Source organism: Perognathus longimembris, chromosome 16 (genome assembly GCF_023159225.1).
Source record: "Perognathus longimembris pacificus isolate PPM17 chromosome 16, ASM2315922v1, whole genome shotgun sequence".
Taxonomy (NCBI): Eukaryota; Metazoa; Chordata; class Mammalia; order Rodentia; family Heteromyidae; genus Perognathus; species Perognathus longimembris.
Genome location: NC_063176.1, coordinates 4,821,264 through 4,893,352, shown reverse-complemented (window position 1 = coordinate 4,893,352; position 72,089 = coordinate 4,821,264). Strand labels below are relative to the sequence as shown.

The 72,089-nt window shown below is 39.0% G+C and overlaps 3 protein-coding genes across 3 annotated transcripts in view; all 3 read right to left on the bottom strand.

The window, feature by feature from the left end:
• The window catches only part of LOC125364592 (transmembrane protease serine 11B-like protein), a 13,003-nt gene extending 6,676 nt beyond the window's left edge, over positions 1-6,327 (bottom strand). Inside the window, exons 1-4 of the mRNA XM_048364188.1 lie at positions 6,272-6,327; positions 1,996-2,111; positions 790-908; positions 508-575 (exon numbers count right to left, since the gene is read on the bottom strand). Of these exons, the coding sequence (XP_048220145.1) occupies positions 508-575; positions 790-908; positions 1,996-2,111; positions 6,272-6,279 (311 nt within the window). The 5' untranslated portion in view covers positions 6,280-6,327. The remainder of the gene's footprint in view (positions 1-507; positions 576-789; positions 909-1,995; positions 2,112-6,271) is intronic.
• A 10,441-nt stretch (positions 6,328-16,768) lies between these two features.
• On the bottom strand, positions 16,769-33,311 carry LOC125365018 (transmembrane protease serine 11B-like). The gene is given in 13 exon segments (XM_048364872.1): positions 16,769-17,407; positions 18,450-18,592; positions 19,535-19,793; positions 22,232-22,413; positions 23,109-23,147; positions 23,824-23,984; positions 25,133-25,200; positions 25,289-25,404; positions 26,627-26,739; positions 29,417-29,547; positions 30,155-30,378; positions 32,597-32,671; positions 33,206-33,311. Coding segments are annotated over 13 exon segments (1,806 nt in total). The 3' UTR covers positions 16,769-17,218.
• Positions 33,312-41,151: 7,840 nt separating this feature from the next.
• On the bottom strand, positions 41,152-63,028 carry LOC125365017 (transmembrane protease serine 11E-like). The gene is made up of 9 exons (XM_048364871.1): positions 62,914-63,028; positions 57,493-57,614; positions 53,812-53,879; positions 52,766-52,929; positions 50,346-50,384; positions 48,430-48,607; positions 47,209-47,468; positions 46,263-46,405; positions 41,152-41,313 (listed from the first exon to the last, which is right to left on the bottom strand). The coding sequence occupies exons 1-9, from the start codon at positions 63,026-63,028 to the stop codon at positions 41,152-41,154; spliced, it is 1,251 nt and encodes a 416-aa protein (XP_048220828.1).
• Between the last annotated feature and the right edge of the window lie 9,061 nt (positions 63,029-72,089).

Here is a 72,089-nt window from a genome sequence, read left to right as displayed (position 1 = left end):
CAAAGAAGAAAAGCTTTTTAGGGGCTGGAGAGACACTTCTAAGATGTACCTAGGCCTTTCAACTTCCATGTGCCTCTCTTTGCAATACTAAAATTGACCCCCAACCTCAATGCTAGTTGGAACACCACTCCACTTTGCTTGATACTACAATATTGTTGGATATTAGTAACTTTTTTTTTTTTTTGCCAGTCGTGGGCCTTGGACTTGGGGCCTGAGCACTGTCCCTCGCTTCTTTTGGCTCAAGACTAGCACTCTGCAATTTGAGCCACAGCACCACTTCTGGCCATTTTCTATATATGTGGTGCTGGGGAATCGAACCCAGGGCTTCATGTATACGGGGCAAGCACTCTTGCCACTAGGCCATATTCCCAGCCCGGATATTAGTAACTTATTGACAAGTAGGCCCAACATATCAATAGACCCCCCTTTTTTGACAGGGAAACTTGAAGTATAAGTGTATGAATGATGATCGCATATCTTTTCTGATGGTTACAATGAGTTACTTACACAAGTGTGATGACTTGAGAATTGATATATTGTCTGTAAATGTTTGAACTTTGAAATGCATCAGTCATCTGTAAAGAGAAAGAATAGATAAGGGGGGGTATGAGGGACAAGGTAACAAACAGTACAAGAAATGTATCCAAAGCCTAACATATGAAACTGTAACCTCTCTGTACATCAGTTTGATAATAAAAATTTGAAAAAAAAGAGAAAAAATAGAGTCAATACCAAATTCCAATCATGTTACATTTAAAAAATGACAAAATATAGGAGAATACAACTTACTTTAGTTTCGATGATTTTACTAAGATAGTTATTTTCTGGTGATGTCTCCCTTTCATAATTTCTGTCATATGGAATATTCAGCACTTTAAAGCTACCTTTATAGTAGTAAGTCCTATTTTCTGTGAAATAAACAAATGTTTCAAGAATTACCTAAATTACATGAATTTGAAGTCCAGATGTAGGTTGCATAGTAATATCAGAGTGTAAATACTGTGTTCATTAGATATCAATAAACTCATAAGAATCCTTCTGGTACAAGTGACTACATAATTTAATAGACCTACCGAACTAGTTCAAAGTATAGGAGGAAAGAAACAGGCACTACTGTGCTGGTTTTCTTTTATAGTAAAGCATAATTATATAATCTCCAAAGTTAAAACACACGACTTAAACAAATGACTCTAACTTTCCTTATATCAAAAATTTTAGGGGTTGGGAATATGGTCTTGGTGGTAGAATGCTTGCCTACCACAAATGAAGACCTGGGTTTGATTCCTCAGCACCTTATAAATAGCAAAAGCAGGAAGTGACGTTGTGGCTCAAGTGGTAGAGTACTAGCCTTAAGCAAGAAGAAGAAGAAGAAGAAGAAGAAGAAGAAGAAGAAGAAGAAGAAGAAGAAGAAGAAGAAGAAGAAGAAGAAGAAGAAGAAGAAGAAGAAGAAGAAGAAGAAGAAGAGGAAGAAGAAGAAGAAGAAGAGAAGAAGAAGAAAAAGAAGAAGCAGCCGCTGCCAGGGACAGTGCTTAGGCTCTGAGTCTAAGCCCCAGGACTGGCAAATATATATATGTATATGTATACACACATATATGTATATACACATGTGTATGTATATATAATATATTCCATATAGGTGGGATTTTTATCTTAATGTATTTGTTATCCTGAAATAGTTACTTGAAATTAAATACCCCTTGATTTCTCTTCCTCACATGGTACTTCATTATAAAAGCATCTTGGTAGAGCTTGTTTCTTTTTCTTATTTACTATTTATCAATTGCCCATGCATTCATTTCTCCGAATGCATTCTTTCTTCTTTCATTTGTATATATTCAGAAAGATGTCTTAAACACTGCTTGGCTAATGATGCTTATTTATAGGATCTGAAATAACTAATGCATAATTGATTATTATTGGTTTATTTCTTTATCTTTCCTAGAAATGGAAATAATTGCAACAGTAAAAAGGAATATATATGTAATATATACCAACCTACTGCCAGAAAATGAACCAAGAGACCAATAGTTACTCCAAGGATTGCTAGCACTCCAAATACAGACAGCGCAATCACCCATACTGGCAAAGATGAACGGGACTCTGTGACTGGTCTGCAAATAAAGAAGAGGAAGATGAAAACTATATCAGAAAAATCACCAACTTTTCAAATCTGTATTCCTTTCTTCATGCTCACCTCCTAAAAGCATTACAACTAAACAGTGGTTGAAAGAGAAAATGGAGGGGAAAAAAAAGGAACACCAATATTTCTCTAAGAGCTTACACTTAAAACTAGTGTTATGTCATTTATTCATTTTTCATGACCTGTGTTATGACTCTAAACACCCGCATAGTGAGCAAAGGAGAACATTCTTAGGCGAGGATTACCAGGGCTCAATAGCTGTGTGCATATGGTCATATAAAATGGTGCTTATTGAAATGAACACCAGGAAATGAAAACAAGAGGTATTTTTTTTCATACTGTTTGCAGTTATTCCCTCCCCTTTGGTTTATTCTATTTTGTCACTGTTTTCCATTTCTGTACCTTCTGTTTTGCATATCAGTTTATCTGATTTGGGGAGAGGAAGGGGAAAGATGGAAAAGGGTGAAACAAGTCAACAGCGACACTTTCTAGACATGATGTTAGAAATGAACTAGACAACTTGGGGGTAGCGGGTAAGACAGGGAAAAACTGGGGAACAAACAAGGGAAGAGGGACACTGTTAAAAAATGTACTCGTTACCTGGCTTATGTAACTGTAACCCCTCCGTATAACACATTTAAGATAAAATTTAAATTTTGAAAAAACAAAGATCTGTGCTGTGCAATTATTTTTTCGGAGTACGGCGCTGTGTCCTTGGAATCCAGTTCCCTCTCTGACCAATGAATAAGAACAGAGTTGGTGTCGACCTATCCCCGTCCCTGTGTCTATCTCTGCCTCCATCTCTGTATCTCTCGCTCCAATTTGTTCTACTTCTCTAGAGGATATGACTGGTAGATTTTGCCAACTAGATTAGGGATCCTTCAAGAAGGATTAGGAAGTGACTTTACTCAGCACTATCTCAGGATGCTTATGAAGATGCAAATTCCCCAGTCGTAGTGGAATTGAGTCCGTTGGGAAGGGCCTGAGAACACAGTTTAGCACTGAACATACTGCACATTCTCACTTAACTATGTTCTATCTACATGATAAAATCCTGGAAATGCTTTCTCTCCGAAGGGATGTTATCAGATTTTTCAGATTAAAGACAGCAACTGGGGGCAGGGCATATGATGTACTAATCATAGCAAAAGAGCTAATGAATTAATAGCTTTCAAAAAATCAACACTTTTTAATGCATCTTCAATTAATGTTTTATCTCCTAGAATAAAATGATTTCACAACTCTTTTTTTCCCCCTCAACCCTTGAGCATAATGCAAACACTCTGCTCTTAACTAATAATCTCCCCATTCCATATCTCTTAATTGGGATCTCTTTGTGTGTTTCTTATTTTGACTAATTTTATTTATAAAACTTTAACTCAGGGGCTGGGAATATGGCCTAGTGGCAAGAGTGCTTGCCTTATATACATGAAGCCCTGGGTTCGATTTCCCAGCACCACATATATAGAAAATGGCCAGAAGTGGCACTGTGGCTCAAGTGGCAGAGTGCTAGCCTTGAGCAAAAAGAAGCCAGGGACAGTGCTCAGGCCCTGAGTCCAAGAACCAGGACTGGCAAAAACAAACAAACAAACAAAAAAACCTTTAACTCAATGCTAAGTGAAATGAACTCCATGTTACGGAAATGACTGTTATATCACTGTTGTAATTTCAACATGCAACGTGAAACCGTAGCTTCTATTGTTGATGATCCTCTTGTATCCCCTTCCTGTGGTTGTACGTGCACTATCTCTGTATCTTATCTGAGAACATTGGAAACCGTGCATACTGGTATTAGAACTAGGAAACTGAAAGGGAATACCAAAATTGAGAGACACAGGGTAAAAAAGACAAACGATTACAAAAGGAATACTTGCCAAACTGTTTAGTCTAAATCAACTGAACAACGCATGGGGGGATAGGGGGAGGGGGAGAGGGAAGGGGAGAATGAGGGAGGAGGTAACAAACAGTACAAGAAATGTATCCAATGCCTAAAGTATGAAACTGTAACCGCTCTGTACCTCAGTTTGACAATAAAATAAAATAAATAAGTAAATAAATAAAACAAAACAAAACTTTAACTCAGAACATGTTTTGGCATAATTCAGGAAAATCTAAAATTTCTGTCTCTATACTTTGTTTTCAAAACTTACACTTTTTTAAAAAAACAAAAAATATATAAACTTCTATTAAAAATTTTATGAAGTACGATACCTTCTAATTTGTCCAGATGTAGATGTAAAAGCAGAAGACTGAAGCAGCTGCTCAATCTTCTACTTTATTTTGCTAAAACAATCACAGAATGAATAACTCCATTTCCTATCCCCATTTTACTTTAATTACTTCTTTTCACAACTTATATATGCATACACTATACGATTTATCCTATGTGGTAGTTATATATATATACACACACACACACACACACATATATATATATATACACATGTATGTATGTATATCCTTTGATCCTCTTCAACCCTCAGGACATTTTTAGCTTTTTTTAAGAAGTACCATCAAGATCTTATAAGGTATAACACAGATTAAATAGTTTCAGCTGTTAGTCAGTATTCAGCAACCAAGAGTAAGTTCTTCAGAAAAAAAATAGAGAATATAGAATAAAAAATACACCCATAAAAATCACTGTATTTGAACTTCTCATAGTCTTGTTGGCAAGAATCTGAAACAACTTTCGTCTGAGAAGGATTATTCCCATTCGATGCTATATGACTATCTCAAAAGGAAACAAAATGAAAAATGGTCAGTGTTGGTGTTCAAGTCTTTACTTTCACTTCCCATGTTCCTTGCATTGCTTTTAATTGTCCATCGCTCAGGCACCTATATGTAACCACAAGTCCTCCTAGGTCTCCTGAAACTCACCTGCAGTGTCAACCATGGCTTAAAACAGCCAACATCTCTTGTGTAATTAGATTAATGTCTTATACTGAGAGGCTTATCACTGAATTAAGGCTTGAACTTTCCATGGGTATCTAAGAGTTCTTAGAAACAATAATGTAAGTGTTTTGACATTTTCAGATTAAGACTTCACATAAGCATAAAATGAGAGAGAAGAAGGAATAGATGCTATATAATTGAAATTTATCATCCATATGACATAAAGGTGATGATCATCTCACAGACAAACTAAAACAAGCATTCTGTTTTTTTCAAGTTCTAAATATGTATACTCTCCTACTAATAGGTCAGAGGGGTGGCCAATAATAAAACATCAATATTATGAATAAAAACAACCTCTTTAATTTAAAAAATTCTATGTAGCTAAAAAAGTTATTCAATTTAAGGAAAATGCATTTACTATATGCTGGCAAATGAATATCCTTTCTAATCATACTTTTACATAAATGCTAGACATTGTGAATATATATATATGGCTAAGCTATTTACACACAAAAAACTTAATGATAACTTTTAGAAAAAATGTACATACACATATTTCAGTAATATGAACATTAAACATTTTAAAATTTGATTAAGGCAAATCTACTCTATTTCATATAGTTTTATTATGACTACTCATATGACTATGAACCAAAAGCATATCCTTAATTTTTTATTAATGATCACTGGTCCTTTAATATGATAATTATATAGTGATATACTTTAAAAACAATTGAACATGTCTAAACAATCAAAATGTTAGGGTTCATGAGCTTTGAACGTGTCCACATAAAGGATTTACATACGGTTCACAGAAAACTTCCCTAAAGCCACAATACTGTGAAATTCGAGGTAAAATTCCTAAAATCACTGTTGAGAGCCATGTCCACATGATTAACAACACTGTGCTTGATTTACGAGGGAAGAAAATGTTCTCTTGCTGCTTCCTGTCTCCATGTCAGCACACATACATTCATAGCACCTCTCACGCGCTGATTATGAAGCTGCATGCTGGTTTTCCGAAACTCTCTCCAAACCCAGGTTTAAAATTACACATTCCAGACACAAGTGCATGTTTGGGTCAAGGTCATCCCATGTAGAAATCTGAACTCTTGCGGAAATACATTCCCACCTAAACTGAACTCTTATACTGCAGCCTTTCGCTGTAGACACTTTGAGGAGACGGTGTGAATTCTATTTTTTGTCAGAATTTTGGGCCGGTAAATTTGTACTTACCGATACATAATGGGCTGAAATTAAAGGCTGCTGGGATGAGTGGAGGTAAAGGAAGCTTCTCTCCTCCTTTTGTGCGGATCAGTGTCTCTCAGGTAAAAGTGCTAACAACCACCGTGATCGTTGGAGACTTTAAGGGCTGGGTACCTAGCTGAAAGTTATTTCAAAGGAAACTTGTCCAACAAGTGTGATGACAGTTGTGGATCTGTGAGTTAAAGGAAGAAATAAAAATCCTCTTTGAGTTGGTCCTTAGGGGGAAGAAAAACAATAGCTATTACTCCTGACTGGTCATCTGAGAGTCCCTCCCAAGAAATGCCACCACAGATTGATGACTCAGCGCTCTGACTCAGGCTCTACCCACCCTTTCATAGCACAGAGTTCCTCCCCAGTGAAACCAACAAACTCATCAGAGCAGGCTCTGAGGAAGGACTGAAGTTGTCTTGTTTTGGATGCAGTAATTCTATGAAGCATGACTCACTTGAAACATGCTTCATTTTAGAATGGTCACTTGGACTCTACATATTTTTTTGTAGGAATGGATTTGTAAATGAAAGTGGATAATGAGGTAAGAAATAGTTGCACGTTTATAATTCTTAACAGGAACTTGAACTTGTTAACTGATCAAGATTTGTTTCCCTGTGTGAATATGGGCTAAGTTTGGGGGTAACTAAATTGTTAGGGAAAAAAAATAAAACCTCATGATTTAAGCAGGAGCTGGTGGCTCAAATCTGCAATCCTAGCTACTCAGAAGGCTGAGATCTTTGGATCACAGTTCAAAGCTAGCCTGAACTGGAAAGTCTATGACACTCTTATCCCCAATAAACCACCAGAAAATGGGAAATGGTGCTGTGGCTCAAAGTGGTAGAGCACTAGCTTTGAGCAAAAAAAGCCCAGGGTCAGCATCCAGGACCTGAGTTCAAGCCTCATGACCAGTGATTTCCTCCCACCCAAAAAAAGAAAAACTCATGAAGACATCTCAGTATTTCAAATATATATATGTAGATTCCTAGTACTACTTTTCATATCTTTACCCATTCACTCCATTCATTCATTTCATAAATATAGATCATGTACCTCCGCGAGCGACCCATTGCAATGAATGTAGCAAAATCCCTGCCCTTATAACCTTAAGCTCAGTGGGAAAGAGTGATAAATACAAAAAAGTGAACAAATAATTTAATATGATGCATGCTATAAAGAGAATATCATGCTGAGCAAACAAACCAGGTTCAAGAAGACAAGGGTCAATTTTTTATATATATGATTGCCAGCCCTAAAAAATAAAACATACATGTAATCATGAAGAAGAATAAATAGGTAGATGGTAGACAGTCAGACAGACAGACAGGTAGACAAGATAGATAGATAGACAGACAGATAGATAATGATTTCATTGTGGGACTGTCTGAAGATATTGCATGGGAAAAGTTATATGGTATACAATTCTAAAATACATTGCATCTATGAATAAAATAAAGCTCACTGAGAGCGGTTAAGTAAGAGAGGAGTGTCGGGTAAATGAAGAGATCCGTTTGATTAAAACTGATTAAATGCATGTACAAAATACCACTACTAAAGCCTTTTGAAAAATTAGCAACCGTTAAAACAATTCAGGATGAGAATGGAAAACGGGTCCTGCCCAGGCGGTGGTGCTGGTGGGAGGGAGGAGAGCAAATGAGGAGTGTGGAGGTGGTCACGAATCTCCCTGCTCAGGTGTGAAGATGCAACCAGGAAACCTGTTGAAATCAGCTATTGGAAGGATGCGGTGGAATGGGAGACTGACAAAAGGGATGGATCCAATCCGCTTATATACGCATGTGGGGGCATGTGAAATGACAGTCCCTAATATAACTAGCTAATGAAAAATGCTTTTTAAAGAAAGAGAGATATGAGGCCTTTGTGCATTGAATGGCCGGTAAAGTTCTTCTCCCAGTCTGTGGGCTTTCTGTTTATCTTGTGAGCTATGTCCTTTGCCGTGCAGAAGCTCTGCAGTTTGATGCAGTCCCATTTGTCCAACCTTTCTTTGATTTGTAGCCTTTCTGAGTCTTTGTTAAGGAAGTTCCGTCCTGCGCCAAGGAGCCCAAGGCCTCATATCTGAAATATATGCAGAACTAAAAAAATTACCTTCCTCCAAAACAAAACCGCAAAGAACCAATAGCCCCTCATCAAGTGGGCTAAAGACTTACAAAGAGACTTCGCTGATGAGGAAATGAGAATGGCCAAGAGACATATGAAAAAGTGCTCTACATCACTGGCCATAAATGAAATGCAAATCAAAACAACATTGAGATTCCATCTCACCCCAGTAAGAATGTCCTATATCAAGAAAACTAACAATAACAATTGTTGGAGGGGATGTGGCCAAAAGGGAACCCTACTTCATTGTTGGTGGGAATGTAAACTGGTTCAGCCACTCTGGCAAGCAGTATGGAGATTCCTCAGAAGGCTAAATATAGAACTCCCCTATGACCCAGCAGCCCCACTTTTGGGTATCTATCCAAAAGACCACAAACAAAATCACAGTAAAGCCACCAGCACAACAATGTTCATCGCAGCACAATTTGTCATAGCAAGAATCTGGAACCAACCCAGATGCCCCTCAGTAGATGAATGGATCAGGAAAATGTGGTACATATACACAATGGAATTTTATGCCTCTATCAGAAAGAATGACATTGCCCCATTTGAAAGGAAATGGAAGGACTTGGAAAAAATTATACTAAGTGAAGTGAGCCAGACCCAAAGAAACATGGACTCTATGGTCTCCGTTATTGGAAATAATTAGTACAGGTTTAAGCTAGTCACAGCAGAGCATCACAAGAGCCCAATAGCTATACCCTTATGATCACATAAGATGATGCTAAGTGAAATGAACTCCATGTTTTGGAAACGATTGTTATATCACAGTTGTAACTACTTTCAACGTCCCACGTGTATCTGTAGCTTCTATTATTGATGATATTCTGTATCTCCTTCCTGTGGTTGTATCTACACTATCTCTGTAATCTTATCTGAGTATATTGGAAACCATGTATACTGGTATTAGAACTAAGAAATTGAAAGGGAATACCAAAATCGAGAGACACAGGGTAAAAAAAGACAAACAACTACAAAAGCAATACTTGTAAAACTGTTTGGTCTAAGTGAATAGAACACCTCATGGGGGGAAAGGGAAAGGGGGAGGGGGGAGAGGGGAATGAGGGAGAAGGTAACAAACTGTACAAAAAATGTATCCAATGCCTAACGTATGAAACTGTAACCTCTCTGTACATCAGTTTGATAATAAAATTTTGGAAAAAAAAAAAGAAAGAAAAAGAGAAGATAATAAATGAAGAGAAGAGGAAGCGGCTGAGGAAGGGGAGAGAGGAGAAGGAAAGGGGGGAAAGAAAGTAGAGAGCGAGATGGAGAGAGGAGGAGGGGGCGAGTAAGAGGAGTGAAAGAAAAGGAAAACAGAGAAAGAGAGATGGAGAGAGGAGTATGGGGAGAGGAGGAGGTAGGGAGGTAAGGGGAGAGGGAGAAGGTGCCCGGAGGGTCAGAAAGAGCTCAGTGCCAGTCACTCACACTGGGAACCTTAGCTTCTCTGAAGGCTGAGATCGGAGGATGGAGGTTCAAAGCCAGTCCAGACAGGAAAGTTATGAAATTCTTATCTCCATTGAAACACCAAGAGAGCCAGAAGTGGAGTGTGGCTCAAGTGATAGACCATTATCCTTGAGCAAAAAGAAGCTCAGGGATTTCACCCAGCCCCTAAGTTCAAGTGCCCCCCCCTCGGTCTCTTGTCTCTCTCTCTCCTCTCTCTCTCTCTCTCTCTCTCACACACACACACACACACACACACACACACACACACACAGTGTGAAGTACAATGAGTGGTTATCTGGTTATCCATAGAACTTCTCTGAGGAAGTGGCTTTGAGTGAGAGCTACGAGATAAAAATGGGTGTGATTTGTCCTTCTGAAACTCATTCACTGTCTACCCCTATTCACTAAATGTTCTGAAGTGCTCATCTTCTTTCTGGATAAGATACAAGATTTCCTTGGTTGCTGTTCCGTGGCCTCAGGTGTGGTCACTCCGGTTCCACAGTAGAGTTCCGCAGCGTAGAGCCATAGCTACTGGTTTCAATCTGTGGGACATAAATCTTTCTGCGCTTCAGCGTTCTCCCAGGTGGAAGGGGAGGCAAGCAGGACCGTTCTGGGCAGGCTCCTGTGTCGACGGACACACCTCAATCAAGTTCTTGGCATCACACCCAGGACACTGAGCTTTCACAAGGCCTTGATTTAAAGCACAATTGTACTTCAGCCGTTTCTCACAGTTTTCTCTCTTGAACGGCAAGTGCTTCCCTTGTGTTGATATGTTACCCATGCTACTCAAGGCCCCTAGGTGCCGCTTCTACCATCCAACATTATTTGCGTCTCATAGTCCGGGCTAGCTGCACCTTTTTTTCACCCTACCTTCCATGTAAAGCTTTATCTTCTTGGATCTTTTATTTCAGCTGCTCTCTAACTATATATTGCCATCAATACCAAATTCAGATTTAATCATCTACTGTTATATTGGTCTCCTTTTAAATTATTCCAAGTGCATGTTGCTTCAACTGGAAGGCAAGAATTTGTTTGCAAGTGTTTACTATTCTATCATTTGCTATGAATGTGGAGAAATCCATTTATGCACATTGACGGAATTGAGGTAGCAACCTTGGAGGAAAGTAACATACATTTTTCAATTGTCTCCTATCAACAAGTCATTTTCATGTCTAGATATCTATCCTAGCACAGGAACTCGCAGAGGAATATATGATGAAATTTACAGCAAAAAACAATTAAATTAGTATTTAATATAGGAGTGGTTAAAGAAATGATGGCATATCATATGAAATGCGAAAAGAATGAAGGTATAGTAGATCTTGTGAATTACCCCATTCTTCTTGCCTTCCAAGATCCCTTTTAATGTTAGAGGATTTGAGAAGCTAAGATGTACAGTTAGCGACCTGGATGCAAATGAGATTCTTCTGATAGATGAAATTAACCAAATCAAGGGCCTTCCGAGTCAGAAATAAAGCTATTTGGGGATTTTTTTTCCAGTGAAAGACCATTGCCACAGTGTTTCCTGCGATGCAGTTCACTGCTATCCAGTGATGAGAAACAAATCTAGTATAGGCAAAAGCTAGGACAATTGTGTGAATGGGAAGGTGTAGGGCCAATAGCCGTGGTGCTGGATCAGATCTGCTCATCTGCGCAATATTTTAAGAAAAATCGGTGCTGATAGCAGGTGGCTCACACCTGTAATCCTAGCGACTCTAGAGGCTGAGATCGCAGGATGTGGGTTCAAAGTCAACCATGGCAGGAAAGTCTGTGAGGCTCTTATCTCCAAGAAACTACTCGGAAAAAAGCCAAAAGTGGCACTGAGGACCAGGTGGCAGAACACTAGCCTTGAGCGCAAGGAGGCTCAGGGACAGCACCCAGGTCCTGAGTTCAAGCCGTAGACCCGCGGACAAAAAAGATTTAAAGAAAATTGAGTAAGAAATGAGATGCAGAATAATAATGTCAACATTATACCATTAAAGATTTTTAAGGATCTGGTGATACAAAATAATATTTACCAAATTGAGTTCCAGGAAATGAAAACAAGAGGTGTTTTCTTCTTTGTTGTTGTTGTTGTTTTTGTCTTCTTTTCTTTGTTCTCTTCGTTCACTTAGATGTCTTTGGGAATGCAAGGGGAGACACAGACAGGGAGGGGGAGGGACAAAGGGTGAAGAAATGCAGCAATGGTGTTCACCAGACACTACGTCAAAAATGAACTACACAACTTGCGGGTAGAGATGGGATGGAAAAACTGAGAGAGAGCTGGAAAGGAATATAATCTTTACTTATGAAACTGTATCTTCTCTGTATATCACCTTTCTTAATAACAATAGATTTAAAAATAATGTTAATGAAATAATTTTACACCTTTTACTTGAGTGCCAATATACACATTTAAACTGACCTATTCATTTATGAACACATAAATGTATAGAAAAGATCAGAAAACGTCCATAAAAGAAGCATTCCTTTAGAGGAGGAAATAGACTGGAAATGATGACAGGAACTTCCTGGCTATGGGTTTCTTTTCTTCACAAGGATAATGTGTGCTTCACAAGGTATAGGGTAGATTAAATGTACTTATTTACATGGATTCAGTTTTTTTTTTTAAAGATTAGAATTAGCAGTAAAATATGGGATTCTTGGAGCCTTGTTCATTGTGTAGAACTTCCTGAGAGAAGATGGTGGCTTGGTGATAATTGGCACAAAATTAATGAGAATACATTGCATAAAACGTCCCACCAAGGTGTGAAGTGACTTTTAAAAACACAGAAGGAGTTTCGCAGAAAATAAAAAGTTCAGCAAAGTTTGCCCCAGACAATAAGTTTACCATTTGAAAAGGCCCAGAATAATAACGCTTGGGAAACTAAGTAGTAAGAGTGGTTGGACCACAGGTAACATGGAAGAGCACAACAGGGGATAAAACAGACAGAGGCAGCCGGGAGAGCTGGTTGGTTGTATTCAGTTTTACTCACTGAGTGACAAGGATTAACCCAGTTGAGCCAGCTGCAAATCCAGGAACAGAGATAATAAAAAGCCCTCCCGAAACCCATGGTTCTTGGGAGAGACTGGGCTACATAAGCAGTCATTCTTCCCGTAGGGAGCTTCCTGGTGGAAACATCATCACCTGAGCAGTTAAATAACGAGGAGGCGCGTGAGTCACGTTTTCATTGTGGATTTGCAAGTCCTAATAAAGACTTCAGACTTTCTTCTCTGAGGGTATTCAGAGGGGGATGGGCTGGTGGTAGAATGTTTCTAAACAGGAGAGAGAGCCTACAGGAGACACTGACTCAAAGCAAAGAAGAGTGTGGGCAGGGCTGGTAAGGGGAGGGATGGGTAGAATGCTGAGTGGATACATTGCATTCATAAACCGCTTGTTACAAGGCAAGACCTTTGCACAACTATTTAAAGTTAGTATTTTAAAAGCCTAAACCATTGTTTAGTGGAATTCATATACAGTGTTTATCTCTAGGCTTTGTAAATATAAAGTCTTATTTATGTCAACTATGAATAGCTACTGTGACAAAATTTTTAATATGTCTAATTTAAGGCAAAGTTTACATTTAATTTGTTACAAAAAAATGTTGTCCCCACTACTAGGAATGCAGAAGTGACACAAAGGAGAAGAAAGGAAAGTCTAAGTGGTTATTTTTTTTTCTAGGAATCTGTTTATTTCTGAAATGCCAGGGCAAGAAAGTATTCTTTAATTATCTCAACAAAGGTTTACTTGAGAGTTGCTTTTTGTTGAGCATTATTTTACAAGGCAAGCACTCTTGCCACTAGGCTATATTCCCAGCCCTTTGAGCATTATCTTACATACAGAAATATACTTGTGAGACAAATAGATAAACTCATGACACTCAGGAGCATGTATACCAATGACAGTGCAGTAACTGAGTGAACACAAAATTAGATCTTTTAACTTGTGAGTGTGTGTGTGTGTGTGTGTGTGTGTGTGTGTGTGTGTGTGTGTACTGGGTCTTGAATTCAGGGCTACATGTTTTTGCTTGGTATTTTCCACTCAACCCTGGCACTTTTAACACTTAAGCCATACCTCCATTTCTAGCTTTTTGGAGTTTAATTGGAAATAAGAATCTCACAGACTTACCTGTCCGGGCTGACTTTACACCTTGGTCCTCAAATCTTAGCCTACTGAATAGCTAGGGTTACAGGTGTAAACCACCAGCGCTGGACTTGACATCTTGAATTTTTGATACATTTTATAAATGGAAAAACGTTATAACGTTATTCTATAACGTTATTCTATAGAATAACTGGACAAAGAATAATTGGTGGCAGTAAAAGGATAGATGGTCATGAGATCAAATTTTTAAAGAATAACCTGTATTCTACTGTTTTTAATTGGCATATAATATTTGGGATACCCACATATATTATTATATGTATAATATATATACATATGTATACATACATGGCATACCATGCTAATTAGATGCATGCATATAATATGCAATGACCAAATCAGGGTAACTAGCCCGTCTATGTCCTCAAACATTTAACATTTCTATGTGTTAGGAATCTTCGATTATTTTGAAACATATCATAAATTATTGTTGATCATCATTACCGTTACCATATGTGTTATAGAACACTTGGATGAATCACTGCTATCTATGTTTTGGGACCTATTATCTCTCTATTTCTCATTCTGCATATCTTTCTTACCATTATTCTATTATCTCCTTTATTGAGATCAACGTTTTATTGTTGTATCAAATAGTTGTACAAAAGGATTTCAATGTATCTATTTATGTGTACCAGAGTCATCTTTTCCTTCATTGTCACCTTCGATATGTAATTTTATGGCAGCAATATGGACAATAGTATAGAATTATTATTGCATGATCATAATTATACAGAACAACAACATGGTTCTTTCTGCAATGTTGTAATCACTATAAACTGAAATATCTTTAACACAAAAGAAAATGTTTCAAAAGTAGATTCTGAAATTTCTTCATGCCTTGGTGTTAGAAAAAGAAATCCAGTAAAAACAAAATGCTCAAAAGTGGTGGTGTGGGTTAAAAGGGAGAAGGTGGACAAATGAAGAGGAGAAGAGGGGGAAAATGCTGTCAAGAATCCAATGTATATCCTACAAAACTAAGAGGAGTGAGGGACGAGGTGTCTAGGGGAGAGATGGGTGACAGTGTTGAAAGCGGTGGTGTATTGTATTCATAAACCTGGTGTATTGTATTCATAAACCTCTTGGGTAAATGCCAACTCCTTTGCACAAGTGCTTAATGATAATTTTTCACTCTTTTTTTTTATTCACTGTAGTCACTCATAGTCGCTAGTACTTAGGGCATTTAAGGCATCATACAATGGTCAAAAGATAGTTGGTAATGTCATGAAATAGAAATTGTAATCCGCATACATGCATCATCTTGTAAAACATTTTCTTAAAAGAGTAAGTGAGATTTAGTTATGTCTGTTGGTATATTGGTGTTTAGCAATCAGATCTTGGAAGGTCTTTATCACAGGCAGAGAATTCTGCCTTAAATAAAGTCCATTTTTATAATATAAAATGTAGAGATTGGAGATGTGGCTCAGGGGGTAAAGAGCCAAACTGAGCAAAAGCATTATATACTGAGTTCAAGTCCTGATCTTTGAAAACAAAAGAAACAACCAAAAACCAAAAAAACAAAACAAAACAAAAAAAACCCAAGCAAACAAAAATAGAAAGAAGCAAAGAAAATACAATATAGATGGCAATAGCTAACATCAAGCCTATATTTGTGTGTAGTTTGTACGTTAATTTTGTTAACTGAATACTTCACAACACACCAGGGAGAGGATATTATTCTTATCCCTATGTGACATCAAGGAACTCAAGCTTATTGATGTCAAGTAATTGCAAAAATTCCCACATCTAGTAGATGTAGGGAAAGTCAAGGCTGTTCGAGCACATGGGCCACTTAACCTATATGCCCATAGAAAAGAAAATAGATCACTTGGTTTGCATAGAAAACACCAATCGAAATTCTCATGTCGTATTTTCTGTTTTTTTTTAAATGTTGGTAAAATAAGGAGCATGATCATCAGGAGAGTGTAGGAGGGAGAAAAGAAATTGCTGCAGTCAAGGAGAGAAGCAGTGAATGAGTTACTTAGCAGGAGAAGACTTGATGAATAGTACAGAAGAATACTCAAGGATATTTTGTTTTTTCACTGCCTGTTTGACCTTTCTATCCACTAAAAGTAGAATCCTTAAGGAAAGATGCTGTCTCTATTCACTATGGTCTTGGATATATAGATGCTCAGTAAATATTTGTGAGCCCCTTGAGTAAAGGATGGGAAAAACTCCACCTTGTCACTTTTGGGGTATGTATTCCCTTCAGAGTCATACTTTATACCATAGAAAGCAGAAAAATAACAACACCACAGGCAGCTCAAATAAATATTTTTAATTCGTTTTACCTGCCTTTAGGTTTTTCCTGCTACATTTTTTTTTAATTTCAAAGAACTACAAAAGGCAAATTATTTGCAGGGATTACAAAATCAACCCATCATACAATCGTACTTTCACCTTAAGGAGAACTACTGAAACAGGTGCCTTATAGTTCCCTACCTGGAGAAATGTTTTTGTTGCGAAAAGAAACAAACAAAGGACAAGAAGAAGGATATAACAATTTACATAAGAAACTGTAATTGAAAACTAATTCTTGGGTGAGCAAATGTAGCCATTGAATTCAATATACATTATATATAAAAATGAACTATACAACCAGGAGGTAGTTACAGCTTGACTTGTAGAACTGTAACTTTTTGTACAGCTACTGACACATTTTGGATCTAAATTAACAGGTTGAATTCACAGGCATATCAAAAATGAATAATAGTACCTAGAAAATGATTTATTTTTTCCAGCTCTTAGTCTCTTAATCTATGGACCGAATTCATCTAGATCACCTGTCTCCCAACATCTGATTTTATGAGGCACACAGACTATTTCATATACAGATAAAAATAAATGCAAATTCTTTGTCTCCCACATTCCAGCTTAACAAAGTGAAATTATAATGTATTTAATAGAATACAGTTGATAGATCCTGCATACGTGTTCTCATACTTTCAAAATGTTTACTTCCTGTTAATTATGAAAAAGCCAATTGAATTAGTTTGGAACATAATTATAAGATTTAATGAAAACTAGGCAATTACGAAAAATACTTTTGGGCCTTATTTCTTTTCTTTCTATCATCTAAATTAGCTAAATAGACAAACAAGTAAATAGTGCTCTTGATATAAAGAAATATAGGCATTTGTATTTTGTTGCATAAGGAAATGATCCATTTGCCATCAATGAACAGAAGAAGGTCTTGAAGCAATGGGGAAGACCTTGACGTTGTCTTCCTAGTCCCTTTCATAATTACTTTTCTTTCCGAGTCCCGTCTTGGACATGATCCAGTCACGATAAGAAGACACTCGTGTGTAGACGCCTGGTTTATTCTTTTTAGCACATCCATCACCCCAGCTTACGATTCCAACAAGGTGCCAGATTCTCCTGGAGTCAATATAAGCTAATGGTCCACCAGAATCATTCTAGAAGAAGAGAACAAATATCGTGGATCTGTTTGAGAAGTTTTCCTTTGGCCTCTCTTTTGGAATTATCACTGTCCCCTGGGCACTGAAACCAGACGGTTTTCTTTGAGAGGATTCTGGAGCCCTGGGCGTTAGCAAAAGCTCAGGGTCGTGCAGACCATCACAGGCTACCTGCAGCCGCCACATGGTGCGTGGGGTAGACCAGAATTTGACTGAAGAGCTCAGTCTTATGCTGGGTGTTGGTGGCTCAGCCTGTCATTCTAGCTACTCAGAGGCTGAGATCTGAGGAGCACAGTTCAAAGCCAGCCTGGGCAGGGAAGTCCATGAGACTCTTAGCTCCAATTATCCAAGAGGAAACTGCAAGTGGGGCTGTGGCTCAGGTGCTAGAGCGCCAGCCTTGAGAGAAAAAGTGCAGGGGCAGCGCCCAGGCTGGGAGTTCAAGCCTCTAGACGGAATAAACAATAAACAGGGTTGTCTTAAAACAGGGAGAAGGCCACTGAGTGGTGGGGACTTGGCAGGGTGCCTGTCCCTGTGAAATCCTCAGAGCAGGGGGACTTGAACACAGGGTCCACGTCCTTCTGCCTCTCAGGAGGACTGGGCCCCCTGATGCGTCCACCTGCAGGTTTCCTGAAAACTAGGACTCCTGAGCTTATTGTATAAAGGTCTAAGTGCTCGTCTTCATTGATGATCCTCTTTCATGCTTTCCTTTTGGTGGTGAACTGAGAACCCCGCTCTTGCTAGACAGACATTCCACCTTTCCTGGGATCCCCAAGCGCTCTTCCTTGTGTAGCCTTTGACACTGAATACTGTGTGCTGGTGAGCCTTTGAGCTTATTCCATGAAAAAAGGATTTATGTTTTCCCCCAGCATTAACTGTACATGGGACACATACATGGAACTGATACATTTTGAAGTGGATTTCTCCCTCCAGATTAAAAAAAGTGAATTGGAAACCATTAGTACATAAAATATTTTATGTTAACCAAAGCTCCCAGCTAATTAACCCTTGGGGAGAAAAACGTTTGAGCAACAGCGAGCTGTACCTGACAGGCATCGACTCCTCCTGATAAATAGCCAGCGCATAGCATCGTGTCCAACACCAAGCCAGATAACACGTGGGGGGCATTGCAGACGTCATTGTCAATAATCTTCAACGGAGCTTCTTGGAGTATCAGAGGCCGAGGACCTGCAGGAGAGACAGGGTCCGCATTACAAGGACATGAGCCTTTTGGTTGCAATAAAGAACACAGGGCAGGAGCCGGAGCTGTGGCTAACGTGGTAGAGTGCTAGCCTTGAGCACAAAAGCTAAGAGATGGCACCCAGGGCCTGGGTTCAAGCTCCAGGATTGGCATAAAAAAAAGACCATTTGGCATCACTCAGATTCTTTTAACTATCAAGTCCCAGAAGAGACCAAGGAATTGCTCATGTCTTTCAGATTTATATTATTATTGCCTGCCTCTTACTTAAAGACTTTTGCTTAATTCCATTTCTAGAGATATTTCAGAAATTGAAGGTAAGACTTTGTGTCCTTGCCCCTGCCTTATCTTTTTTTTTTTTTTTTTTTTTTACTATATTTACTGATTAATGGGTTGCATGAGGGAATGGCTAATGTTTGGATTGTTGAAGCTTCTTATGATTTTCATTTGTTTGTTTTTATCCGTTGGGGAGCTTGAACTCAGGACCTGGGCTCTTTCCCTGGACTTCTTTTTTGTTTTGTTTTGCCAGTCCAGGAGCTTGAACTCAGGGCCTGAGCACTGTCCCTGGCTTCTTTGTGCTCAAGGCTAGCACTCTGCCACTTGAGCCACAGCGCCACTTCTGGCTTTTTCTATATATGTGGTGCTGAGGAATCGAACCCAGGGCTTCATGTATAGGAGGTGAGTACTTTACCATTAGGCTATCTTCCCAGACCCCTGAGCCTCTTTTTCATCAAGGCTAGTGCTCTCCTGTACCACAGCACCCCTCCTGGCTTTTGCTGAGTAGTTTATTGGAGATAAGGGTCTCACGGACTTTCCCTCCCAGGCTGGCGTTGAAGTGCGGTCCTCAGATCCCAGCCTCCTGAGTAGTGAGGATGGCAGGTGGGAAGCACCAGTGCCCCACTAAGCTTCTATGTTCTGCTGGGGAAATTTACCATTCATAGAAAGGGCGCCCCATCCTGTAACCACAACGCTGTCCTGCTCTGAGAGCTTCATGTTGGCTTCAGGCAGACAAATCTTACGAATGTACTTCGTAAAAGACACTTCCTTAGCCAGTTCCACAAGTGCAATATCATTGTGAACCCCAGCGGACTTAAACTGTTCATGCGAAATGATCCTCCGCACTCTGTAGGTCGCATACGGTTTATTTACTACAAGTCCAAAGTTAACAGTCCAGTCGCTTAATTCGTTTTCCTAGAAGACACAATTTAATTTAGATATAGTCAGTTTTCTCAACAGTCAAGATCTCTTACCTACCTTGAAGGCATGACGTTCTCAAATGACACTCCAGAGCACTTAACTTCTCATTTTCAAAAAAATGTCTCGGCTTGAACTCAGGACGTGAGCACTGTCCCTGGCTACTTTTTGTTCAAGGCTGGCATTCTACCACTTGTGCCACTGCGCTACTTCTGACTTAAAAAAGTAATTATTTACTGTCAAAGAGAAGTACAGAGGGGCTACAGTTTTATACCTAAGGTAGTGAGTATACTTCTTGTATAATTTGTTACCTCCTCCCTCATTCCCTGCCCTTCCCCCTTTCCCTCTCCCCCCATGAGATGTTCAGTTGGTTTACACCAAATTGTTTGGTAAGTATTGCTTTTGGAGTCATTTGACTTTTTATCCTTTATTCTGTATATGTGGGGCTGAGGAATCAAACCCAGGACTTCACGTTTGTGAGGCAAGCACTCTACCACTAGGCCATATTCTCAGCCCTGTACCTTTTGTCTTGTTTGTAAGTTTATTTGTTTTTCAGGGGGTCATGGGGGCACAAACAGAGTGGGACAAAGGGGGAACAAATGCAGCAGAAATACTAGGCACTATGTTGGAAATGAACTCTACAACTTGGGGCTGGGAAGGGGGGAGAAAAACTGAGAGAGAGCCAGGGAAGGGGTGACACTGTTCCAAAGAAAAGTATTCATTAGCTGACTTAAGCAACCATAACCTCTCTGTACATCACCTTTGCAACAACAATGAAAATATATATTAAAAGAGGAAAATAATGTCTCAGACCTAAAGATGATATAAGTTTGCAGTTTGTAAAAAGAATGATTGCCGGGTGCCGGAGGCTCACGCCGGTAACGCTAGCTACTCTGGAGGCTGAGATCTGAGGATCGCAGTTCAAAGTCAGCCAGGTCAGGAAAGCCCATGAGACTCTTATCTCCAATGAACCACGCGAAAAGTGGAAATGGCGCTGTGGCTCGAGTGGTAGAGCACGAGCCTTGAGCTGAAGAGCTCAGGAACAGCCTCACTTGACAGACAAAATAACTAACTAAGATAGAACGCTTAATTTCTCAGCTTGCAGGAGATGCTCCCAATGAGGGTTGTTGGTGTTTCCCGTGCAAATTTGGCCCCACCCAGGCGTGTGGACCTACACTATTGCACGTCCTTCTCACCCAATGCATCTTCAACTGTAATTCAGATTTCCTGATTAGTGCCTCCCCTTCTTCAAAGAAACTCACTTAAGGGTAAACACTCTTTATTTGAACCTCTCCCTCGAAGTTGCAGGTGCCACTGTTTAAGGCTTCAAAACCTGCATGCTCTGTCTCCCATTCTCACCCCTCCTGAATCCAGGCCTGCGGCCACAGTGGTATTGAACTCACTTCCTTCCCATCTGTCCAGGTTCCAGTGAGGAGACTGGTGTTTCCTGAACCTACTGAGATGTTAGAGGAGCTACACTTCGAAGAAGTTCTGTGAGTGTCCAATGCAAAACCCATCACTTTATTAACTTTCTGAATCATTCTTCAGAGATGTCCAAACCAACATAACTAAAATTTCAAAGTGCATTTTTCTAATCATGCCTTTTGCAAAATCATTTCCCCCATTTACTACCTGAAGCACGCAACTCATGCTGTTCCCTTTGCACACATTTGAAGAAGATGGTTTTCTAAACCAGAAATACACGTAATCCATTCTCATCCAGACATCAAGCATGCCATCAAATATAACATCAAGTGTTGTATTCAGATCAAATCTTTTTTTATTTCAGATCAAATCTTCTATCTTTAGAGCACAGACAGATCATCTATCTTCTCCTTTCCATAGCTCTTGCTGTCAGCCACAGGTGTGATTATACCACATACTTGCTGCTACTTTTAGTCTATAGTATTTTTGCTTTAATATATACTTTCCCTTCAATGAGATTGAAAACTCTGAAAGGGCAAGACAAATGAGTGCCTGATAACTTACATCAGATGTATCTGTGTTTGGATTAAACTTCTACCTCTAAGCATTGTATGATTTTTGCTACGTTAACTACATCACCTTTTCTGAGCCTTTATTACCTCGCCTGTAAATTGGTCAAGTCATACAGTAAGATAGCAATCACTGTGACTACTGTTGCCATTCTTGTTTGCAGAATTACAGTGACTATGAAATAAAGTAAGTGAAACACTTACAACCAGGACAAAGTAGCTATTTGGGCAAATGTGACACATTTCGGCTCGGTTCCTCCTTCCCCTGTTCAACTTCAAATGCTTTGTATTGTCACTTAGTTATCCAGCAAACAGTCGGTTCTGTATGTGAGTATAAACTTGGTATCATCCTGGCGATCCCTTACACAATTAGGTTAGGCCCCGCACCCTTCTCAGAACGAACCTGTGCCACAAACCCCACGGGACACGAACCTTTGGGACTTACTTAGCAAAGCAGTGAGCCGCAGAGAGTAGCCACCGGCTGCCGATGAGCGAGGCTGCGCAGAAGTGCCGGGCCCGCCACGCCAGGCTGGCCACCCACGGCCACGCCCCTTCCTGGGCATCCCTCCCATTCACAACCCGGTTGCCAGTTGCAGCACTGTCGACCACTGGTCTTCCACAACCTGGAGGAAGAATTGCTTCCCACGGTAAAAAGTCGTCCTTGATGATGCTAAACAAGAAGAGTTCCCTTCAAACACGCATGGAAACCCTTCTTCCCACTGGTCCTGCGCCTTTCTGCCCTGTGCGATTACCAGGATTGCCTCTTGCACCTTGGTCTGAGCCACTCTGACTGGCTACCTTCTCCAGTCTTGATCACAGGTGACCACGGCCTTTTATTATACCCGCGGGTTGAATTGCAAAGTCCTCTGAAGAACTTTGTCAACAAGGGCATGTGCTTGGTGTGCCACAGAATGCCCTAGTGAGAATTTATTTTCCAAGGCAGAACTCTATTTATATTGTAATACATGTTTGATTTATTTGATCTCAGTTACATTTTTTTCCTTTTGTCCACAGTTATCCCCCTTTTCCCTTCGGTCTTTTAAATTTTGTTCTTCACATATGGTAGCCTCTACTCATCATTCCATTCTTTGGAATTTGTTCTCATTTCACCCTTGTCTACCAGTCCTTATGAGTATTAAAGTCAACAGTCCAATGGTTTCCAAAAAGATTTCCAGATTTCTATCTGGCATAGCCAGTAATTTTGAAACAGTACTATAAACTCTTACATGATATACATTAAGATCTTTTTAAGAAAACACTTGCAGAAACTCTTGTGAACATAATAAAATGTACATTACATTTAAATTTCTTAACTTACAATTGTTGACAAGCATGTCAGTCTTAAACTTGCTGATTTCTGAAAAATGAGAAGAAACCCACAAAATTGGTAAAAAAAAAAAATATCATCAAGAAGTTGATTCAAGCTCAAAAAGATGAAAATGTTAACTATTATGGCATAAGTAAGCCCAACATTGAACTATTAGATTTGTACATGTGTTAGTTATCAACTTCTCTGACTTCCACTTGTCAAAACATCTCTTTGCCACATGATATAAGAAAAGAGAGAAGGAAATAAGAAACAAAGCCCTCATGTTTGTTGTGATTTGTTTTGGTATGTGATTGTTTGTAATAGAATAGACCCACTGCGTTATTTTCAGATGTGCACACAGTGCTCTTTGGACATACTCATTCACCTCCACCCCATTGTCATTCCTCCCTTCCTTCTTCTGACTCTCTGCGAACAACGTGTGGAGGATTTCACTATGTCTTTGTTCATGTTGCCACTAGTATTGGCATTGTCATCATTATACTTGCAATAAAGCATTCAGGAAGTTAAAATGCCGGTGTATATAAAAAGCAGATGCATTTGTTTCCCTCTGATAATTCTCTTTACTCTGAAGTACCGAATATTATCTAAATGTTAAGAAAAAAAACTTTACAAATTCCAGAAACTTGAGTTCATTTTCTTCCAGTATTTTTCTTAAGTAGTCCAGAGATCTAGGCAACTATAAAAATGAAGTAAGTAAAAATACCCATAATTTGAATGGAAGTGGGAACTGCTTTCCACGTTTCCTGGTTGGCTCTCAACATCTGATGTAAGATAGCTCTGATTTTAGTCCGCATGCTATGCCTCTTTCCTGGAGGAAACTTGAACGTCAGATGTAACTGCACCTTCGACCCATTTGAATGAGGCCTAGAAACAACAGAAATATTCCAATAGGCCACGTCCTGATTTTTGATAGTTTGAGAGGATTTTGAATAACCAACATATGCATTACCACATATATTTCTTTATACTGATTAAAAATAATATGCAGATAGTAGCCCAATATAAAGTACATAGGGTTCCTAAACGTTTTCTGGTACTGTTGGTGAAAGAACTTATAAACTCACAAACTAGAACTTAGAATATTTCAGATGCATTGGAGAAATTGAATCTTAGCAGGGAATGATTCTCAGGAGAATTTATTACAATACAACAGACACCAGAGTTCGCATGCAGAATTTTTTTTTCTACAATTAACTTTGAAAAGGAGGAAAACTGGGATGTTAAGAAAGGTCAGGGAAGAATTTTAAAACATGCTTGCAGCGTCTACTCGGGAGCTAGCATAGGCTTCCACCTATAGTTTCTTGGGCAGCATTTGTCTGCTCCAAGATACATAAATACTAAGAAGGCTCAGAGTAAAAACACAAAAATCATAAGAATAACCTTGGTTATGTATATGCCAAGTGCCTTTTTATTAACCAGAAAAGGATCAAATTCATTTTTTTGTGCTGATCCTGGAGCTTGAATCCAGGGCCTGGATGCTGTCCTTGAGAATTTTTCGCTCAAGACTAGTACTCTACCACTTGAGCCACATCTCTACGTGTGGCTTTTTTTGTGGCTAATTGTTGATAGGAGTCTGACAGACTTTCTTGCCCATGCTGACTTTGAACTGCAAACCTCAGACCTCAGTCTCCTGAGTAGCTAGGATAATAGGCATGAACCACTCTTGGCCACTAATTACAATTTTTAAATATGCAATTCTATGTCCAAATAATTTGATTGATTGAAAGATAACTGAAGGTGTTTGTTAGGTAAGTTGGTTAGCTGTTCACTTGGGCTTTTTGTTTTGTTCTGAGAGTACACACTGACAATTACCAAATTACAGATGCTATCAACATTTATCATGCTTTCCTGTACTCCATACACCTGCCTCCACTATGACCAAACACACTTCAAGAGCATTTTTAGGCCAGGTACCCAATTCTGGTTATCTGGCTTATGGTGGTTTTTGCCTAAAGTCAGGGTTGGATTACCTACTTTCCTCTCCATACAATCTTGGATAAAATTGTACTCACAAAAATTTGATGATCTGGGAGTTGACATACTCTTTATATATTCTAGAATTCTGAAACACAGATAGCATCTGTACAAAAAAGGAGAAAAAAGAGCCACTTGTATGTATATTAAAATCAGATTTACAGTGAAGTTAGTAAAGGCAATCTCTGCTTTACCTTAGCCTCAATATCTCTGCTCAGTTCTGTGTTAGCTTGGGAAGGAGTAGTTTCACAACTGCTACTATACATGACTCCGGAAATGTGAAAATCACCTTGGTAATAGTACATTCTTTCTGTGAAATAAAGACATACTCAGAGTTTCAAAACAGGAAGTGGTCTCGGGTCCCTTCATAACTCTGTCTAGAAAGTAACAATTAACTCAGATGTTAAGCAGAGAGAGAGAGAGAGAGAGAGAGGATGAAACTGTAGGAAAGGAAATGTACTTATTACTTGACCTATGTAATTGTAAACCCTCTGTAGATCAATTTTATAATAATAATATAATGTAAATTTTAAAAGAGAAATACAATGTGAAAGAAATAAAAATAACCCGAGAAGCTAGGTGCAGTGGCTCAAGCCTATAATTCTGACAACTCAGGAGGCTGAGATCTGAGGATTGTGGTTCATAGCCAGCCTGGTCAAGAAAGTCCATGAGATTCTTATGTCCAATTAACTGTCAAAGTGCCAGAAGTGGAGGAAGTTAAGCTATGGATCAAGTGGTAGAGTGCTTGCCTTGAGCAAGAAAAGCTCCAGATCAGTCCCCAGGCCTTGAGTTCAAGCCCCAAGACCAACACACACAATCATCATCCAATGAGATAAAAAGAAGGGGAATGAACAGGGACTCAACAACCACACAGCATTCCCTCTTAGCTCAAAGGAGCTATTATTGAAAGGCTCACATGGAGTAATCAATGTCAGAGGAATGTCAAACACATCACCTTATTGCAGAAAGTTAAGAGCTAATGTTTCTGAAAGGTAAAAGTAAACCAGAAAACCAAACTTGGTAAGTGTACTGTTATTATCAGCGATTTTTTAAAAAAGGACTAAATTTGCATAAACATTAAGCCATTTTGATCATATTTGACCACCTACAACTGGAAGGTCATTTGTGGGTTTATCTATTGCTACTTATCCGTCATATCTTAATAACCAATAGCAGACTTGAGCTAAGAAGGAAAGGGATCTCTACAGTTTGAAGTATATTTACTAAACAATATAAAAACCCAGGTATAAGCCTACAGCACAACTCTTGTAAATTAACATTGCCACCAAAGTATTGAGCATTTCAGTATTGCTCATTTTTCCATAGTTGATGGCATTATTTATAAGGTGGCATCTGAACAAAATTTGAAACTTCATTATCAAATAATAAAAGTAAGATGTGGAAATAAAATAGCAAATAAGAAGCAAATGAGCCAACTTCCTAGAAGAAATTTAATATTCATCCCTCTTTATGTTCTCAACTAAAGGGACATTCAATAATATAGATTAAAATAGAAAGTAATAAATACTAACCAACTGCCAGAAAATGTACAAGGAGACCAATAGTTACTCCCAGGATTACCATTATTCCAGGAATAATAATCACCCAGAGGGGCCAAGATGTCCTCTGGAAGGATATATTGGGTCTATGAAAATAGAAAAACAAAAAAGTTCAAATCTGACAGTAGACATTCCAAATCCACCTAGCTCTTACTCAACTCACGTACCTTGATTTGTACGTCAGGCACTGTGTTACTTTACATTATAGAAGCCTCTAATCAAAGGTAAGAGAGCCTAATGATCATTCACTATAAAAATCATATCTGGGGCTGGGAATGTGGCTCAGTGGTACAGTGCTTACCTAGCATGCATGAAGCCCTGAGTTCGATTCCTCAGCACCACATAAATAGAAAATGCCAGAAGTGGCACTGTGGCTCAAGTGGTAGAGTGCTAGCCTTGAGCAAAAGAAGTTCAGGGCCAGGGCCAGGGCCATGAATTCAAGCCCCAGGACTGGCCAAAAATAATAACAATAATCATATCTGAGCACTGTGTCAGCTGCCAGGGTTACATGAAGTGGGCAAGAATGAACATGGTCTCTGCTGTCATGTTGCATATTTTGTAAAAGTCTAAAGCTGGTAGCAAAATATTCAGTGTGGTCCTTTTATATTGTTGGAAATTATAGCCGTGTCATGTGGATGGCTATACAATGATTTACAGACTCAACTAAATATATTAATATGACTTCATTGATAGATTTAATAAGTGTGGAAGGGAACACTCTGTCAACTTCAGCAATTTCTGTTATAGATGATGTTCTTTTCTATTAGTGTGTGTGTGTGTGTGTGTGTGTGTGTGTGTGTGTGTGTGTGGTACCAGTCCTGGGGCTTGAACTCAGGGCCTGGGCACTGTCCCTGAGCTTCTTGGCTCAAGGCTAGCACTCTACCACTTGAACTAGAGCTCCTACTCTGGCTTTTCTATAGACATATGAGCCTCCCCCTTTTTCTGTGTATGCGGTGCTGAGGAGTGGAACCCAGGACTTCATGCATGCTAGGCAAGCACTCTACCACTAAGCCACATTCCCAGCCCAATTCTCTTTATTTTTTACTCAACTATATTTTATAGCTTTTGCATGTTGGACTATAATAGAAATTGTAGGATATTTTATTGTTTCATCATCGACACTGAGCAACTAAATGAAACAGAATCATACAGATAGAATGGTTTAAGGTTATGAATAGATTTTTGTGGCTACATTCAACAGAGTCTATATAAGGTTTGGACTCCAATTATTTTTCATAGCTTGAAAACCACAATATCATGTAATTTACCCATTTGGAAAAGGTGATATAACCCATATTTTTTTATATTTCAAAACAAGTGCCGCTGTTTCCTCAATTTATGTTCTGTATAACCCTGAATAAATGTTTTTAAAACAGAAGTCTACAATCCAGGATATGTGCTTTCTTGTTAATAATTTCATGTTTCTGCTTTCTTCCTTTCTAGAACATGTAGGTAAGGTATTTTCTTTTTGCTTTTTGTTCTGCCCTGTTTTTAACATTACCTAAAACCACAGCAGTATAACTCCACCTAGTTTTATTTCCTCTTCATTATGTCTTCTTTGCTTAATCCTGCCTCTTCCTTATACCTGTCACTTTTAATGATGTGTTCTTTACTCTTTCCCAGAAACATTATTTGTCAAAGCTCTCCCAAGAAACTCCCTCTCAGGCATGGTCTACATAGGCTTTCGTAGTGAAGTTCTGTTTAACAATATTCTCCAAGCGAAAGGCAATTCAGGCAGGATGTGCCTTTGACAATATGTACTACTAGTATTTGTTAACATGTTTTCTCTAATGGCTACAGAACGTGTAGTGTGAGAGGTCTCAAGTTTGTTTCGGATTAGTCACTTCACCTAGTCTGTTAGCTTTGTCTTTCTGAGTTCTATCTGCATATTAGTCTGAAAAACTCAAATGTTAGGTTAGGTAGTCTAAATAACGACTCTAGATAAGATGATTTCTACGTACAGAATCACTACTTCTTACTTCATAAGAAAATATTGTCCTAAAGCCACATTTGGATGCTGTAAGACACTGAATTTTTATTGTTGTCTATTGCTTTGGTAGAATTTTTCCTCTTCATGGGGCGGTTCTCTTCCTGGCAGAACAACAAAGATCACAGTGGGTTGGGAGGGGTGGGTAAGAAGGTTGAAAGGAGCGATGTTGATCAATTTGAATTGTATTCATCAATTGCTTTGTTAATTGGCAACTCCTTTATACCACTGCTTAAAGATAATTAAAAATATAATTTTAAAATAAATAGAAGATCACAGTCATTTATGATTAATTCAACCTTTCCTAGAGTAGAGGAAATACATTGATACTGGAAATAATAGGTGAAGTTTTGATATTCTAAACATAAAAAGATCTATTCAAGAAATAATTTACTTTTTCACTTACAAAATTCATTTGCAATCAAATTTTTAAGGAAGAAACTTGCATTTCAAGATGAACCACTCATTTGACAAAAAAATTGTTAAAAATAATTTAAAATTCAAGCTAATCCATATGTTTTATAAAACTATAATTGATTCACTTTGGGTCTAAACCTACTCCAAATAAGACCTCATTGTTCTTTTGGTACAATTCACCTTATCAACATGTGATAATAATTCAGATAATAAAACATACAGTAAATACATTATTCACAATATTCAAACATCAACCTCACAATTCTACCCTCAGTGTACATGACAGTGTCACCGTCCACTTTGGATTTCTTCGTAACCATGCTCTGGTGGTGTCTTTGCTTTGAAGCCATACTTTTTACTTATTGAAAATTTGATTGATAAGCCATTTGAACACGGTGCGCCTAACTTCTGCTCCATCAGTCAAGAGTGTTAAAGCATGTGTCCCAATTCCCCAGGGATTATTCACACTAAGCAGCTCTGCTTTCTGTCCCTGGAGGGTTTTCAGTCACTAGAGTGGAAGCTGGGCAGAAAGCGCAGAAGCCTCTTCACTGGCTTTTCCCTCCACTTTCTCCTGGGATTCTGGGCAGCAAAAATATCCTATGAGAAGGAAGCCATGTGGAAATCTGTGGAGTTTGAGGAGCACCTACATTTTGGCAGCTGCTAACTCAAGATATATTGTAAGACACATTTTTCTATTTTAAAATATATATATATTACTTATTTCTGAGAAAAAACAATACCGTACACAATTCTATCTTTCTATTAATTCTATTACATTATAAAAATCCTTTATTGGCGAGCCATGAAAAAAATGCTATGCATTATTTCCATAAAGTTTCAAGCCAATTGTAAGATTATATTATTTTTCTATAAGCAAAATCATGTTAAATTCTGCTTTCCTAATTTTTTATTTTTTTAAAAAATTTTCAGAAACTTTAACAGCCTTTAGACATCAAATGGTAGTATAGTTTGATTGACAGGGCCTAGAAACAAATACCAAATTATAAAAGGCAATAATTTAAAAAGCTAGAAGATATTTCTTGTCACCTAGGTTAGATTTTTTTCAGACTTCATCTCCCAAATAAAATCCCATTTACCTGTACATATTTCTGACTGTTGAGGTGGTATCCAGGGTAGTGCTCAGGATGATGAGGATGATTATATTGGTGACAGATAGAGGAACCTTCTGGTATAGTGTTTGATTTATGTGTTGATTCCAGTATTGGTTGGCTGGATTTTTTTCCTGGGCTGGGTGAAATGTAAAGAACAGGTACAATGAAACTTGTCTGACTTGTGTTCATGACAGTCACATTTCCCGGGCCTGTAAGATGAGAGTCACACAGGGAAGAAAAGTTTCTCTTGACTTACTATTTATAAAAAAATAACAACAATAATACTAGCCCAGCATGGATTTGTCATCTACGAGGTACACCCAAGAAATAGCTTTGTGATAAATAAGGATAATCCTAACTCTGTGTTTAACCAATTCCATTAGGCTAGCTTGTTCTTCCTCAATAAAAACCAGGCATCACCAGGCAGAAACTTGGGGCAAATGATTTTTGGTATTATATCAATTTTAATATAACTCTGCCGTCGTTCTACTACAAATGGAATTCTATTTGATTGTGGTTTCTCTTAGCTTTGTCTGACTATAATCATCTTTTTTACATATTTGAGGAAAATTTGAATTTTCATTTGTGACATTTGCTTATGAGGTTACACTGTTTTGCTATAAGGGTATTAATCTTTTTGCCCTTATTTACAGATTCAGGATATTATCAGCTATGTTCATCGATGGAATAATCTCAGGGAACATAATGTAATTCTCAGGATATAGCTTGACATTCTATTCTTTAATGGGATAATTTCATCCACAGGAATGTTTTTATTCTTTTGTTCATACTAGTGTAATTAATCCCATCTTTCTTTTGTTGCGTTTTGTGCAATGAAGCATAAAATATTAAGAGTTATTCCTCATATTAACTTCTTTAAAGTACTTTGTGGCATTTTTTATCTGAAATATATTAGTTCCTTTTTATTCAGATCTTTAAAAAGCTTCAAGAATGATTGTGCTGACAGGAAATAATTTTATTCTTTAAATCCTTACTATTCATTTCTTAGGAATAGCTGGCTCTCCCACGCAGAGTCCTAGAGCTCATCCGTTATCCACTGACGTGTGAGGCCCCCTCTGTGGGATCCAACCCAGCCTCCATTCCTTCGCGCGGCCTTCTGCCATGTTGGCCTCCTTAGCTTTCACTTGACAGCGCTATGTCGTTTTCATAACTCCTGTGGATGAGAAGCTGCCAACTGTTTTCTGGAAGGAGATGAATAGCAAATGGTTGAGGCTTTGCAGACTGCATTGTCTCCATAGCATTTGTCCAGTTCTACTAGTGTTTGCCCAGGAGCATCTACTATAAACAGCACTGTAAAAACGCTAAGTAGGAGGATGAGGCAGGAAGATTGTGAGTTTGAGTCCCTCAGGGCAACGTGTGCTCAACTGTACCTCAAAAACATAATTGAAACAAAAAATGCATCAGTTACAGAGTGCTCCCTAACCAGCAGGAGTCTCTGGGTTCAGTTCTCAACACAACAAAAAAGGAAAAAGAAACAACCAGGATGGCTTTTCATGTCGTTATTGTTATCGCAAGGGTGATGTACAAGGGGCTACAGTTACACAAGTCGGGTAATGAGTACATTTCCTTTTGGACAATGTCACCCCTTCCCTTGCTCTCTCCCAGTTCCCCACCCCCCATCCCCAATCACAAGTTGTAGAGTTCATTTTCAACATCGTGTCTAGTGAGTGCCACGCTGCATTTGTTCACCCTTTGTCCCTCCATTCTTGTGTCCCTCCCTTGGCCCTCCCAAAGACAGATACATGGACAAACAAAAGGAAAAGGAGACAAAAACAGCAGCAATGGGGGAAAAACCCAAACCCTTCTTGTCTGCATTTCCTGGAGTTCACGTCTATAAATACTATCAAGTCATGATGAGGTAGGATCTTTCCTTTCTATCCTTTGTTTTCTCTGATTTCTATCTGATTTCTGGCTATGATTTCTATCGTGTGCTATCATGTGTAACTGTACTGAACCTCAGCTGGCATCGCCTGAGCGATAGATATATTCTATTTATTCCAGAAAATAGCTTGGGAAACTTCAACCTTTTTTTTTTTTATCATGATGGTTTTGAGCATGGTGTATCTGTACAACCTTGTCTTCTATTAAGTCAATTCATTTTGTAATTTTACTCGAAATGCAATAGGGCACATATGTTTTACCTTTTGTTTTGGTTTAGGGTTTTTCTTACCAGTCACAAATTATCTATTTTTTGATTCTGTTGTCTAAGTGATTGTTGTGTGTAAAAACTTGTATTATTGATTGGTGTCAGTAGGAAACATGCCCCCAAAGCTTGGCTTTCTGTTTGATCTTTCTCTGATGCCACTGTCACGAGGGCTGGTCAGTTCCCTCTGGTGGAGACCCACCAGGGCAGGGCTTTCCTTTCATGGATCAACTTTCCTTTAGATTCTGCTGGTGTGGACTCACCTTCCACACGCTTCCCATAGTTGGATTTTCCAAATTTTATATTATTCACTCTTGGATGCTTTCCTATTACGTAGTCTTCCAATAGTGAAAATAGAATTCTTTACTGGAAGCATTTTTTTTTTGCCAGTCCTGGGCCTTGAACTCAGGGCCTGAGCACTGTCCCTGGCTTCTTTTTGCTCAAGGCTAGCACTCTGCCACTTGAGCCACAGCGCCACTTCTGGCTATTTTCTATATATGTGGTGCTGAGGAATCGAACCTAGGGCTTCATGTATAGAAGGCAAGTACTCTTGCCACTAGGCCATATTCCCAGCCCTACTGGAAGCATTTTTTTTTTTTTTTTTTTTGGCCAGTCCTGGGCCTTGGACTCAGGGCCTGAGCACTGTCCCTGGCTTCTTCCTGCTCAAGGCTAGCACTCTGCCACTTGAGCCACAGCGCCGCTTCTGGCCGTTTTCTGTATATGTGGTGCTGGGGAATCGAACCTAGGGCCTCGTGTATCCGAGGCAGGCACTCTTGCCACTAGGCTATATCCCCAGCCCCTACTGGAAGCATTTTTAAGGAACAGTATTTTTTTACCCAGGGGTCAGGGCTCATGCCTATAATCCTAGTTACTCAGGAAGCAGAGGTCAACACCATAGCCCAAGACGAGATCAGAATTCTTGAGTCCCTTCCCCAACACTTCACCAAATCGCTGGCTCTGGTGGTGGTCACCTGTCATCTCAGCTGTGGTAGGAAGCATAACTAGCACTTCAGTCCTAAACAGCCTAGACAAAAAGGAAGATCCTATCTCAAAACCAACCTGACCAGCCAAGTGCAAGTGGCTCCAGGCTATCATTGTAGCTCTTCAAGAGGCTATCATCTGCAGATTGCGATGTTACAACCAGTCCAGGGCAAGGCCCCAGTGGCTCACACCTAGAATCCTAGCTTCTCAGGAGGATGAGCTCTGCGGGTGGAAGTGCAAAACTAACCCGACGGGAACAGTCTGAAAGACTCTTATCTCCATTAAAGTACTAAGAAAAAGCTGGAAGTGGCACTGTGGCTCGAGTGGTAGAGTGCTAACCTTGAGCAAAAAGACAGGGTGTGTGTGTATATGTGTGTGTGGTGGGGAAAGGGGTGAACAGTCCAGTCCAGGTAGAAATGCCAACAACACTCTATAATTAAGTAGCAAAATCCTGGTCTAGCTCAGGTGGTAAAGTGCCAGTCTTAAAATCTTAAGGTATCTAGCCAAGAGTGCTTTAGCCCCCAAAACCACCAAATTTAAGCCTCAGAACTAGCAAACAATCAATGGATTATCAAACAAACAGAAAAAAAAATGAGTTAGAGGTATGGGTCAAACAGTAGGGCCTCTTGCCTAGCATTCATGAAGCCCTGAATACAAACCCTTGTATCATTAATAAAACAGAATTTCTTAATTTTCATTTAAAAATTATAATTTTGCTTTAAGTTTAGTGTGTTAAGCATTTGTGCATGTGGTATAAGAATTTTCTTGCTTATCATTGTCTTTCCTGTTCTAGAAACTTTAATAGGCTGGCCTTTGTACTTGGGTCAATTCATACAGAATCAACTTTTGTGTATGTTATAAAGAAATGGCAAAGGTCATTTTATTTTTTCCTAGGTGGATGAAATTGACCTAATTCTAGAAACCTTAATATGCTAGCCTTTGCACTTAGATCAACAATTCACATAGAATTGACTCTTGTGTATATTATAAAGAAAAGGTAAAGGTCAATTTTTTTTCTAGGTGGATAAAATTGGCCTAACATAATCTTGTTAAAAACCAAAACACGTGACTTTATCCACTTCATTGCAATGATATCTATTGCAAATTTAGACCCAGAGCTGGGTTTGCTCCTGAGCTTTTTGTTTGTTGTTGTTATTTAGTATTTTGCTGTTACTGTGTCATGCTTTGCTGCAATGTTTTATTATCTTGGTAAATACATATTTACTTCACTTTCTCAAAGTTCCCTTAGATAGTTTCATTCCAATGTGTTTCCTTATAAATTTTAATACTAAATGATCATTTTCCAAAGTGAAATTCCTAGAATCCTATGGGTATTACACTGAATCTACAGTTATATTAGAGTATGATTGACTTAATACAATGTTGCAGCTTCGATCTATGGATTTTTCTGGAATCAGGAGTATTGTGTGTGGGTATTTGGGTGTGAGTGTGGGTGTGCGTGCACACCCCATTCCTGGGGTGTGACTCAGGGCCTGGGTGCTGTCCCTGAGTTTTTAGCTCAAGACTAACACTCTACCTCTCAAGCTACACCCCCTCCACGTCTGGCATTTTGGTAGTTAATTGGAGATAAGAGTCGCACAGACTTTCCAGCCTGGGCTGGCTTTGAACCATGATCTGTTCAGATCTCAGCCTCCTGAGTAGCTAGGATTACAGACGTGAGCCACAGGCACACAAACCAAGAACATTTTATAAAGATTTAAATAGATTTCAAGTCTGTGATCTTCGACTACATGTCATGTCTGAGTTTTCCTTAAGTTTTGTAATCAAGCTTCTTTTAGCTTCATTTCACCACTAAGTTGTGAAATAACAGTTGGATATAAATAACTTATTTGAAGATGTATATCAAGTGAATAAATTCCTGCAGATTGCCAAAGCTGGTATTCACCATCACGAGTCACCAGACAGGGAACCACATTTGAGACTTTACCTAAACTTGAAATCACCCTACATTTTACCAGTAAATCAAGAGTGGAAAGTATATCTGTAGAAATATCCAATAAAACTATTATTCATAATCAATATAAATGTTATATGACATTGTTGACCATCAATTTTTTTGTTTCATGAGATAAGGTCTATGAGACAGTCCACACTGGTCTCTAACACAGGGTCTTCCTGCCTCTGCCCCTTGGGTGCTGGTATTACAGGTGGGAAAATCTACTCGTGGCTCTAAGAAATGTGTGTCTGATTGTGTGATATTTCAGAGCAAACCATTCCAAGGCTTTGTGCATGCCATGTAAGTGCTCTATCAGCACATTCGCGTGTTCAAAATACTTTAAACAAGACTTAAATATATGAAGTGTTGATAGTTATTATCCATCATCTAACATACATATCCTGTCTTTTCACTTCTTCTACTATCAGACAAAAGCAAAATTGTTTCAAAGAAATGCTGTAGTCATGTTGAGATGTCATCCCCCCATTGACATGACTCTCCCTGAAAATAAAGAGAGAAAACTACTTCTAAAGAAAACAACTAATTTTAAAAAGCAAAAGGAATAGCAACTTGAACTAAAGAAATGCACATAGGTCTTGTTACATTTAGGTCTTGTTGAATCCATTGCTCTTTACTCATCTGGATCCTCATTCTTTAAATGATTTATAGAATGCATATTTGTCCCAAGAACACCCCTCAAAACTGTACCACAGTGTCGATTCAACCATGAAGTCTCAATGTCAGCTTGGGTAAAAGTTAAAGTCTGAAGAAACTGGAGTTGCCTAGCTTTCGTCGGCACTTTTGCCCTCAGATTCTTATTTTCCAAAATGCTTAATCATGGAATTGGCATTTAGACTAATTTCTTTTTGCAATCCTCAGAAATCCTTCAAACCTAACTTAAAACTGGAATTTCTCATAATATTCTGGTGCACATGAACGTTTTCTGGGATGAAATCTCACACACCACATAACAATGACATGTTTTCCGATTTGCACAATGTTTGTTTTGTCAGATCAATGATAAACTTATGAAGTATAGAGTGTATGTTTTATATGAATTTCCTGTGCATCCACCGTTCCTTAGCAGTGCATAGGCTGATTGACTCTTACGACAGAAAGACCACTTTTCTCCTGTTTACATCTATATACCAAACAATTCTTCCTGATGCTGTTTTCTTTTTCATTAGTGGTGATGGATTATAGGCAGACTGGCTGGCAAGCTAACAGAGACCATTTGTTATTGTATTAAGTTCTACTGTTTCATTTCTTTTTACTGTTTTATTTATTCCATTCTTTTTTTTTCCAATACTGGGACCTGAAATCAGGTTCTCCAGCTTGCTCATCTTGCTTGCTCAGGGCTGGTGGTCTACCATTTGAGTCATGCCTCTAGTCTTTAATACTACACCACTATGATAGACTTAAATAGATACAGTAAACTGAATGACAGACAAGAGGGATAAACTCTATCATTGGGAAGAGAAGCTCATAGACTCAACCAAAATCAAAAATATTATCAGGAAAAATGCCTTTAATATATCTCATCTACCAGTGAGGCACACAGTAAAATATCTATTGTTTATCGTTCTGTCATATGTTTGACTAAGAGCTGGGGTTCATAAGTACTGTTCTGCATCAAAAGAAAACACCATATCATATATTGCTAGTCTGGAAAAAGATTAAAATTCAAAAGTTGAAGTAGGGTTTCTACTAAATATATATTTCTTCCACATTGTCATAAAGCAAAAAAAAAAATTAGAAAAAAAGAAAAGAAAAAAATCACAAGTCAAATTTTCATTTTCTTAAGCCAGGAACTGGCTAAATGGTAGATGATGAATAAGATAAATGATAGATAAATAGATAGACAGACAGACAGATGCATGCATGCATACATACAAGTAATATAACATAATAAATGAAAAGAGAATTATTATGAGGAATTGGTTTACTCCATTCCTATTCTGAAATTTTTAACCCTCTATTGTGTGCAAACTGAAAACCAGCAAAGCCAATAGTACTATTCAATACAGGTGTGATGGCAGGAGAGTTGCTGATGTTAATTCTTAATTTCAGTCTGAGGGGAGAAGTACAAGAGAGGAGGTGAACTAGGAGACTCGGGTCTGCTCCCTGTGGCTTTCTAGGTTCAGGCCTTCCCGAGATGGCTGGGGGCATGCCCCCATCTGGGAGGGCAGCTACATTTCTGAGCCTGCTGATTCAGAGGATAATCTCATCAGGAAACATCTCACAGACACAGCTGGGAATCACACCTGTGGATGTGGGAAACACTGTGACTCAAGTTGACACATAGAGGGAGTCTTCACACGCAGTGTCACGGGTTTTAGAGAGACTTCCAGGAAGGATTGGGCAGCCTCGCCGGCCTGTCTGAGAGCAGCAGCTGGTAGAGGACATGGAGTCCACATCGCTCCTTCACTTTGGAAGATCAAAGCAGGAAGAAGGAGAGAAGAATTGCGGGAGTGGCTTTCTTCAGTAGATGGGCGTCTGGTGTGGAGGGGAGGCTGACTCGAGGTCAGAGCACCATGGTTCCAGGGAGGAAGGCCAGGTGCAGGTTCAGCTCAGAGGAGGTCTTCTTGTTCAAGTCTTCTTTGCCTTCTTTCTTTTTGTTTTTTTCTTTTGAGAGAGAGAGGCTCATTTCTCAGTAGCCCAAGCTGGCCTGGAAAACACTGCAGAGCCCAGGGTAGCCTCAAATCTGCAGTCTTCCTGCCCCTGTCCCCCAAATACTGAGATCACAGGTGTGTACCACGACACCTGGCAGACCACTCTTTGATTGCGATTCTACTTACTATGCCCAAAATGTTAGCCTTGCCAATCCCTTGAAAATAAAAAGTATTCCTGGCAGTAACGAATTCCAGAAGAGATTACCTTCTACTTGAGGAGGCATTTGTGGAGAAGGAAACATTTAAAATAGACTTTAGGACTCTCATTACAATCTAATCCCGCTATGGTCAAGAAAGATGGTCATCGTTAAAAACAGAAATAAGAAACAAAAATAAACCTTCAGAACGAGACCGTATCTTGACCGGTATGCCTGGAAAGATCCCAACCAATCTTTTGCTGAACGAGGATTCATATACCGACATGTTGAGTTGGACTAATTATGTCTTCATTTCAAAACAGTTGTGTTCCGTCTATGATTATCACACACCATATTGGTTAAAACAAAGTGTTAGTTCTATTTCAGCAACGGTTGTAACAGCCACCCTCTCTTGAGTGACTGCCATGTTCTGAGAACTAGAATAAGCACTTTGCAAACACCATGGTTTTCTTACTATAACAATTTAAATAAATTATTTAATGTTATCTGTCTTATAGAAGGGTGATTTAGGCTTATGGTACTTAAATAGCAGTTAAGTTACCTGGGTAGTGCAAAATTTGGGATGACATTTTTAAGTCAGTGTGTGGATACAGCTATGCAACATTTCCGATAGGTTGCATTCTAAGAAAAGCATCCTTAGGGGGCTACAATTGTGGCTTAGTGGTAGAGTGCTCACCTAGCAGGCATGAAGCAGCCCTGGGTTCAATTCCTCACTACCACATACACAGAAAAAGCAGGAAGTGGCGCTATGGCTCAAATGGGAGAGTGCTAGCCTTGAGCAAAAAAGAGGCTAAGGGACAGTGCTCAGGCCCTGAGTTCAAGCCCCAGGATTCGCAAAAGGGAGGGAGGGAGGGAGGGAGGGAGGGAGGGAAGAAAAAAAAGCATATTTAGGTGATTTCACCTGTGATCATCACAGTCCTACAGATCAGTCACTACATACAAGATGTGTGAGGCTGCTGGTGGCATAACATGGTGTATGTTTTATAGAGAACTTATTTTAAAAGTATATAGACCATATCCTAAAATGTACAGTCCATAAACCATTAATATATTTATTGCCATTACTCATGATGTTTAGTATCTTTTTATATTTTATTATCTTTAATAGCTGTTCAAAGGAATTATCATTCAACAAATCTGTTTATAAATGCAATGCCTCTTGATCAATTTCACCTCTTCCATCATGAAATCCAGGTCTTTCATCCCTATGTTTCTACAGCTTTCAGGTGCCACCTAGTGACCAAATATTAGAATATACTATACTTGAGGAAATCAATTTCATAGGACACTGAAAATAGTTTGGTTTGAAATATTCTTGTTTATGAATATTCAGCATCTGCTTAACTTTGCCCAAGAAATTTTATTACACAAAACAATAATGGTGTGTGTGAAATATTTAACAGTATCCATTCCTGTCATTTTTTTCATCTGGTTTTCAAAAAGACACCTCAATTTTATCACTTCAAGTGTTGGTGTGGAGTAAATCAAACTTTCCCTGTTGATATTGGTTTTCAAGGTGGTTATGGTGGAATACAAAATAATAAGGAAAAGGAAACTGGGAGACAATGAAATCTCCCTAATAACATGTTACATGTCAAAGCACTTGTCCTAAATTTAGTATAAATTCAATATGTAAAATTCAGATAAATTCACTATTATGGCTTTCATGGCTCCATAATAGTTTTATCAAAACAAAAATCACAGAAGGTATCCGTTGTCAAGCTTTTGTTCTTCAGTCTTATTTCCAGGATATTCACAATTCCTACTACACTAAAGGCAACAGGAAGCCTCTATACTCCTCATGTCACCTGCTCCCTAAGACCACCAGTGCAGACTGGAAGCACCAGCCAAGACAACAACATATCTACAACCACCCCCAAGGTGGAGGACAGCACCAGCTCCAAGTGCACAGCCACAGCCCTCCCTAATGCCTGAATCTCATTGCCTTCGGGCTCTCCTGTCGGGAGAGCTTGTTAATAATACCACTTGGCAATAGTTTGGAGTGATTCTCTTCCTTCTTTCCCATTCAACTACCCCATTATTTTTGCCACAAAAGAGATGCTGATTATTCTTTAATAAACACGCTTTCACTGTAGACTACAATTTGAAGTGTTTTCAGTACATTTTCTCCATCTCCCCCTTTCCCATAAATAATCATATTCCAGTGTCAAGCCAATCGCTTTTTTTACATATTTCTTTATTGCATATTAAAATTTTCAGTAGAGCAATGGTAAATACTGTTTGCTCACTATAATTTCAGAACAAGCATGTTACATAGGGGTTTCGTATTTGTTAGTCACAAGAAAACCGAGCCTTCTCACTTTCATCTTTTTAGTTATCTGAGTGATAAAAAAAAATAAACCTGCATCTTGATTTCCCCCTAGATACTTTGTTCTTTTTTTCTGGTACTGGTGTTTAAATTCAGCTCTTGTGATTATTCCCCTTGCTTGCTTGACCAGCATTCTACCACTTGAGCCACATCTCCAGCTTGGATTTCCCTGTGTTTCTTTTAACTTCAATTCCATTCTTTCTCCATCATGAAGAGTGGAGTAATCAGGTGGTTCTGTTTGCTGATGATAATGAATATCATCATTTTCCTTATTCCACAAGGAAACATGCTGCACACTTCTCTGTATGTAGAGTGCCTGTCAGGCTATTATTTTTCTTTTATATTTTCCCTCACATCCTGTGCTATATCTTGAAATTTCCTGAGATGACAGAAACTGATCAAATTAAATCAGGAATTGCTTCTAATGTGTGTGTGTGTGTGTGTGTGTGTGTGTGTGTGTGTGTGTTTATGTCAACAAGCCAAAATGGTGATGACAGAAGATTTCTGGGAAACATGTGAATGCAGGTTATAAAGAACCCATCCGGCAGGACAAAAACGATGCTCATGTGTCCAGTGAGGCTTGGGAGGAAGCACACACATCAAAGTAGTGAATGAAATGGGTCAGGTCTGGGCGGCTTGCCAGGCTTCTTCTGCAATTCTGTGTCTCCATGAATCGCGGATAGACGAAACGATGTGCATTTTATCTCACTGAGACTTTCTCTTAGATACCACAGTGTTCAGTGATCCAGTCCCGGAGAGCAGTCACTCTTGCATACACCCCAGGCTTGTTGGGTAGGGCACAGTTATCTCCCCAACTCACTATTCCAGCAAGGTACCAGACATCTCTAGCATCTGAACCGACCAGTGGTCCTCCAGAGTCACCCTAAAAGAACACAAAACATTAGTAGGTCATAGTTCAGCTCCCCATAAGAAGGCATTATTTTTTTCTTTTTTTTTTTTTTTTTTTTGGCCGGTCCTGGGCCTTGGACTCCGGGCCTGAGCACTGTCCCTGGCTTCTTCCCGCTCAAGGCTAGCACTCTGCCACTTGAGCCACAGCGCCGCTTCTGGCCGTTTTCTGTATATGTGGTGCTGGGGAATCGAACCTAGGGCCTCGTGTATCCGAGGCAGGCACTCTTGCCACTAGGCTATATCCCCAGCCCCATTATTTTTTTCTAAGTTAAGAATGTAAGAAAGTTTCTACTTGTGCCAAGGAGCCCTACTGTTTCTCCTATTTCTGCCTGCAATGTTTTCAGGGTATCTGCTTTTACTTCCAGGTCTTTGATCCATTTGGAATTGATTCTGGTGCAGGGTGATATATAACAATCCAGTTTTAGTTTTTTACCGGTGTTTAACCAATTTTGCCAGCACCCTTTGTTGAAGAGATTGCCTTTCTTGCATCCCATTTTTTGGCTCCCTTATCAAAGAATAGGTGGCCATAGGTCTGTGGGTTCATTTCTGGTTCTTCAGTTCTATTCCATTGGTCCTCAGGTCTGTTCTTGTGTCAATACCAAGCTGATTTTTTAAAAATTTATTATTACTATCTCTTTGTAATAAGAAATGCAAATCAAAACAACATTGAGATTCCACCTCACCCCAGTAAGAATGTCCATTATCTATCAAGAAAACTAATAATAACAAACGTGGGAGGGGATGTGGCCAAAAGGGAACCCTACTACACTGCTGGTGAGAGTGCAAACTTGTTCAACCACTCTGGGAAGCAGTATGGAGGTTCCTCAAAAGGCTAAACATAGAGCTTAGCCCCCATGACCCAGCAGCCCCACTTTTGGGCATGTACCCAAATGATTACAAGCAAGGCCATACTTAAGCTACCAGCACAACTATGTTCATTGCAGCATTATTTACTAAACAGAAAATATGGAACCAACCCAGATGGCCCTCAGTGGATGAATGGATCAAGAAGATGTGGTATACATACACAATGGAATTCTAGGCTTCTATCAGAAAGAATGACATTGCCCCATTCATAAGGAAATGGAAAGACTTGGAAAAAATCATACTAAGTAAAGTGAGCCAGACCCAAACATAGACTCTATGTTTTCTCTCATTGGTAATAATTAGTATATGTCCAGGATAGTCCTAGCAGATGATCACAATAGCTAAAAGGCTATGTACATATGAACACATAAAATGATGCTTAGCAAAATGAATTCTGAGACATGGAAACAAGTGGTTTATCATTATCATTGTTATTTTTCACATACTAAGTGAAATTATTTTTTATTCTGTTTATCTTCCCTATGGTTTAGCTCCTGATGACACTGTTTTTGATTTTGGTACCTTGGATATTGTATATATGTCTGTCTGAATTAGGGACGGGAAGGGGAACATTAAAATGGTGAGACAAAGGGTAAAGGCAAACCAATGCAACAGCAATATTTACAAGACAATATGTTGTAAACTAACTGTACAACTGGGGGTAAAGGGGAGGAAGAAAGGTCAAAGAAAAATGAGGGAGGAGGTAACAAGTTTGACCAGAAATGTATTCATGACCTTAGGTATGGAACTGTAACCCCTCTGTACATCACCTTGACAATAAAAATTTTTAAAAAGAATGTAAGGAGTATGGTGATTTTCAAAAAACTTCAGTGTGCCTGAATACACAAGTGTTTCCCTCTGTTTGTGTCAGCTGTATAAAGGAAGAGCTCTGATACCTGAAGAATGGACTCAGCCTCAGGGTTCAGTATGCTGAGAATGGAGAGCAGTAGTCTTAAATTATCTGACTCATCAGACAAATAGCTCCCTGTATATGATGCTTCCTTAACAGTACAGTATTATTCATCAGAAAAGGATGAATTACTGATAAGAAGCACAGACATTAGAGTCAGACATCTGTTTCAATCTTTACTTTGGGCTTTCCCAATTAACTAGGACCTTTAATTTACCTACCTATAAGTGTTCTGAATAATATGTCTAAGGACTATCATGAAGTTTATTAGCACATGTATGTAAACCTTAGCACAAAGCAAAACCTAGAAAGTACCTATAAAAACCCACAGATACCAGTGTTTCACACAGGTCATAGAGCAAAGCACTATCTGACCATCTCACAAGATGCTAGGCCTTGAGGTACTGACCAAGCACATGTATTTGGAACTCTATGAAGTTCTTAATTAATTAACATGTTTCTGCATGAAGTTTTGAACTTAGAGCTTGTACATGCAATGTAAGTACCCTACCATGAGTAATACCCCCAACCATGCTTTGCTTTTTGATGTTTGTTTTTTAATATTTTGTTTCATTTTTCAGTTTAGGGTCTTACACTTTTTGTGAAAGCCAGTCTAAGAATGTGATCCTCCTTCCTCCTCTTCCAGAGCACCAGGGATTTCAGGAAAGCCTGAAATCCACGCCTGACCCTTGCACAAATCTCTTAGCAAAGCATGGGGTTAGGATGCATTCTTTCCAGGTTAGCAGTAAAGAAGCTGAAGCCCATAAAATTAATGATTTGTCCGAGATCAGTGGCAGAAGCTGAATTGGAATTGTCTAATTCAAAAGTTTGTGCTTTTCCTCCACATTATATTGATTTTCTGTAAATTTTCTTTTATTCTTTTAAAAACACTAATATCAACAGTAGAAGAATTTAAAATAAGGTATTTTTAATTTCAAAATCAATTAACCAACAAATATTTGCTGATACCATTCTATGTTGTGGGAATATAACCACACAGGCCTTGATTTTAAATAGTTTCTGAATTTGCTTCCTAGCAATAAGATGTACCCTATAAAGCAGTCTGGCAGTAGTAATTTTGAGTCATTGGAATCTAGACACCTGTGTGGGCAGGGACAATTAGAGTAAAAGAAGAGAAAATTCCAGAAACAAGAGTTTCAAGATAATGATTGAAATGCAGGCAGCACTTCCCAGCTGCTGGGCAGTGTAGAAGAAAAAGAACCAAACTAGAAAACTACTTCTTCATGTTGCTAAGGAAATTAGAGAAGGGGACACAGTGGTCTCCTTTCTCCCAACAGGTCACAGGCTGCTCTGTGCACCATCTTGAAGGCGATGCAGAAAGATACTGTAAGAGGTCCTAGAGGTGTAAGAGGCCCAGGGACACATCAACCGCATCTCAAGATTTCCCAGGAGGAAGAGGAGTATAAAGGACATGACCCAGTACTTCAGTTGTCTTAACAAGATAGTGAGGAAAAAAAATGTATGCAATCCTATCATTACCTCGATGTACCTAAATATGGAGAAATCAACTGAGCATTTAATCAGAGGGGAAAAAAAAGATAGATGCAGAGATCCCCAACTAGCTATATTAGCCAAATAAAAACACAAGAAAATATATCTCCTGTAATGGCCAATACTTTTACAATAAAGGAATGAAACTGAATGGGTGAAATCTCTAACAATGAATTAAAACAAGAAGGATCAACAATATTAAAGGAAAGGGATTGGAGGCATGGCTCTGATCACACCGCACCAGCCACGGAGTGACAAAGTGTCACAGATGGAGCTCGAGTCCCTGTTTCAGTTAAAAAAAAAGTTGTTTTAAAGATGTATAAGTACCTAGATGCAATCAAAGAAGTCTTAAGTTAATAACGTACTGAACTCCAAGAGAACGCCAGAACACAGATGGTGAACTAAGGAAGACATCAGAGTATAAACAAATACGACAAAGAATCAGACCTTCTGAAAAAAAAATCACAGAAATCACATAGGCCATGAATCTAGAGTTGAAAGAGAGCTGTCTAGACTTCAGAGCGAGCAAAATTAGGCTTCAGAAATGAAGAGGAAATAAAGACTTTGACAGACAAAGAAAGTTGAAGAGAATTTTTCCACAACTGACTTATACCAAGTAAATAGCAAAATGAAGCTTTTAACACCATGAGAAATTATTTCAAGTGTTTATGAATAAACTATTTTAAAGTAAATCATTAAATGAGGAAAACTTTGGATAAACTTGGTGTGCCTTCTCGAATTACCTTCTAAATTATGTACAGCAGCTGAAATGAAAGGTTCCTTGTGTAGTTCTCAACATACAGAGTAAACTTCAATATTTATGTTTGTTAATAGTCAATTTTATCAAAAAATGGAGGGTAAAGAGACTTAAAAGAAGGTGAGTTTTCAATACAGTAGACAGGGCCCAACAGCTGCATTGGACATTGATGAGAGCAAACTAATCAACCCAAGGGCAGCAGGGCGAAGGGAAGAAATGAGAGAAAAACAAGGAAAAGATTATACACTAAGCAAAAGGAAAGAAATGTATATATCAGCCAATCTAGAAAGAATTGTTTTATTGTTAATAATCATAGAGACCATAAGCATTGTAGACTAGAATGACAATGTACGTCAAGAGTAAGATTTTTTTTTAAATGATGAAAGCAAGGGGGAGTAGATTGGGGGTAGGGAAGGCAGGAGAAAAATGAGGAAGGAAGTAACAAATATGACAAGAAATGTATGTGTATTCACTACCTTAAGTATGTAACTGTAACCCCTCTGTACATCATCTTGACAATTAAAAAAATTTTTAATTTAAAAGAAGGTGATTTTTCTATTCTACACTCAAACTAGTAAAAATGCCAATAGTATTATACCATGATACACATGTATAGATTTATGTCAATGGAATAAACATTGTTTTGACTGCAGTGGCAGTTAACACAAATCCACACATTCTGCAACACTGTCAGTTTACTAGATTCTTTTTAATGTACTATGTTTACTTGAGGGATTGAAATTGGAAAAAAAAAAAACAGCAAAGGCTATCTATGTGACTCCTTGGTGATAGCATCACAATTTTCTATAAGTCTGTCATTATTCCTAAAAACGTACACAGAATATTACACATCATACTAGCAGGCAAATCCACTTACCTGACATGAATCTCGTTTTCCTTCTAAGGAGCCAGCACATAACATTGTAGGAGTTATGGCACCATTGTAAACTTCGGGCTGATTGCAGGTTTTAGTGTCTATGAGTTCAACTTGTACTTGCCAAAGGCGATTCTGAAGATAACCTAAAGGGAAGAAAGTCTTTGTATTCATAGACAAACTTACACTTTATAACTTGAAGAATATCTTTCATAATTATTCAAGGAGATGATAATTGTCAATCTTAGGATAAAATATGTGTTCTACACACAGTACTATGTAGGAATAAGTCTCTTTTCCTAACTTGTGAGAATAAAGATCTAGGTGCCTACGAAAAAAGATCAAATTGTTTAAGCAAGTTTCACTCCATGGAAAACTAAATGAAGCTGGGTGCTGGTGACTCGTGCCTGTGACCCTAGCTACTGAGAGGCTGAGATCTGAGGATTGCAGTTCAAAGCCAGCCCAGGCAGAAAAGTTCTCAAGTCCGTGTGAGACTCTTATCTCCAATTAACCATTCCAAATCCAGAAGTGGAGCTGTGGCTCAAAGTGGTAGAGCACCCAGGCCCTGAGTTCAAGCCTCATGACTGACAAAAAATTAATAAATTAAAATATGTTTGCGGCAGGGAATAGTGATTATCTTATCTTCAAAACTGGTACCTGAATAATCGTTCATCTTGTAAGGGGCTTCTCTAACCAAAAGTTCAGTGACTAGAAATCATATTTGCTCTTTCATATAACTTAAAAAAATCATTTAATGTAACAGTAATGATAGTAGACAACCAAGGGAAAGAATGTATGCAATCTCTAAATCACATAGAGTCTGATTTACCCTTGGTCCATATGACCAATAACCAACATAGGCGGATGGGTCTAGCAAAGTCCTGTTCTTTAAGTATTGCAGAACACCACCTTCATTTAGTGTGCTATGAAGTGCTCTTTAAATGCCCACCGTGCTTATGCTGCACTCCAAACCCTGTCACAAACAGCTCTTGCCCAGGTTGGAACTCGTGGTTCGCATCAGGGAGACAAACTCTGTGTACTTCATTTGTGTAGACAATGGGCTTAGCCAGCTCTAGCAGTGCAATATCATATTCATGCGATGGATAATGGTATTTTTCATGGACAATTATCCTCTGGATGCCTGTTTTCATGGTGGGAGGATATATTGTTATTCCAAAGGAAGCAGTCCATCTGTTTGCATCCTTATGTCTGGAAAGAGAAACAATAAAGAATAAATTATATGGGGTGGGAATACGACTTAGTGGTAGAGTGCTTGCCTAGTATTCATAAAGGCCCGAGTTCAATTGCTCAGTACTACATAAACAGAGAAAATCAAGTGACATTGTGGGTCAAGTGGTAGAGTGCTAACCTTGAGCAAAAAGAAGCTTTCAGACAGTGCTCAGGCCCTGAGTCCAAGCCCCAGGACTGGCAAAAAAAGAATAAGTTCTAGTTTACCACGCTACCAATCTGATGATTTACATAAAATAATTTTGCCTGTGAATGTCCATGTGTCTTTTTTTTTCTTTTGTCAAGGGACATATGGAAATATGATACTGTGCAGAATGAGAAAACTAAATATAGTCCATTCAATCATATTCTCTCCCAAAAAAACTTACACTTTTTTCCTTTGAAAAATAGAGGCCACAGAATAATTTAACCAAGTATTACTTACTACTCTGTAAACTGTAGACATCTTGGCACTGTGTTGAAAAAAAAATCTATCTTTCTTTATAATATTACTAGCTAATCTACTTACTCACTTGTATGCTTCCTTACTTCCAATGTCATCATGGAATATCTCCACTGAGGTCAAACCTACAACGGCCAACCTCTGTTTCTTACAAAGACAGTGAACTCATCTCTCTGACATGAAGCTCAACGTTCCAAGCTAACTTTACAGTGCCCACCCTTCTTTGACACATTCCCCTTGCGTTGAACGACTTCCATGAGTGTTGAGTGATATACTCTGGTACCATCTCCTATCCAAACCATAGAAGCTCTCATTGAATTCCCTGAGGTTCTCCATTCCTCTGTGAGGAGCGCGTGTCCTTCCAATGACGGTGAAGTTGACCCCTCTCAAACTTCTTGACACGCTTCCGAAGCCCGCAGTGTAACACACAATGGATTTGGTTTCCCCCCGGGTCCTCCCCCAGGTTGAGGACTTACTTACATTCGGAAGCAATGAGCAGCGCTCAAGAGCCAGGTGTTGCTGATCACTACGGCTCCGCAGCGATGGGCGTCATCCCACTGCAAGCTGGCTTGCCAGGGCCATTCTCCCTCTTCTACCTTTGTCCCACCGACAATTCGGAGACTTTCATTGCTAGATTTACTTCTCCTGGTCCCGCAGCCTGTCAACGACCGTCATGCATTAGCTAGCAGTTGCGTACCACATCAACTGTGTTCCTATATCATAAATGTTTTTTTAGATCATGCTCTTAAAAGGATCAAACATTTCTTTATGTTTCCTCCCTTTCTATATAATCCCTAACATTTTATTTTGTGAATTTCTAGTCATCTTGTAAGATTTAAATGACACCTTGTCTTTCCAATAATAGCCCTTTTATTTCCCTGCTTCTAAATTGGGTTACGTATAACTTCCTTGATGTCATATTAATTAATAGTAATAATTATAGTAATAATAATAAACACAAATTTTCTTTGTGTGATCGTGTGTATGCTTTTAGTCCTCAACTTATTTATAGGAGAGTATCTCAATCTTGGCACCAATGGCATTTTGAACCATGTAATTCTTTGCTCTAGGCTGCTTTCCTGTGCATCATGGAATATTTTATACTATTCCAAGTCTATAAAAGCTGGCATTCCCTAATACAATTAAGACGAATCAAACACACAAATAAAAACACCACATTGAGGCATGGTACCTTGGGCAAAATAATGGTCCTTAAGTGACCATTGTTCATTCAGAATTATATGCTCATGTATTAGTCCCATAGTGTATGAACTGCTGTAGGCACGAATTACATCTTATCCATTTTGCATGTTGCATCCCTATTTACTCTCACAATAACAGAACATGGCAAATTTGCAACAAATACTGGTGGAAATAATACATGCTATTTAGATAATGGAATTACATTTTAGTTCCATGCTTGAGAATGTTTTTAAGTTGATCAACATTTTAAGCTGGTAAGTAGCACATTTTCTTCCAATTTTAAAGCTAACTATAGTGTGTACTGATTCCGCAAGTAGTATATATTCCTTAAGTCATAGTGGGGTATGTTCTGCTATAGAAGAGAGAAGGAAGGTCTAGAGTCAGCATTTTTGAATGATTGTGAAAAATATCTTCTGGCCTCTCTGTAAATTCATCAAAATACTTCAATCTTATAATTGCCACATTTTAGAATTAATAACATCAGGATTTTATTTAGAGCAAACAAACAAGTTTTTGCCTGCATCTTAGAATTACAACATATATATGTATTATTTTATTTATTTTTTATTTTTTACTAGTCCTGGGGTCTGAGAATTGTCCCTGGCTTCTTTTTGCTCAAGGCTGGCACTCTACCACTTGAGCCACAGCACCACCTCTGGCTTTTTCTGTGTATGTGGTACCGAGGAATTGAACCCAGGGCTAGGTAAGCACTCTACTGCTAAGCCACATTCCAGCCCATAACATATATTATAACAGTGTACTTCTTTGGTGGTAGTGATACCAGAACTTCATCTTGAACCAAGGGCTTGGGCAGTATCCTTGAGGGGTTTTTGTGTGTGTGTGTCTCTCTCTCAGTCTCTCTCTCTCTCTCGGCTAGTACTGTACAAATTAAGCCACAGCTCCATGTCCAGCATTTTGGAGGCTAATTAGAGGTAAGAGTCTCATGGACTTTCTTGCTAGGGCTTGCTTCAGAAAAGGATCCTCAGATCTCAGCCTTCTGAGTAAGATATAATTACAGGCACGTGCCTAATTCCCTGGCAAATTTTGATACTTTTAATGTTCAATTATGCCTCAGAAGTAAGATAAAGCAAGTTTATTCTGTCCTTACAATAACACAAAGTAAGTGTGAATGATCTAGAGTATTACATTTTTTACATTCAAGTAAAGCAACCTTAATAAATATTTTAACTTACAATCGTTGAAGTACTTGTCTGTTTCTGTCTTGTTGATTTCTGCAACATATAGAAATAGTAAGTAGAAGAAGGTCAGCTAATCTGAATTACAATAAGAAAAACCTGCAAGTTTTTCAAATATTAATGGCTGCTAAATTCTGTTACAGTATCTCTGGGTGGAGTGAAGCAGTATAGTTAGCTTGTGGTGGACGTAGTAGTTTCATTGCTCTAAGAAGGAGAGGCCACCATAAACAGAGCAGACAAGAGTCAGATAGGAAGCATATGTATAATGTAAAATCTGGTTCCATCTCCCAGCAATTCTGATTCAATAATTTTGTGTTGACACATAAGAATAAGTATCATATACCAGGAAATAAGTACATGTAACCGCCCCCCCCCCCCGCCGCCTCCTTTGGGTAAAATAGTGATCTAAACTGTAGTGCTAGTTCCTAAATGTAATGATATTTTTCCTCACCCTTTTTCAGATTATTTTGTTAAGCTCATAAGCATAGTCTCACTTGTTCCACATACCACGAATTACTCCTCAATCATATTTTATCAACCATGGTATTCCTAGCACTTACTGCTGAGAAAGGTAGTATGCTTTCAATGCACCAAGTAACTCAAGCCAATGACTCTAGCTTATTAACTTCTTGGCAGACATTTCCTAACCCTGTACAAACACTACCGCAAACAAGAACAGAGAAAACTCATGTTCTCATGTTTCCTGAATTAGTAGATTTACAGTAAACAATACCAATATCTTTGAACATGGATGGAAGAATGCATGTCTTAAATGCAAAACTATTAATGTGATCATTTATCTTTTGGTACTTAGTAGTATTGATTTACTAGAAATTTGTATTCTAGAAATTCTTCTTCCTGGTCTTCTCCTCCATCTAGCCATTTGCGAGGAAACTAACAAACAGGAGGCAGAATTGATCATGTAACTTCAGTTATATTTAAGAGACTTAATAGTCTCTGTTTCAAGTAACCTATCATATTCTTCTTTATTTCAAGCTCTTCCTAGAGAAAAGTCTGCCTTTAAATGGTAATACTTCTCACAAGAGCAGCTCCATGGTGATTGTGCAACACAAGTGACTCACACAACCAATGTTTTCTAGTTCCTTGATGCTGCTTTAAAGGTCTTAATAGTTTTATCTTGTTTGTTAGTTTATTGCTGGTCATGGGGCTTGAACACAGGGCCTGGGCACTGTCTTTGCACTTTTTCCTCTCAAGGCTAGTGCTCTATCACTTTGAGCCACAGCACCACTTCTGGTTTTCTGATGGTTAATTGGAGATAAGATTCTCACAGACTTTCCTGCCTGGGCTGCCTTTGAACCGAGATCCTCAGGTCTCAGCCTCCTGAGTAGCTAGGATTACAGGCGTGAGCCACTGCTCCAGGGGACAGGAGGGGAGAGGAGGGTGGCACTGACGATCCCAGAAGGCCATGCTTTCTGTCCGAACCAAGAAAGGCAGCAAAGGTATTCTTGTCGTCTTTCTTACTCCTGTAACTCATCTGTATCAACGAATGGATTTTTACGGAAAAATGACACAGAAAGAAAGATAAGAAAATACAGCATTGCTTTTCCAGGAGCCAAAATTAAGACAATACATAAGCATAGGCAACTCACTTTTCTGAAGTATTTTCATTGCCTGGCAACAAAAATGAAATACAATTTTTTTTTTGGTATCTATTGGGAATTAGTCCCAAGAAACCCCTGTGCATACTAAACTCCACAGATGTTCAAAACCAGTTCGGTGTTGGTATATAACTTACTAACATCATCTCTCCCATACACTTAAGTCATCTCTACAGTATCTAATATAATGTAAATTCTATATAAACTGTTACATTATGAAGGGAAAATGACAAGAGTCTGTACCTGTGTAGTACTCATGCAATTTTTCCATATATATTAGAGAGAGAGAGAGACAGAGAGAGGTGATGTTGCTCAAGCAGCAATGTTCTCATTACTTGACTTCTGTCACTGCAACCCCTGTGCTTATCACCTTTACAGTAACAATAAAATATATGTTTTAAACATTTTAGCTCAAGCAAGGCAGTGCACACCAGTGATTTCCACTACTTAGGAGGCAGAGATTTAGAAGGATCATGGTTTGAGGCAAGTCTTGAAGAAAAAGTCAGCAAGATGCTATCTCAGCTATCAAGCTTGGTATGGTGTTATGAGTCTATAATCCCTGCTACCTGGAAAGCAGAGAATCAGTCACCAAGGCCAGACCTGGGTAAAAACAAAGACCCTATCCAAGAAACATTGAAGCAAGGGGTCCAACTTGCAAGTGGTAAAAAGTATTGACTTGACTGGTAAAACACTTGCCTAAGAAGCACAAGGCCTTAGGTGAAGCCATCAGTACTGACAAAAGGAAAGTCAAATATAAAATGAGGGCCAAATCTAACATAATTGAGAAGGGAAACTTACTTTTAATTTCAACTGAATCACGTTCAACTTGAAGGGATCCTGAAACATCACGCAACTTTTCATGTAGAGTATATTCAATGATTTTATTTACGTTTCCAGGATCCTCAGTAGAGCGAATTCTAAAAATCAGCAGCATATGAGCCAACACGCCACCATTTTCTTCACTGTGAAACAAACAATAAAAACAAAGGAGGGAAGAAGGGAAAGAAACAAGGAAAAAGAGAGAGAAAGGGAGGGAAAGGGGAGTTTTGATTACAACCTAAGTTTTTTTCTTTATCTTTTTTTTTTTCAAATGCAAACAAATCCAAAAACATTTCCTCCTGATAGTCCTGATATTTCCTGTGTACAAACCTCCCAACTCAACCACCCTGACAGAAAGGTAGTATGTGTATGCTAGCTCTTCCCACAAGAGGGTTAATACAAGAAAAGATGCTTATCTTGTCAAATTATATAAAATAACATATAATAACACATTATTTATAGTCTTGATGTGCTTAAGGACATGTATATAAAACAATGCATCTTTATATGTTGCATTATAAAGTTGTGTATTTAGTGACAGTTGATCTGGGATCCTCTTAGCTACGTATTTGAGGCATAAAGAGATGGAATAAAAAATAATGAAGGAGGGAAATGGATGAAAATGAAGGAGGGGGCAACACTGTTTAAAAAGCAATGTACTCATAACCTTACCTATGGAACTATAACCCCTCTACACATCACTGTTACAATAAAATTTAAAAATAAATAAATAGGGAAAACTGATAAGGAAGAGGACCAAGAACTAAAGACCAATTTCCTTTACTAAGCTCCTTTCCATAGGACACTACTTGCGAATACAGCAGGGGATTTCTGGCAGGCTCCTGTAGCGTGTGCCCCAGGTACAGTTCTTTCCCCGGCCAGCACGGTGTAAGCAGATGCTTACACCACGAGCACAGCACCTTGCGACACAGAGCTTCGTGTTTGCCGGATGAATTCAATCACGCCACGAGCTCTTGAAATCATATGTGTTACTGACCGGATGAAGATACGGTAAGTCTACATACCTGAATTTGATTATATGAGCCTTCACAAGTTCTCCCTGTAATGGGAATCCAGAAAATGCATTTTTTACCTGTTCAAAAAGAATATATCCAAAGTAAGTCAGCATGAACAGTATTCTGAAATTTGCCAGTTAATTCAAAGCCCAAGGGGAAAACATATTATGAGACAAAACTGAAAAGCACTGACATTGAGCAATGTGTTGAGCTTGAATCTTTCTTGGCATTCTACCAAGTTGTTCAGTTGTGAACTGAATTTTACCTTAGAAATAGTGGACCTGGCGGGTCCAATGAAGTGGGGCAGCAATACAATTACAAAATCCCAATGCATAGTGTACAAAACTAAGAGAACTGAAGGATGGAAAGGATGAGGGAAAATGTTGAAAGGGGTAACCGTGATCAAGATGCGTTGTATTCTTAATCTTATTTGTTGAATGCTAACTCCACTTCCTTTGTAGACATACTTAATGATAATTTTTTAAATGTACCTACATATAAAAGGAGGGAAGGAAGGAAAGGAGGAAGAGAGGGAAGGAGGGAGGGAAGGAGGGAAGGAAAGAGGGATGGACGGAGGGAGGGATGGAGGGAGGGAAAGAGGGAGGGAAGAAGAGAGGGAGGGAAGGAGGGAGTGAAGGAAGGAGAAAATGGAGGATGTGGCAGCCTTCTGAGAGCTTACAGAGGCGCTGCTATTACCATTCTGAAAGACACCAAAGGAAATGAAGGGGCTTTCTCTCAACCAGTCAGATTAAATGCTTGGACCCCCAAATAAGGATTCCTACTGCAGGTAGACAAATGAAATGAGATATTTCTTCTTCAAGGAACAGCTGGATTACAGAGATCAGCACACAGAAGTGTCCCGGGGTCCTGAGCTCAGATGCGCACTTTCCCCGTGCCCTGTCCCCTGTGCATGCAGCTCAGCAGCGAAGATGTTCTCAGAAGCGCCCCTGAACGAGGGCCGAGAACGGCATCTCTGAAGTTCATACTCAGAAGATGGAGATTCATGACATTTCCTGCTACTGTAATCGCACATCCTAGAGAGGAGTTCCAGTAGGCAAGTGTGTCAATTGTTTCTTGTTATCAGTCCGTGTGGATAGTTACTAACACAGTTGCTACAAGCTGAGGATTAACAAAAGCAGTGAGGTTTTGTCTTAATTCTTTCTTATATTTTATTGTTTCCTAAGTCTTCATGCCCTGAGGTAGACCCTACAACCGTGAAACAAATCAGTACGGTACAAATAATTCCTCTAAGTTGTTATTCTCTTGGACATTTTTATTTAAACATTGATTGTTAAAGTGGTAAGAATAACTTTAAAATAACTTGATTTAAAATAATTTAAATGACTCTTCAATACATTTTTGAAAGTATTAAAGAACCCTGCCTATTATATTCCTTTAGATTTAAATCAATTGGGATCTTATAAAATTTATATTGACAAATGGACAAAGAAGAAGGAAAATAGTGGCATTTTTTTCTTGCCTTGTTAAGTCCTTTTTCCTTTCTTCACATTAGATACATATTTAGTCCTAGAGAAAAGCTTTAACAAAGGAAAATGAACGTTTATTTCAATATTAATTGTTGTAATTAATCTTTGTGCTTGAAATTCTCTAGTACCCTACAAATTTAACAATGTTAATTAATTGCACAGATAATAACATTGTGTTAGGGATAGGTGGAATCTAAATTAAATATTTGTAACTGCAAACTCAATTACCAATGGTGTAATAGACAAGTCCTCTTTTCTTGTTTTCATATAAAAATGAACATGTTGTCTAATTCTAGTTTTGGTTTTTATTGTTTGTTTGTTTTACTGTTTTATAGGTATTGTATATATATATTTGTCTGAATTAGAGAAGGGAAAGACAAGATAAAAATGGTTAAAGATGAGTCAATGCAATAGCAATACTTATAAGACAAGACAATATATTGTAAACTAACTGTACAACTGGGGAGGGGCGATTGGGAAGGATGGAAGGTGGGAGAAAAATGAGGGAGGAGGTAACAAGTTTGACAAGAAATGTACTCACTACCTTATATATGTAACTGTAACCCCTCTGTACATCATCTTGACAATATTTTTTTAGTTTTATATGTGTATGCCTCTTTATTTTTTAAATTTATTATTTCTTTATTGTCAAAGTGATGTACAGAGGGGTTAGAGTTTCATACGTAAGGCAGTGGGTACATTTCTTATCCAACTTGTTACCTCCTCCCTCATTTCCCCCCCTCCCCCCTCCCCATTTCCCTCTCCCCCGTGAGTTGTACAGTTGGTTTACACCATATAGTTTTGTAAGTGACCATAAAATTTGTTTTTAAAAAAGAAAGCTTTTTAAATATATATTTTCCTGATTTGCTGTTTGTAAGTGCAAGTATAACCAGGACTCGTCCTCTTCCTCCCCAAGGTAGCCAAGTCTTTGGCTCCTTGTTGCAGTTTCTAGAAGAATCCATGTCTGGAAAGCAGTGGCAGTTATGCTCTGGTTTCCATCGGGTTTGAATGTCTCCTAATGCTTCTTGCATTGACATTTGATCTTCATGGTGGATCAGGGTGGAAATTTAATCCGATTACGATGTTAAAGGTGGAGCACTTAGGAGGTATTTACGATTAGATAAGGTCTCCAGGGTGGAGGCCCATAATTGAATTCTGGTGACTACCTATGAAGAGAGAGCTGAAGCAGCTCATGCGCACACGTACACACTCCCTGTCTATGGGTCATCTCAGGACTCTCCCCGAAAGAAAGCCAGCAGAGGTAGTTGTTTGACCCTCTACCTCTAGAACTTGGAACCAAAATAAACCTCCTTTCTTGATAAAATAGCTTGGGCATACTGTTATAATTAAGAAAGAAAAATAAAGAACAGTATGGACTTCTTCCATCCTACTCTGATTCAGGCTACTAGACTTGGAAAGCAATTTGTAAATTATATAATTTGGCACCTTAATTTTCACATGAGGAAATTTATTCAGAATGATTGTGATTTGCAAATTTTAAAAAATGCAATCACTGTTTTGTAGATGGTATTAGATTAATTCCTGGTTCTTTTCTTGCATCATGAAACAAACAATTGTGAAGATTATATGGAAATTCCCAGCTATTCTTTCATCTGATCATAGAAAGACTTCATCACTCAGACACTTGTTATGAGGGAGGAGCACACTGCTAATTTTTCAGGTTTCTTCAATATTGGATTCATCTTTCCATAGAAATGTTGATGCCTTAAACCTGAAGATGAATTTCCTGTAGCCTCATGAACCAAGAAACGGTTCAAGGCTATACGTTTGTAAAGGTAAAATACAATTTATGTAAGTAGCAAACAGTTTTGGTCTTGAAAATCTTCTGCTCTGGATCTTTTCTTTAAGAAGCTAGGAGACACTCACTTCTGTGTGTGTGTGTGTGTGTGTGTGTGTGTGTGTGTGTGTGTGTGTGTTGGCGGGGGGGGGGGACATCATCCTCATATTCCCAGAGTTTGTGAACTTTGCTGACCAAGAACATTACATTCACTAAGAAAAAGTGAGTAGAGGCAGCATAAATGAAGATTAAAGGTCACTGGTTCAGGTGTGCAAAGTATATTCTTCTAAGTCATGTTTGTCAGTTTGGTTTTAGATCCCTAAAATATGGCCTCTTACTTTATACAAGGATCAGTTGGATGGGTATGATAGAGGGCACCCTAAGAATAGAGTGGAAACTACTTACCATGGATTCAATTCTGTGGCTCATTTCTGTGAAATTTTTAGATGCTTCTCTTCCAAACTCAGCATATAATTTGTCACTGGTGAATGGCAATGTGCTGTAGTAATTATAGGTATTCCTTTGATCTACAAGGAAAGAAGACAAAAACCCATCATAATCTTTATCGGGGGCATGCAAAGCACCATTATTATTGCATTTGATGCTTTCTAGACAGACAGGAAGAAATACCCCTACCCAGATCACCAACTTCAGCATCCTGCTCCAGGCCTGAGAGCTATTGCCAAACAGAAGACAGCCTTCATCACCCTATGATGCGTACCGTCTAAAAGCTGTGAGAAATCCCTGGTGCTCTAGGTGTATTGTGTAAATATTACACTGGAGCCGCAGGCTGATTACTCATAAGTTATCCATTCCAAGATTACCCACACGAGATAACGAATCATGTCATCTGAATAAGTTAACAGAGGTGAGTTCTGAGGCTTCCCTGAGCTGAATGTCATTTCGTACATTTTACAAAGTACACTCCCCCTTCCTCCCAGGTCAGTAATGACAGCAATTCTGGCCACAAAGAATGTAGAATAAGGACATTTATTTAGGATGAAGATGGAGAGTAAGAATTAAAATGCTAATGTTTTGTCTAAATTTAAATTCAGAGAGCAAAAGTTGTCACTAGGCATAACTTTCCAGGGGTGTTATGTAGCTTCACCTGCTCCCCTGGTATTCCATTTACTTTCTCTTTCTTTCTCTCTTTCTTTCCTTCCTTCCTTCATTCTTTCTTTCTCTTTTTATTTTCTTTCTTTCCTTTCATTTCTTTCCTTCCTTCCTCCCCTCCTTCCTTCCTCCCCTCCTTCCTCCCTCCCTCCCTCCCTCCCTCCCTTCCTCCCTCCCTTCCTTCCTTCCTTTCCTTCTTTCTTTCTTCTGTCACCAGAACTCAGGTTCTGGGCGCTGTCGCTGAGCTTTTTCACTCAAGGCTGGCTCTCTATCACTCGAGCCACAGCGCCACTCCCCGTTTCCTGGTGGCTAATTGGAGATAAGAGCCTCTCAGACTTTCCTGCCCAGGCTGGCTTTCAGCCCCGATCCTCAGACCTCAGTCTCCCGAGTAGCTAGGATTACAGGAGTGAGCCAATGGTGCCCCGCTTCCATGTACTTTCTTCCACAGGTGCGGGGATGTCTTCTCCGTCTCCTTGCCCGGCATCCGATTTAAGCAGTGTACAGTATCAGTCCACTGAAGAGTTAATGCAATAGCATGTTAGCTCTACTACCTGATACCTGAAGCAGGCACGGTGCTCTCAGAGGCCCATCTACTCATTCAGTGGACAGTGCTAATGACTTTTCCACAGGAGACACTGTGCCAAGCATTAGGAACAGAAGAGTGACAAAAAGAGGTGAGTGTAGTTATTATAGGAAAAGACAATGCCTCAGTATATTTCGATCTTTCTCATTTTCTCACTTTCTTTTTCTTTTCACATAGATGCTAGAGAAGAAGGAAACCAACACTAAGCACCACTGTTCCAGGCAGGTTCATCCATCTCGTTTAATCTACAAGAACCCACAGGAAGGTGGCATTATCCACATGTAGGTGGTTCCAATGTCAGAAATAACTCCTACCACCCCAACCTGACATAGGCAGAAAATACAGAACTGAGTTTCAAGCCAAGGCCTAACTCCTAAAGCACAGACTTATTTTTTTTTCTTTTTTTCTTTTTTTTTTTTTTTGCCAGTCCTGGGGCTTGGTCTCAGGGCCTGAGCACTGTCCCTGGCTTCTTTTTGCTCAAGGCTAGCACTCTACCACTTGAGCTACAGAACCACTTCTGTCCATTTTCTGTATATGTGGTGCTGAGGAATCGAACTCAGGGCTTCATGTATAGGAGGCGAGCACTCTTGCCACTAGGCCATATTCCCAGCCCCACAGACTTCTTTTATATGTAGTTTCTTGGAGGGAAGGAAAGAAGGATGGAAGGAAAGGAGGGAGGGAGGGTGGGAGGGAGGGCATTCTTCCATGTAGTAGCAGTTCTCTGTTGGCCCCATGAGCAGCGGGAACAGGGCCTTGTGGAGGGACCTGAGCTGTGTCTTCTGACTCCAGAGGCCTCCTCTGGCCTCTTCTGGCCTCAGTGAGCTTGGGAGAGGGGTCTGGAAGGGGTCAGGCAGAACACAGAGTCTGATGTGGGGCCCTGGCACAGGTCCTGACACCCCACAGAGGGGCATTGTGCACGGGCAGTGGGCATGAGTAACATTCCACTGTATATCTACCACATTTTCTTGATCCAGTCATCCATTGAGAAGCATCTGGGCTGAGCACACACCTTGGCTATGGTGAAGGGAGGAACGTCGGCGAATGTGGTTGTGCACGTGGTCTTTCTGTATCTTATTTCATAATTGTTTGGATAAATGCCCAAGAGGGGAATTGCTGGATCACAGAATAGTTCTATGCTCCCTTTTTTTTTTGTTTTTTGTTTCTGTCGGTTGTGGGGCTTGAACTCAGGGCCTGGTTGCTCTCCTGAAGGCTTTTGCTCAAGGCTAGAGCTCTACCACCTTAAGCCACAGCTCCGCTTCTGGTGGTTGAGTGCTTAATTGGAGATAAGAGTCTCACTGACTCTTCATGCCTAGGCTGGCTTCAGACAGGACTCCTCAAATCTCAGCTTCCTGCTAGGATTACCTTCGTGAACCACTGACACCCAGCTGTGTTGACTTTTTTTAATTTTTTTTTTCCAAAGGGGCTAAGGCCTGGGAAGTGTGTGTGTTTACCTTTTGGAAGAATCTCCATACTGCTTTCCAGAGTGGTTGAACAAGTTTACATTCCTATCAACAGTATGCTAGGGTTCTTTTTGCCCACATCGACACCAGCCTCTGCTGTTTGTTCCTTGCTCATTATCAGATTTTCTGTCTGACATCTGGATTACAGAGGGCCATAAACGGAGCCCCACACACCCACCCCAGAAACCCCTTGATCCAAACTGCACACAGAATTCTAGACTCTCCCAGGCAGGCCTTGCAAAATAAGGCTTAGTGGGATGTTTATCAGAATCTGATCAGCTTCACCTTTGCCTATTTCTATAACAGATTTGTTTATTTGGTTTGATTATTTTGGTATGCTATCTCCTAAATGTTCTTCATTATAGCTACTCTGCTGTTAGTTTACAACCCCAGAGAACAGGTCACAAATATGACACTATTTCACACTGCAATATCCTGGTTTATTCAGGTGTACTGTGTGGGCAGTGGAAGTCGTGTGCTCTGTATTTCTGAACTGATCATTGAAACAACAGGACACAGGACTAGCTTACTGGGAAAATAGTACCAAGTTTTCCATTGTGCATGTGTGAATAAGGTTTAAAAATCTTATAAAACTTGGCTTGTAAAAAAAATATGAAGAAAATACTAAGAAATTTTCTTTGTCCTAAGCCATTAGGCACCCAGCTTTACTAAGAATTTCTTGTGAAGCCAGACAATCTTAAGAAAATACCATAGGTATGAACCATTAATCTGTGTTACTCGGTATCTACAAATGTTGATAAGGCACCTAATATATGCACCTAACACAATTCAAAAAACTGGAAACATAAAGTTGAATAAACTAGTCTTGAGTATCCAAAGGGAGAAAAATAAGGATTTTTTTAAATGATAAAGTATATTTGTAACAGTCTTGTAGTATAAAATTATTTCGCCAATTTCTTTTTATTTAAAGCATGCTCCAGAAAGATGAATAAAGTCACCCCAAATGTAAAGAGTGATATGTGGGCAAATTCCACTTTTTAAAGAAGTATTCTCTGCTTTGGAATCCTGTTTTCTTTAAATTATCCAGAAGTGATCTACCACATTTTGGAAATTGACATAGGATTTGTGTTGATAGTGGATGAAGATAACTAGATTTCTTTTTTTTTTTTTTTTTTTTTTTTGGCCAGTCCTGGGCCTTGGACTCAGGGCCTGAGCACTGTCCCTGGCTTCTTCCCGCTCAAGGCTAGCACTCTGCCACTTGAGCCACAGCGCCACTTCTGGCCGTTTTCTGTATATGTGGTGCTGGGGAATCGAACCTAGGGCCTCGTGTATCCGAGGCAGGCACTCTTGCCACTAGGCTATATCCCCAGCCCTAGATTTCTAATTCATTCTTTCTCTTTACAAGAAAGCACTTTTGTCAACTTCCCAATTAAATTAGAATCAAGTGATTAGCTTTTATGGTTTAAGGACCTTGAACATCAAAGCATAATCTAGTCACAGAGGGAGATATTAAACTAACAGGTCATAGTTGAGTCACCTAATTAAAACCCAAGGAAGAGGACAAGGAAACTTGAGAGGGGTTGTTATACCCTACAAGAATAACTCTCAAGTCCCCTGGAGACCTTTCTAATAACCTAGTGAGTAGCAATTCACCTGGCAGTGAGATACATGATAGCCAGAGAGTGAGCCTCATGGTAATTAACCTGCTCAGCATCCTGTCCTTTGTAATCACGTACAACAGATGCCTGAGATTGTTGTTGCCAGGATTGAGGTTGCACTCCAAGTGTCACACTTGTTCAGCTTTTGTGCTCAACTAGTGCTCTACCATTTGAACCACTCCTCTAGACCACCTCTTTGATGATTATTTTGGAGATGTAGCCTCCCGGTCTTTGCTGGAGCTAGCTTTGAAGCATAATCCTACAGGATGACAGGTGTGAGCCAGCAATGCCTCACTCCAAGATGAGAAGTTAAATAACAGAAAGAGCTACCTATTCAAAAACAGTCTACTATGAACATTTCTCCAACTTTCTTTTTCTTTTCCTTCTTTTTTTTTTTTTTTTTTTTTTTTTTTTTTGCCAGTCCTGGGGCTTGACCGCAAGGCCTGGGCACTGTCCCTGAGCTTCCTTTGCTCAAAGCTAGCACTCTACTACCAAGCCACACTCCCAGCCTTCTCCAATTTTCTTATACAGAACAGAACCTCCATATCTAAGATCTTTAATTGTATAATTGACTTATTGGAATGTCAAGGTTTCTATAAATTGTAATATTTTAATTAACTTGTTGTCAAAGTGATATACAGAGGACTTACAGTTTCATATGTAAGACAGCGAGTACATTTGTGAACAAACTTGTAAAATTGTAAATACTTTAAATCAAGTTGATTTAAACAGAAATCTCAAAGGACTCAAGACACTGGATTCTAGCTATCTGTGGTCTTCCTCTATTTAAGACTCCATTATCACTAATCAATGAATATGTAAACTAGTACGCTATTCCCAGCAGGAAGCATTGCTACAATCAAGAATGGAAGAATGAATCCTCTGGTAGTGGGAATTAAATGAAAGACAAACAGGTCAAGGCATCTTTGTCCCAATTATGCAAATGAATCATAGTACTGCTGAAGGAGCTGGAGGCAAATCAAAACAGGCAGGCAGGTACAGGAGGAAATATTTGGAGTGAATCACCTGAAGCTGGGCAGCCCGTACTTACTGTATCTCACATAGTGAACGGTGAGTCCAATGCATACAGACATCGCAATCAAGGAGACACAGGTGATAAGGCCAATAACCCAGGGCTCCAAACATCTTCCCTTACTGATCCTCATTGTCGAAGCTCGCCTGAGAAAGAATGTACATAGATGGATTACGTCTCCACATCCACTACCTCAGCAAAACTGAGGAATCAAGGGTAGTCAGGTAGTAGTAGTAGTTAACTGTTTTTAGAACTGATACCCAGATACTAAAACCAATTGTGGCTCTACATGCCTGGTTTTAGGCATCCATCTTCCTTTTCTATGCCTCACTTTTCTTGTCTTACAATGGTGATGATGCTAACAATACCTATCTCATAGGACTGTTGTAAAAATAAAGTGCTTCTAATAGTTGCTGGCCTATGGAAAGCGATTACTTGTTGAACCCACTGCGCGCAAGCTATAGCATGAGGCATTGTAAAGTCTACCTGTTTAAAGTACATCCTAGCACTGTTGAATTATAAGCACATTGTAAAGCATGTTAAAGCTGGAACCTTACCTTGTGGCAGAGAGAACATCTAATTCTACTTGCTTTCTCATTTTATTACTGCCAAATCAGTATTTGAGGATACACACAAGAGATTACCAGAGCCCCCCTGGTAAGAGCCTGAATCTTTGAGCTAATATTAACCTCTAATTTAAGATATGCTACTGTAAATCTTTTCTTCATGAGATTTCCTCACGCCCATGTTAGTAAAACGTGTAGCTCATCCTTGGTTTTGTTTGTCTTTCATGCTGGCACTGGAGCTTGAACTCGGGGGCCATGGTGTGGTCCCTCCCCCCACCCCTTTTTTTTACCCAGGACCCAGGGCCAGTACTCTATCATTCAAGCTACAGCTCCACTTCCAACTTCTTGGTGGTTAATTGGAGATAAGAATCTCTTGGGCTTTCCTGCCAGGGCTGGCTTTGAATCTCAACTCTCAGCTTTCAGCCTCCTGAAGAGCTAGGATTACAGGCGTGAGGAAAGAGCTCCCACTTGCTTTTATAACTTGAAGTTAAAACAAGATCATATAAAAACAAGATGATGCTTAGCATCATCTTATATGTTCACACAGGCATAGCTCTTGAGCTATTGTGATCCTCTGCTAGGACTATCCTAGACATGTACTAATTATTCCATATGAGGGGAACCATAGAGTCTACGTTTCTTTGGGTCTAGCTCACTTCACTTATATGATTTTTTTTCCAAGTCTATCCATTTCCTTACGAATGGAACAATATCATTCTTTCTGATAGAGGCATAGAATTCCATTGTGTATATGTACCACATTTTCTTGATCCACTCGTCTACTGAGGGGCATCTGGGTTGGTTCCATATTTTAGCAATTACAAATTGTGCTGCAATGAACATAGTTGTGCTGGTGGCTTTAGGTGTGGTCTTGCTTGTAATCTTTTGGGTAAATGCCCAAAAGTGGGGCTGCTGGGTCATAGGGGAACTTTATGTTTAGCCTTTTGAGGAATCTCCATACTGCTTTCCAAAGTGATTAAACAAGTTTATACTCCCACCCACAATGTAGTAAGGTTCCCTTTTGGCCACATCCCCTCTAGCATTTGTTAGTATTAATTTTCCTGATGATGGACATCCTTACAGGGGTGAGGTGGAATCTCAGTCTAGTTTTGATTTGCATCTGTCCAACCTTTCTTTGTTTTGTTGTATCTCTGGGCCTTTATTAAGAAAGTTCCGTCCTGTGCCAAGTTATGAAAACATATAGCATATCACTGTTGTAGTAACTTTCAATACAACGTGTGAAACCATGCCCTTCTTTTTGTTGTTGTTGCTTTGTTTTGTTCTACACCCTTCATGTAATTTTACTCCTGATAGCACTGTAACTGATTTTAACACCCTAGATATTGTATATTAGGAAAGGGAAAGGGAACACCAAGATCGAGAGATAAAGGACAAAAAGACAAATCACTGCAATAGAAATACTTAAGAAACTTTATGGTGTAAACCAACTGTATAACTCATGGGGGGAGGGGGAGGCAGGGGGAAATGAGGGAGGAGGTACTCACTATATTACAGATGAAAGCTTAACCCCTCTGTACTTCACTTTGACAATAAAATAAGTTTTTTAACAAAGAGATTTTTACAAAAAAATATAAAATAGAATAAAGTCTAATGAGCTACCTAAAAAAAAAAAAAAGAAAGAAAGAAAGAAAAGAGCTCCCAGCTTCAGTCTGGTTTTTGTTTAGTGATGTTGCTCCTCTCCTGGATTATTAGTCTTTCACAATAACCAATTCTTGCTTACAGGAATTAAGAGGATTCATGACAAAGGGATATAGGAGTAGGAAGCGATATTACATTGTTCCCTGACACACCTCTATTACATCCTGGCCATCCTGGACACTGAATACAGAGCAGTGACTTCTAAACAAATGGTGTCATCATGTCTCTGAGACTCTGCCTCCGCTTAAGGTATGAGGGTGTTGTGTAGCAGGCTCAAGGGACTGCTACATCTCCCTTGTTTCTGTGACTTTCCCAAGAGGCAGTAGCCAGGGAAACTGTATCTTCCCCTCTCCAATCTCTTCCATCTATCTCCATTTCTCCCTCGAGTATGATTCCAAACACCTGTTTCTAAATGGCAATTGCTATAATATAAAAATACTTGTCTAGGAGGAGTTTATTCTTCTATTTGCAATTGTGTCTAAGAAGCTCCCCAAACCAAGTCCTGTTGCTTCATTTCTCATTCCCCGCTATTCATCCGTTGCAGAAAAAGGGAGATGCATTCAGCAGATGTACGCAAAACTTCAGGGGGCTATGCAGAGGGAAGAATAGAACAAATATCAATGTGGGTCAGATTAAGAATATGAATTCATGCTCATAGGGATTATGGTGAAAGTATAAGAAGGACATGATTGCTCTATAGAATTGTGAGTTATAATATATAAGTTGTATTTATTCTGTAATAACATTTAGTCAAAACAGAAGTGTAAACAGTGCAATCATTAAACTGATGAGAATCAACCTAAAGTCACTAACACAAGAAGACCAGTGATGTGTTAAGTCATAAAATATTTCAGAATAATACATATTTTACATCCCAGCTTTTAAAAATAATAAAACTGTACACATTTGGGCATAGCAAAATATTATTTTAAAAGAGACTCTGAATTATTCATTTTTAACAGGAAGGACGTGCTACGTGCACTCTCCTGATTACCCCCTTCCACAATTCCTTTGGTGGTTTTGGCAAGAGGGATATTATGGGACAAAGACAGAAAAAGACTCCAGTCAAAAAACATTTGCATAAACCATGAAGAAAGCCAAGAGAGCATTTTTCTGCACACTGCCACCAGCTTTTTTGCTCTGCCATCTTGTACTAGCAGATTCAGTTCTCTCTTGCTTTCTCTGAGAAATCTGGCATCCCATTTCCATTCTCCTAACCTTGCTGTAAACGTAAAATTATGAAAGAATTTTAGCCCTTCGAACTCTCATGTGAAAAAAAATCTCATTGTACAAACAGCAGGAATGGTTATCATCATAATTATCTTAATTATTAGTAATGCTGGTAATGCCCACATTTCTGAGCTGTTTGACGTGTGAAGCACTATCTCTTCCTTTCGCAGTTTTGTGGATCACTCTTCTGTCTCTTTTTTTTCCTCTCTCTCTTTCCGTCTCTCTCTCTCTCCGTTCCTTTTTTCTACTTGCTGACTTTCACTGAGGTATAATTTACCCTGTTTCTTAATTACTTTGTTCTGCCACAAGTGATTCAATGTGTTTCAAATAAAATATGGTTAGAAAACATTCTCATAAAAACCTTAATGTAATAAAATAAATCTATTTTACATATCAACAGACACGTGAGTGATTAACACCCACCGCAAGTAAACAAACACTTGTTCAAACATCATTTGTTCCTGATGCAACTTATCTAAACCTCCTCATTTAAAATCCTAGATTGGGTTGAATTCTAACACCTCTGTGGTATTCAATTGCTTTCATATATATATATAATATCCACTTGTTTTCATATATATACATATATGTATGTACACACGTATATATTCATATAATTTGGGAATAAGTGCAATTGTTGATAAGCCATATATACATATAGAATTTGGAAACAAGTATACTTGGTGACAAGTTAGGTTAGGGAAACACAGCAGTTTAAACACAGGTTTATTTTATTAGCCCTTTTACATAGTCAATCAATTGCATTGTAATGATCACTTCTTAAAGTGTCATACTTCAAGTGCTGAGAAAAAAAATAAGCACCAAAACAAAAAGGCAAGGGGGAAAATCTGGTATTTCACATGTGCTGTTACCTTGTGTCAAGACGGAAGATGGTAAGTCTCAGCGCACAGGTGCCTCAGACCAAAGCGTGCCATAAAAGGCCTCTGTACAGCACCACTGTTACAGTGGTACAATCGAGTTGCCCCTCCACACAGCAGTATAAGAGTACAACCCGTCGTCATCAAGTCTCTCCTTCTGACGTCCTTACTCACCCCTCCCAACTCACCCCTTCCTCCACTTCCCTTAAATGTTACAGGTTATATGTTGATGTTCTGCTTACTTCATCGTCACCTTTTCGTCAAGCCTCTACCCTCCTTCCCTAAACTCCACTCGCCGCACCTCAGTACTTGTTTCCTGGTATCTATTTTGTTAAACTGTGATTTTTTGCCTAAGGAATTACACTGAATTCTCCCCTAACTCTACAGTGTTTCAAGTAATACATTTATGTACACTCAGTGCTGATATTCTCAGTTCCCGGGTTTCAGCAGTCCCGTACAGAAGAGCTGCTTAAAGGGGCATGCCCATTACATGTCCATAGATACAGGCTCTGATGACAGTAAATGATATCACATTGGTCATTACAAATAATTATTATTAGCTTCTGAAGCCAGAGTTTGGCCACGTTTCACATGAAGGTCCGCCGCACAACTCCTTTAGGCTTTCTAAACTTTACCTTCTCTGATGCAAGTGCTTGGGGCTGCAACTGGAATGTAAATCCAGCCATAAGCAATCGTCAGATGAGCAAGGCCTTTTTTCATGTATTGTTCCTAGCTTAGCTCATAGGACTGTGTCTTTAGGCCCTGAAGAAAACTCATACCCACAGAGGCTGGTATGATGTTTCACTCTTACACTCTTGAAGAACATGAAGGCATTCAACTGGAAACCAAATAAAATGTTGTAGATCTGTGTGTCAATCATATGTTTACAATGGTGTTTTCTAAAAGAAATGCAGGCAAATTGCTCCTTATAAAATTGTAAATAACATATTTCTATACTATCTACTGGCACTCAGGAGATATCTACAAAGTATCTGACAACATTAGCCAAGCCCTTGGATTGAATTGTAAGGTATACATTACGTATAATAATAATTGTGACTAATTCTCATGAAGGAGTCATAATTATAAGATAGTAGTCTAATTACCAGACAACCATTGCCATTTTATTTTTAAACCACCAGCATAAATGATGAGAAATTCATTGTTTGTTTGTTTTTGAAGTAGTGGGGATTGAACCCTGAGCCTCAAACACAGTAAGCAAATACTCTGTCACTGAGCTACATCTCCAAATCCAAGAATGATTTGAAGTGCCTTATAAAAACATACATACCAAAAAAGAATTTAAAAAAAAAACACATACTTACATACATATGGATGTGTATGTATGGTATGTGAGAAAAGCAGTAAATAAATTTTGGGAATGCAAGAGGAAGAGAAACATAAGTAAAAACAAAATGCAAATAGTACTAAATCTATGTATATAACATAATTTATATAGAGACATTACATTAACTCGGGCCACAAAACGGATAACTTTCTATCAGCCAGCTCGAAGACAAAACTAAAAACCAAAAACAAGCTAATTCTGCTCTGGTACCTTCTTCATGATACCCATGAGACAATCAGAGCAATTGCCATCAGCAATAAAATTCTTAGGCCTTCATCAAAGGAATACTATGTCATGCAATAAAATATAATCTGTACTAGTTTTCCTGTTGTTGTTTTGTAGTTAGGTTCTTATGCTTATTAGGCAGACACTAGTCTCTGCTGCTCTCAACAAAGTCACAAAAGCTAGCTTTATCATGTAATTATGTCTCTCAACACTGGCAAATACCATCATATTCAGTGGAAGCATTTTGGTAAGACTGGACTATGTGAAATCATTCAGGTGCAAAGCACATAATTAAAAATATATCTAACAATGATTCTATAAATATCATCAAAATATTTAGAAAGCATTATTTTATTGTAAAATGCCTAAAGATGACTGAAATGGTAGGCAGGAACTTGACATAAAAAAAAGCAGTATTGCTTCATAAAACAGTAAGTCCTTAGTAATTACTGTGACAGGAAAATCAACCACATATTAACTGTTAACTAATGAAAAAGTCACGGTTTAACCGTTCCTATTTCTAACCACTCAGGTTGAAGTATTTCGTCTCCTACCTAGTATAAAAGAAAGTTGGGGACTGGGATGTAACTTAGCTTAGTGGTAGAGTGCTTGCCTACCATGCATGAAGCCCTGGGTTCGATTCCCCAGCACCACATACACAGAAAAGGCCAGAAGTGGCTCTGTGGCTCGAGTGGTAGAGTGCTAGCCTTGAGCAAAAAGAAGCCAGGGACAGTGCTCAGGCCCTGAGTTCAAGCCGAGGACTGGCCAAAAAAAATAAAAGAAGGTTGGGAAGAGTACATATGATACCAGACTTTGTTAGATAGTATATTATATAGATGTTGGTGGTAACACCACAGCAAGGAATGCCTCTAATCTTTCTGACATTATTTTATTTTTTTTTTTTTGGCCAGTCCTGGGCCTTGGACTCAGGGCCTGAGCACTGTCCCTGGCTTCTTCCCGCTCAAGGCTAGCACTCTGCCACTTGAGCCACAGCGCCGCTTCTGGCCGTTTTCTGTATATGTGGTGCTGGGGAATCGAACCTAGGGCCTCGTGTATCCGAGGCAGGCACTCTTGCCACTAGGCTATATCCCCAGCCCAACTTTCTGACATTATTGTCATGATCTTTTATTAAGTTCTTTAACAGATATGGTATAAAGCAGTTTACTTCAAATGGATAATTTAGGTTGACACTTGGCCTGATCTTCTGAAAGTGATAATTACAAACAGATGTAGTACAAAAAAATATAGAGGTACTATTAAGTAATTGATAGGACTTTACAAACTTATAAATGGGGTTACTGAAAGTCCAATACACTAATACAATAATATATTTGATTTTTTTCTCAAACTCTTCAGCTTAAGTAACAAACTAGCATGATCGAGTGAGCAATTATAAAAGCCAGTATCCTAGCATAAACTTAACAAACGATGTCATTGAAGTCAGTCATAGGGAATTATACACTCTGAAAATATAGAAGAAAGATAACAATTCACATGCAGTAAGTGTACTCTTGAACATAATGGAATGATTTTGAAAAGAAAAATGCTTGGGCCAGATATGTGGCCCAAGTGGCAGAGCACTTGTCTAGCAAGCACTTGTTCAAACTTCAGCATCCCAAAAGATGGAAGGAAGGGAGGAAGGGAGGGAAGGAAGGAGGAAGAAGAGAGGGAGGGAGGGAGGGAGGGAGGAGAAAAGGGAGCCACTAGAGATTTTCTTATAGCTGCTAACATTTACTCAATAATATAGGTACAGATGCTGTAATCTTAAAAGGGCCATCTATTTTATGCAAGTTTAAGTGGTATTAGAAATAATAACAGGAGACCTTCTTGAGTCATGCTCTCATCTTTACTCATTTCACTCTTCTTCACATGAACTCGGGACACAGGTGTCTGGGAGGGCAGATTCTATCTCTAGCATGGACTGACTCACCCATGCTGTGGCCACAGGCAAATTACCTAGGCTTGCAGTGTGCAGTGTGCTTTGGAAGAGAGAAATGGGATCCCAGTGCTTCCTTTCTGTCAGTCTCAGAGGTCTATTTCGTAATGCTTAGTGAATAATAATGCTATTCCTTGAAAATAAAAGTTCTTTTTAATACAATGAAACAGGTAAGCCAAACTAGCTGAAGAACCCCTTATATAAACAAACACTGTAAGCACTGTACAGCACTGTAATTCAGAATATAGGCTTTGGAGTCAGACAGACCTGGGTTAATTCCCAGTTTTGCTTTCCCAGGTAAAATGGTACCTCTCTGAACCTCAGTTTTCTCATCTGAGGAGTGGGTAACATAATATAATCATTGTTAGTAGGCACCTAATAAATGAAATAAATGCTAGTGATTATTATTTCATTCTGCACTGACACGCGTTCAACTTTAAACAAAATGCTAAATCCTCTTGTGTTTGTTTTTCTGCAGTTTCAAGAGAGACAGAGAGAGAGAGGGAGAGAGAGAAAAAGAGAGAGAGAGATCATCAGGCATCTTCGGATGAAAGGTCACAAAGTAGATCTTAATGATGCCTGGATAATAATTTTGATTTCCCTGAGTCTCGTTCTACCGTTTTAGAATTGCTTCTCTTAAAAATGCAGAGAACTCAGCCACCCCCGCAAGCCACTTACATTCCCGGAAAAAGGATGGGCTGGGAGTCTCTGGCATCACAGACATGATGTTTTTCCTTCTCAGCCTTTTAAATCCTCCCTCCTCTCTAATCTGTGGATCCGAAACCTGTCAGATCCTGCCTGAATATCTGAAAGCATCCTTTTCCATTATGTTCAACAAAAGCAGGTCCAAAAAAGCATAGGAGAACAACGTCTTTTTAGTTTGGTTCTGTGGTTTTTGTTTATTTGTTTGTGTGGGTTTTTTTTTCTTTTTGTAGTTGTACAAAGGGGTTTCAATTCAACATGTCATTGTAAGAGTGCAGTGCATCTTGATCAATAATTTCTTAAAGCAGCTCCTCTAAACCCTTATCCGAATAAGCTGAGATCAGACAGAGGCAAGCATTGTCCAGATGTCATCTCCAAGGACCTGTTCCACTGGGCTCAACCCATTTCAGGCACAAGTGTGAAAAGCCAGGAGAAACGTTTACAGATCTCGAGGCTGATTTGCAATTGAGTGATGTGCTGTAGTTTTCTTTTGTTCCCTCTTTATGTCGATACAGTCAACACTTTTAGAACAAAATAGAGCGTGACAGAATAACAAGGATCAGTGGGCGGTTAACACTTAATACTGACCAACAAAGTCGTTTCAAGAACTGCTACACTTCATATGAATTCACTTTGCATAACAGCAAGTG

What these genes read in the sequence shown, in the direction of transcription:
- LOC125365017 (XM_048364871.1), bottom strand. Translation starts at nt 63,028, where the DNA reads ATGAGGATCAGTAAGGGAAGATGTTTGGAGCCCTGGGTTATTGGCCTT. An exon ending in CGTTCACTATGTGAGATACA is followed by an intron (nt 57,615 to 62,913) that starts GTAAGTACGGGC and finishes CTTTCCTTGTAG; the next exon opens with ATCAAAGGAATACCTATAAT. An exon ending in AGACAAGTACTTCAACGATT is followed by an intron (nt 48,608 to 50,345) that starts GTAAGTTAAAAT and finishes GGTCGTTGACAG; the next exon opens with GCTGCGGGACCAGGAGAAGT.